The 72,089-nt window shown below is 42.2% G+C and overlaps 1 protein-coding gene and 1 pseudogene across 2 annotated transcripts in view; both read left to right on the forward strand.

Moving 5' to 3' along the window:
• Window positions 1-27,295: 27,295 nt before the first annotated feature.
• Magea10-ps2 (MAGE family member A10, pseudogene 2) lies at window positions 27,296-37,024 on the forward strand (annotated as a pseudogene). The gene is given in 5 exon segments (NR_190654.1): window positions 27,296-27,346; window positions 28,884-28,984; window positions 33,738-33,830; window positions 34,608-34,689; window positions 35,623-37,024. The product of NR_190654.1 is annotated as an MAGE family member A10, pseudogene 2 (transcript).
• Window positions 37,025-65,192: 28,168 nt separating this feature from the next.
• LOC147998217 (melanoma-associated antigen 10-like) overlaps window positions 65,193-72,089 on the forward strand; it is a 9,724-nt gene continuing 2,827 nt past the window's right edge. Inside the window, exons 1-3 of the mRNA XM_087601208.1 lie at window positions 65,193-65,242; window positions 66,780-66,880; window positions 71,634-71,726. The gene's annotated coding sequence lies outside the window, so the exon portion shown is untranslated. The remainder of the gene's footprint in view (window positions 65,243-66,779; window positions 66,881-71,633; window positions 71,727-72,089) is intronic.

The raw sequence follows: 72,089 nt of genomic DNA on the forward strand, positions 1-72,089 counted from the left end.
GGTTATTGAGTGAGAACCCCTTTAGAAGAAGAAGAGGGAGATGGGATAGGGGGCTTATGGCCAGAAAACTGGGGAAGGGAATAACATTTGAAATGTAAATTAAATAATCTAATAATTAAAAAGAAAGATAAATTGGAAAGATGAAGTGGATACTGGGAAGAATTGCATGACTTCCATTTCAATAGTGATCCATCATAAAATTAAAGAGATATATTTATAAAATGAAAAAAATAGCTTAGTGTCCCTGAATGTTAGGTCATCATGTATATGAACCTACAGAGTCACCTATCTGCCATGAGGTTCACTTCTATGGATACTGAGAAATTTAAAGCTCTAACAAATTATTGACGGTCATAGTCATAAACCCTCAGCAGGATATTTAAGGCTTAGCAGGTGTTAAAAGTACAGGGCCAGTTCTGTCTGTACAAATTTCAGTGCTGTTTACTTACTACACTCTCTGACACACTCACTAGATAACTCTAGGCAAAATGATAGCCACCCCAAGATTTATGAACTAGGAAGTTTCTGGGGAGTTGGTAAACCAGTCTCTTATATTAACTGCTTTAATACAATAAATAAACTAACAAAAATGTATCCAAACTAATCAGCAGAATAAGAGAGGCCTCAAATTAATAAAATTAAAAAAGTGGGCTATTAAATGCACACTAATAAAATTCAGAGGATTATTAGAACACACTTTATAAACTTATATTCTAATATTTTGCACATCTGGGGCATATCTAAATGGTAGCCTTGCATTCAGAAAGCCCAGATTTCAATCCCCACCACCACAAAAATTATGTGAAAAACTGGACAATCTAGACAAAATGCTAGATATATATGATGTATAAAAATTTATCAAGCACATTTTCGTCTTCCTTCTTCTTAGGTTTCATATGATCTGTGAACATTAATTGGAGGAAAAGCACTTGGTCCTGTGAAGGCTCATTTCCCCAGTTTAGGGGAATGCCAGGGTTAGAGTGGGTGGTTGGGAATGGAAACATTTTCATAGAAGCAGGGGGAAGGGGTATGGGAAAGGGGGGAAGGGGATAATATTTGAAATGTAAATACGTAAAATATCCAGGAAAAAGAAAATTATTAAAAAATCAAGCAGCATATTGGTACCAAAAAAGACACATACAAAATGGAATAAAAACAAGAAATAAAGGGTCAAGGAAAAACACCCATTCAAAAACCTAATGTTTTACAAATACAAAGATTCCAAAAATATGCAATAGAGAAAAGAGAGCTCTTCAGCAAATGAAGATGGGCAAAACTAGATAGTCAAGTATAAAAGAAGAAAACCAGAACCCTATCTCTTACACTGGACAAAAATAAATTCTGAGTGGATCAAAACCTATCATATGAGACAACGAAACTCTGAAGATGCTAGGGGAAATCATTGAATAAAATACTCCAAGGCATATATAAAGAAAATACCATGTCATCTAGTTATACATAAAGACTTTCTGAAAAGGATTCTAATTGCTCAGAGCATAGTAACAAAAATTGATGAATAAATTTGTATCAGTTTAAAAGGCTTCTACAAAGCAATTAAACAGTTGCAAGAGAGAAGATTCACTATAGATATGAGAATTTCTTTGCCAATTGTACAGCTGACTGAGGATTGATATCTAGAATTTATAAAGAACTCCCAAAATTAAACAATAAAACCAAATCACCCGATCAGTAAATGGACAAATGAACTGAATAGATAGTTTTCAAGAGAAGAACTTTAAAAAGTATTCAATATCCTTAGCCATCAGGAAAATGCACATTAACACTGCTTTGAAACTCTATCTTGCATTGATAGAATATTTATCATTACAAAAACAAACAATAGGTACTGACAAGGCTTTGGGGAAAGGGAAACCATTATGCAGCACTAATGAGAATATACACTCAGTCTCTATGGAAACCAGTATGGTGGTTCCTCAAAAAACTTAAAACAATATTATATTATGACTGAAGTATATCACTCTTAGTTATAATTGGAAGACTAAATAGAACACCCCACAGACACTTGCATGTCCACGCTTGCTGCTACTCTATTCACAATAGCCAAAATATGGAACAAGCCTAAATAAGTGTTCATCCACAATTAAATTGATTTTATAAGTCCTATATATACAGAATGCCGTTATTTGGCAGTAAACAATAATGAAACAGCGACTTTCAGGAAAATGGATACAACTAGAGGTAATTATGTTAATTAAGTTAAGCCAAGCTCAGAAAGACAAACATCACATTTTCTTTCATATGGGAATCTAGATTTATATATGGGTCAAAAAATACAAAAGGGTACTACTGTAGAGATCGAGGATTTCAAAAATGAGGAGGATGTATGACATGCAATAAGAGTAAGAAAGGCAAAATATCACACATTTACTCTCATTTGTGGAATCTAAATTTAACTATATATTCATGTGTGGTATGAGAGCAGAGAGTGAACTTTTGGCACTAGGGAATGGACAAGCAAAATGGACAGAGGAAGAGACTGGGAGGGTGCATGTAAATATGAACAACATACAAATATATATATATATATTTGAACCCATTATTTTATATGCTAACTGAACAAAATTAGAAGATTATCATTGACAGCAACTATACCAAAATAAACAAGGTGAATTTAGACACAAGTTTTATTAAATATAAAGCATTCCATGAAAGACAAAACTGGAAAATCAATCTTTAGCTTTATATCGTTTTCCCAACAAATACAGAAAAATCCACTCCTGTTAAGTGTACTAGTAATACAAGTAACAATATATCCTGAGCCGTGAGCAAACTCGCAGCACAGGTTAAAAATTGAAACCAGACAAAATTTGTTGTCTAAATAAAAGAGAATAAGATATACAAAATTCATGTACTAGAATATCAAATATACTATAGATCAATAATAAAATATACTAGAAAACTGTAAATATTTTAAATTAAAACATTTTCTAAATAATCCTGCATGAAAGAAAAAAATTAAGAAATTAGAAAAGATTTTAAATGATATAAATATTTTAAAAATAAATGGTATCTCTCAAGCAGTACTTAGAAGGAAGCTTTCAGTATTATAAGGCTCATACCTTTTTTTATTGCATATTTTTAATTTACATTTTAAATATTATTCCCTTCCCCGGTTTCCTATCCATAAGGCTCCTATCCCCTCTCCTCCCCCTTCTTTTATAAAAGGTGTACCCCCTCCCTAGTGATTCCTCCTTCCCACATCCCCACCTTGACATTCCCCTACACTGGGGGTGTTCGGAAGGGCTTCTCCTCCCTTTGGTGCCCAATAGGCCTATCCTCTGCTACATATGCAGCTGGTAATGCTTAGTGTAGAATTCTTAATGTAGAATTAAAATTTAAGAGGAAGATAGCATCTAAAAATAAAAATAAAAGGAATGCAATATAATAGAAAATAAAATAATAAATGTCAAGAGGCTAAAAGATGGATTAGTGGTTAAGAGCAATTGATGCTTTTCAGAGGACCCAAGGTTCAGTTTCCAAAACCCACAAGGAGGCTTACAACCCACTGTAGCTCCAGTTTCAAGGGATTCAACTCTGTTTCTGCCCTCCTTGGAGAGTGCATTAGCACAATACACACATATATGCCGGTAAAATATACACATAATTGTTACAAATAAAGGAGATGCCACCACCATAGATATTAAATAATAATGAAATATTTGAATAACTGATAATACATTACACGTATGTAGGCAAAATGAACTATATAAAATAAAAGGCAAGTTTTGAAATACAGTTTACAATTTATGAAACCTAACATACACCATAGAGAAAAGCTGTGTATTGGCTCACAAACCTTGCTCTCTTATATAATAGAAGTGATACCATTTACTGTGGACTCAGACCTCTTCCATCATTATTAATAAAGAAGATACTCCTCAAACAATCCCACAGTCTGATGTGATGGAGACTATTTTTTAACTGAGGTTCCCTCTTCTTCAGTAATTGAAGTTTGCTTTGTAAATACCAACACAAAGATATTTATAACTTTTTAAATAAATTCCAAACTTTACTAAAAGAGAACTGAAGGATAAGGGGTGTGACTCAATGGTAGAGGGCTTGCTTAGCATACACACAGCCCTGGGTTCCATCACCAGTATCAGACAAGACAGAGAACTAAAGGGAAGCTTTTTTGATATGAATCATAACCAAAGACTACAAAAGGAATGATGAAAAATCTTATATAAAATATTTCATAAAAATATGAAGACAAGTACTTCCTTATTCAGTATATAAGCCACATTTTCTTGATGCTAAAACCTGTGCATTTGGTTCAGGCATCTGCTGGTCTAGAATTTGAAAACAATTTGGATAAACTCTATGAAATCAATGCAATTTCTCCAATGACAGATAGTAGTGTTTTACGTAAAATACAACCTACAAGGACAAATGCTCATATTTGGCTTTACAAGAAAACCACCCAAGGAAACAAAAGTAATATCACTTCAGAATGTTCCAATAATTTAGTCATATAATTTTTAAAAAAATTATCTTCACTAAATGGAGAGAAACTTGGAGCAATCCCACTAAAATCAGGAACTAGACAAGGCTGTCCAATCTCTCCCTACCTATTCAATATAGAACTCAAAGTCCTAGCCAGATCAATCAAATAACAAAAGGAGGTAAAAAGGATACAAATTGCAAAGGAAGTGAAAGACCCCCAGAACAGGGAGACCTTCCCTCAAGTCTCGGGATGATGCGACCCCCCAAGAACTCACGTGAGACCGTCCTTGCTGTAATAAACATGAGGTTTATTGATAGGAACCAGTGCACTGGGGTCGAGACTCATATCCCACGCAGGGGCAGTGGAGTTCAACCCTGAGAGGCTGGGAGAAAGGGTATTTAAAGGGAGAAACAACAACCCAAGGGGGCAGTGGTGGTGTCATTGGAAAATCACAAGAATACCAGTGAAAAATCACAAGGAGAAACTCCCTGTTTCTCAAGATTGTTCTCTAAGATTTTAATCTAACTTTATGGTCAGCTAGTATAAGTAGAGGGCAGGGTCTGGAATTTGAGGTATTTAGGGTTTTTTTTAAACTTCTGACTTCTTAGCTGCATTTTTTATTCTTTCATTCCCTACTTCTTCTAGTGTCTAGTTCTAATCATAGAACTAAATTTTAGTATCTTTATAATATTGGCTTTCTTGTCCTCCTAAAGCATGATACTGTTGGCATAACATCAAAATCTTAACAGTACTCACTCTTTCTCTAATGAAGGTAACTAGTTTCTTTAACACACATGGACCTATAATCAGAAGCAGAAGCAAAACTAAGAAGGGTCCCATAAGGGAAGATATCAGAGTAGTCATCCAAGGAGATTTACTAAACCTGCTCTAGAAACATCCCCGATGCGCTTCTCTGTCTCTCTGTCTTTTGTCTAACCTTTCTCTAAGTTAATTCATGGAGTCTTTAATTACTCCTGAATGGTCTACATAGAAGCAACATTCTTCTTTCAGTGTAGCACACAGACTCCTTCTTTAAGGAATATCAGGTCTAATCTTCTCCTATTCTGAAGGACTACCTCTGAGAGGGAGGCTAGGTATTCTTGGAGGTCAGCTAAAAAGTCTTTTTCACTCTTTTTGTATCTGAGTCAATGGCAGTTCTGAATTCTCTATAAGCCTTGCATTGCAGGGCAACAGCAGATGTCCTTGTAGCTGCCCTTGCAGCACCTAGATAGCCTTAAGTAATTCTCAACTCTTAAGATGGCCCTAAGTAATTCTCAACTCCTTTTTTTTTCTTACTAAGTCGTTAGCATCAGGATTCTAATCTGGACACTATCTAAACCTACACACCAAGGTCATGACTATCTTAGAACTTCTAAACGTATGATCCCTGAGGCACAGTCCCAAGAAGTGTTAGAAGTACTAACGCACATATGCCTTCATAGTAAGGGTATGTTACATCATTTGCAATAGAAATCAAGCCTATCCCCACATCTATCCCGATGGAACCCAGGGCAAACAGGAAATTCTTGTTTCTAAAGCACACTCCTCAAGTGAGCATTATAGCTACCTCCCAGTCACGTCTCTGATGTATTCACTTATCTGATGTGCAAGTCTAGGGAGCTTTTTGAAGATCTAAGTGTCCCTTTAGGTTCCAGCTCTCAGCCCAACAGCTAGTACTCAGCTGGTGAGGGCTGAGATTGACGGCTGTCAGGGTGGTCAGCAGCACCAGGTACAGTCCCTTCCAGTGAGGCTCGAGTGTCTGGGTTCGGTGCCATTGTATGTAGCCGAGTCTCTGACCTGGAACTGATGAGATGTCTCAGGGGTCCCTGGGGCATAGGCTGCTGCCAGCTGTGACCAGGCTTCTTTCTGTATCACCTGTAGGTCTTTTAGCCTGGCATACATATCATTATTATTATGACATGTTGGTTCAGTAACATCATCTAATACAGTCAGAGGAGCTGAGGCCCCATATAAGATCTCAAAGGGGATAAGGCTGAATGTGGAAGGGGTATTTCTTGGTCTGAAGAGAGCAAGAGGGAAGGAGTGCCACCCAGTCTGCACCAGTCTCCATGGTCAATTTGGTCAGGGTCTCTTTTAGAGTTTTATTTATTTACTCTACCTGTCCTGAACTTTGAGGTCTCTAAACACAACGTAATTTCCAATCGACCTCTAAATACTTGGCCACACCCTGGCTTACCTTGGCAATGAAAGTAGGGCCATTGTCTGACCAGATTACCTTGGGCACTCCAGACCGGGGGAAGATTTCTTCCAGTATCTTCTTGATGACTGCAGAGGCCGTCTCTTGCTTGGTTAGGAAAGCTTTTATCTATTCCTGGAAAGGTATCTACAAGCACTAGGAGATACTTGTGACCATATTTTCTCAGTGAAGTTCACGTTGACTTCTCACTAAACTCTCTAGGTCTCTTTGCCCTGTTTGCTTATTAAGCATTCCCTTACTGACATACCTTATACTTTTTTACTGCCTCTCTTGGCTAAAAAGTCTATTATATATACCTTAACTACTTGGACAAACTTATCTCCTAAATGAGTCCATTTCTGTATTTGGCAAAGTGAGTCTTTTCTTTGTTCTCTGGGTAGTATAGCTTTCCCCTCAAGTGTGTCATTGTCCGTTTATCTTTTAAGCAATTTGGGCCTTTTCTAAGTGAGGCCATCCCTTAGTCCGATCCCAGTTCCCAGTGGCTGTCTCTTGCAGGCCTGTAACCAGGATAGGCTCCTGCATAGCCACTTTTCGAGCCACTTGATCTGCTTTGTTACTGTCCCATGCCACTGAATCTCTTCCCTCCTGATGTCCTGGGCAATGAATAACACAGTTGCTGACTTTATCAGGGGATCTAAGAGGTGGCAAAGGCATCTGCAGTGCTGAAGTGCTGGGCAGTAGAGGTTCAGCCATCCCAGATGACATTCGTGTTGTCCACCATGGCAGCACCCACTTATCTCTGACCTTTCTGAAGAGAACTGTTCCCGTCTGTGGACAAGGCAGCCTCTGCTTTCAGCAGGGGTCGATCAGTCAGTCGCAGAGGTCTTTCCTCCACCAGTACTTGACACTCGTGCTGTGGTGGCTCCAGGTCAGGATTGGGTAGCAAGGTGACCAGATTGCCCCCAACCGGTGGAGAATCTAGTCCATGGCAGCTGACCAGTGGTCCCATCTTTTGGGATGTTCTATTCAAAGGCAAAACAGCAGCCACTCTATCACAGTTTAAGTCCTGGATTGGGTGATAATTGTTAGTGCCCGGCTGGCAGGAGTGACGTGTTCCAGGCAGAACGGCACTAAGACACACATCTCCCAGCATCAGGTACTGGTGCACTGAGACAGGTCTTAAGCTCCACATACACAGTCTGCAGATATACATACACATGGCCTCACCCAGCCATTTCAGCCCACACAAGCCATTTTGGAGAGTAAATTTCTCATGAGCAAGGGATAGGGGCAGTCAGAGATGACCATGAACTAGTGGGTTACCCGGCCCACGCCAAGGTCCACTGTTCTTTGGGTAGTCCATAAGTATTTTTTGTTGCCAGTAGCCCCCTGTAATCAAGGTCTTTTGCTAGACACTAGTCCATTTGGGCGTAGGAGCACAGAGTCTTAGGTTCCCCGTATTCACAAAACAACTGGGCGGGCTTCCCTTCTATCTTTGTGCATAGCCAGCACTCTAGGACCAAGAGGCTTGCCTTCTGGGCCACTGGAGAGGCCCCTCTTGTTCTTCCTGGGGCAGTCCCTGACCCAGTGTCCTTTTTCTTTGTATTAGGCACACCGATCTTTAGTCAGGAATTCTCTTCTGTTGCCAGGTACTGTCTTCCTAGGTTCCTTAACTACTGTGGCCAGTATATGTTCCTCTCTTGTCTTTTATCTCTCTTTAGCTCTCTAGCTTCCTCTTCTTTTTGTCTGTTTTCTTCTCTAGCTTCCTGCTCTTTTTACCTTCTTTTCTCTTTCTCTCTCTGTTCAACCTTACTTTCCCTCTAACTTACACTAACTCTCTCAGCAACTTAGCTTAACCCCTCAAGTTTCTTCATATCTTTTTCTTGCCTTAGCCAAATTGGTGGGGCGTTTTCCAGCCCTCAGAGACCCACCATTGGAGTTTGGCAGTGGACCCGGCCCTCCCTACCTTCAGTGGAATTGAAGTCAACAGGCAGAAGTGAGGGCCTTTGTCCCACGAGCGACCTCGCCAAGCAAGAAAACACGCGGGGACATACGAATCCTTGCGGCAGCCAAAACTTTATTAAAATCTTAAAGAGAGCACCACGCGCCCGCATGGCGCGGCTTATATACACCATAGTGTGGCGCATCCACACCTGATTGGTCGCTCACCTATGATCTCATAAGGCACACCCCGGAGTGGGCAAAGACCTGGCACGAAGGCACTCTTGCACATGCGCACACAGTTAACTTCCTGAAAGGAAGTCAGCTGGTGCGGCGGAGGCCAGCGCCATCTTGTAATGGCAGAAGCTATCCTGCCCTTCCACGTGGGGCGCAGTGGAAGCCAGCGCCATCTTGTGGTGGCGAACGTTAAAGCAGCCCTCTACATCTCCCCCTATTTATTTATATTTTATCACAAATCATTTATTTTATAACAAATCATGATCACCCTATCGCGTGCAATGAGGAAACCTCAGCGATGTGGAAGGGCTGATCAAAGGAACATTGAGTCTCTCTCATCCCAGTGCAATGGATCCACAGATCCATGGGGTGCAAGAGCAGTGAACTCAGATACCGAGAGTCTCTCTCATCCCAGTGCAATGGATCCACAGATCAATGGGGTGCAATAGCAGAGAACTCAGATACCGACTAATTCCTGAGCATAGATAACCAAATTCCAGGGGAGGCCCCTTGTACAATGGCCACAAGGGCTTGAGTGATAACGGCCTTGTCACGTTTCTGTTGAGATCTGAGTTTGCAAACCAACCATAGCATGAACACTAATCCACAGCATAGGGCTGCACCAAACAGAGCCACTCCCGATAAGTAGCGGGCACCTCATCTGGTTCACCTCAGCTGTTACCACCAAGGGCCGTAGTCAAGCCGCTCCTACAATAGAATTTAGAATTCCCAATTGTTAGTAACTACTCCAGAAAGTTTACCCACTGTGCTTTTCTAACAATAGATTGAGGGAGGATAACTCCAGACACTGCAGACACAATGTCTGCAGCAGTAATGGCTGCTACAATAGCAGCGAAGGTGTCAAGGTCTTTTCCAGGACAGTTCCGGATCTCTGGAACAACCAGCAGGCATGGAACCATTTCTGAGATCTGTACAACCAGGGCAGAGTTCCCCAGTCCACAGCAGCTTTACCCAGGTGGCATTCCTGTGAAGCTACAGTCTGTAAAATGACCAGTTAAGGCAAGAAGAGTCACCAGGGAATGAAGGGGGCAGCAACGGCTGGAGTCCAGTCTTCTCCAGCAAGCAGCAGTGCACAGAGGGTCAGAGAGCGGGCCATGGTGGGACAGGACACATGCAGCGGTAACACTGACTGCAGCAATGGCAAAATCTCTGTGATGACAAAGGATGAAGGGAAATCTTTCATCTTCCTCTCAGGGCAGAGGGATGACTCCAGGGACCCGAACCACGAGAGCTGAATCTTCATGTAACCAGGATCAGCAAGTCTCAGCAACCACTCAGGCAGCTGGCACACTCTTGTAGCATCTTGTAGAAAAAACACAAACATTCCCTCTTCCCCATATAAAATATCTGGACAGGATCATGTCAATATGTGGATCTTTCTATTTCACCTAGGCAGAAGTATGCCTAGTTGTAGGGTGCCATAAACTTTGGCATCCAAATTTTAAAATTGAAATAAAAGGAGCATTATTTAGCATACAGGGATAACTCCCCCTTTTTATTTATAAAGATATAGTAAAGATATTATTTATTAAGGTAAGTCCTCGAGGATTAAATTGAGGACACTGAACACTTGTATTTATAAATTGACTTGTATGCCAAATTATTGTCTCCAGCATTATTGTTTTGGGTATATAAAGGATGAGATTTTTTGACTAACTGTTCCTATGTAAGGCCTATCATCTGTCTGGTATCATTGTCCTCCCTTGCTAAAGAGCCCAGGCAATCCAGTTTGAGTTCTTAAATGTCCTATAAAGGAACAGTACTTAGTGCTCTTAACCACTAAGCCGTTTCTCTAGCACCTCACAAACTTTATTCACCTAAACAGAAGCATTAATTAGAAATGTCAAATCTTGTAAATATTGTCCAATTTCAGTCTTACTAGAAATCCCTGAACTGGCAGGGTGAGGCTGGGAATAGAAAGCAAGCAAATGGAGTCTTCCTCTTTTCGTGAGGGTGTGTTATCAACTCCATTACCATTTTCAAAGAGCTGGGTCTATGGTTTTGTTTAGTTGTCTGAGTCAGGGCACTGAAAGGACAGTGAGTTGTCAGACATTCACACTGAAATCACTCATTGATTTTAAGTAGGAAACCTGTCTCTAATAAAGCATTAAGTAATTGAAATCAATTGTAAACCACAAGCCACACATTGGCTATCAGTATGTGAATTGAAAGTTTGATTTAAAAACAGTGGCTAAACTACGGAATTTAATAATCTGTGTTGAAGCAATAGAAACTCAAGAGAATAAACAAGTGATCCAATCATATATGTAGCCTTTTCATTAGATGAACCACCTATAAATACACTAAGCGCATTTCCTATGAGTTGTATGCACAAATATACAGGAAGTACAAAAGCATGTAAAGAGTAAAATTATCAACTTTGCCTGAAAAATTTGTTTATGTAATAGGCCAAATATCAGTATTTTGTAATAACCAATTAACTGTTGTTTGGAATAAGATATGTTTCACCAGGTTTCTTTTTAAAATTCTTTTATGACTCTAGTCTACAATTCTGTATTAACACAGCTGAAGCTTTATCTCCAATGTGTATAACAAAGACCTAAGTCCTCTAGTAGGGTGAGGTACTTAGCCAATTAACATATCCGTAGAAGCTTAAAATTAGCTTCAAACATTCTTTTCTGGAATAGTGTAACAGCTACTCTCCAAATATTAAAGCTCATTTTGAGAGCAAAGGTTTGTAGTAAAAATTTCCATATACATTGAAAGATTTAAGTTCTAACTTCTTACATTAAAGAAGCAACACAATTACATAATATAAGGCTATTAGCCATTCTTAATGATATCACTCTATGGGCTCTCTAAAATTATAAGCAGGCTCACGAAGTGAAAACTCAAAATAAATCCTCTAAATCTATCTTGAAATGGCAGTTGGAGTAAGTAAACTGGCTGTAATGTTCTCACAAGTTCCAAAACCTCATCAATCCTTTGTAAATCTTGTAACAATCTCTACCTGTTTGATTTTTTCTTAATTAAAAATAAGTTTGAGTTAGTCAATGTAACACTGGCAATCCTTAATCATAATCTTTAAGTTCTCTTTGTAACACCAGAGCACAACCACAAGGTCACCTGAGTTCTGAGTACATGACTAGGCAGCTGTCCTTGGGGCAGTGGAATTAGCATTAAAATACAGATAGCTTCAGGGCAAACCACAACTTTGGAAAGCAAAACTCGACCTCCAACAATCTAGTACAAAGTTTGACTGCCAATTCCTATATATGAACGCACGATGGTGTAGTCTCTAGTACCTCAACAAAGAGACATTGTCCTAAATTTTTTTAGAAGCCCGGTTTCTAGGATAAGAATTCCATAAAAATATTATCTCAATTTAGACCTGTTTCCCTGGGTTGGCTCATGCCACATGTTGTCTAGAAATGACTCCATCCAAATTACCAGTTGTATGTCAACTTTCTGTTACCAATATTATACCTTTTTAACCATATCTAATAACTAAAAAGCCAACAATCTATGACCAAGGCAAGTAGAGCATATTTACACATTTAAAACCAATGAGAAACAAAATTGAAGTGGCTACACATATCTTTAATATTTAGACCAAAGACCATTTTTACCTTTTTAGCTATGATTTTAAGAGAAGCACCTTGTCACCTGTTGAGTCAAATAATAAGTCAGGGATTTCTCTAAGAGAAACAGCTCTCAGCTCTTGTACCAAAGAAGCTGAGAAGCTGCTGGCGCCTTTAAGATCAGCTCGTGCAGACGCTTAGCCTCTGGGCAGCTTCTCCAGCTAACCTAAACTCCTGGCTGCAGGTGTAGGGCTCTAAAGGCCTGATTGAAACTGTTTTTTATTCATTTGTTCCTTTTTGAAACGAGTTAAGACCAAGTCAAGGTGTGAACGACCAGCAGATAAAGTTTTTACCATTTTTTTCTTTTGAACATGAAACATAAAACATTTAAACAACGAGAAGCAAGAACCACAGACATAAACTGACAGACATGGGGACATCCTGGTGCACCAGGGACAGACAATAGACAAAGAGGGAAAAAAAACAGATGGTGTTCACGGTGACTATCCACTCGAGTGGAGTCGATATGGGCGATGGATTGTCTCAATTCCTGGACTAGTCCATCAACGTGTTGAAACCCAATTCCTGTAAGATACTGAGATATATTATCTGAGCAGCACGACTGACATTCGCCAATGGTATGGAAGTGAAACACAGTCCTGAGTATTTCCACTCACAACCCAATTACATTAACTCCATCAAGCTGTGCATGGGCATTGAGATGTCCTTTTGTTTGATTCTCCTGAATAAATTTTCAGGCGATCTGCCTCTATCAAGCCTAATCAGTATGACTCTACAAAGCTTATAGAGCCTGATCACACCTTTTACCAGCACAAAGACAAAATTTTTCTCCCAAAATACTGTGTTCCTTTTATCTCCTTTTCTTTTCGTTTTTTCTTTAGAGACCTTTTCTCCCTCCGACATACTTTCTTGATGCTCTGTAAGGACCCTCTGACCTGTCCTAACGGTTGTAACAGCTTCCCACACAATGAAAAAAATAAACAAAATTACCAGCCTTGTCCATTAAGGATCCATAATTTTCGGTTTCTTCACAGTTTTTGCAGGGGTCCCTTCCTCAGTAGCCGAGGTGGCCACTGTCCCCGGGGCGTCCTTTCCCCGTACTATCACCTCTGACAGTGGTAAGACCGTAGAGGGGCCTGGTGCTTGAGATCGATCAGTATCATTTTTTCGTTGCAACCTTTCACTACGCTCAGTTTCTGACATGCTTTCCTGAATTTCGTCCAGGGCCTCTTGGCCTTCCGCTATTATAGGACGAAAAATGTCTTTACCTAAACAATCCTTAACCATCTGCCAAATTCCTAACGTTCCCGGCCTCAGACTACCATGTAATAGAGGCCTCAACAGCACCCTGAGCAGGAGAAAGATACGATAGGTCAAGACCAAACAATTCGGAAATTATCATGTCTCTTGGAGTTTACCTCAATTCCTGCCGCTTCTGGATTCTCTCTGCGGACGGAGGACTCCCTCCCGGCACCTGGCGATGGTGTGGCGTTTTTTATCCAGGGTTTCGGCACCAAATGTCCCACGTGCGACCTCGCCAGCAAGAAAACACGCGGGGACATACGAATCCTTGCGGCAGCCAAAACTTTATTAAAATCTTAAAGAGAGCCCGCATGGCGCAGGTTATATACACCCTAGCACGGCGCATCCACACCTGATTGGTCACTCACCTATGATCTCATAAGGCACGCCCCAGAGTGGGCAAAGACCTGGCACGAAGGCACTCTTGCACATGTGCACACAGTTAACTTCCTGAAAGGAAGTCGGCTGGCGCGGCGGAGGCCAGCGCCATCTTGTAATGGCGGAAGCTATCCTGGCCTTCCACGTGGGGCGCAGTGGAAGCCAGCGCCATCTTGTGGTGGCGAATGTTAAAGCGGCCCTCTACAGGCCTTCCATCCGTGTCTGGAACATTTTTTCTGGCCTGTAGTAGGATTCTGTATTTCCTGTAATAGCTACTAACAAGCATCTCAAGTGGGATGGCGAGAAAACAAGAAGAGAGTCCAGAAGATAGAGGTCCACCGAAAAGGACAAAAGCATTTAGTCACACAGAAAGACAATCAAAAGATAAACAGACAAAAAAACAGAAGTGAGCACAAAAACAAAAAACAAATGTCTGCTGCGAGATCACCACAAAACTGAACTGATTTAGATGAGAGCTTCCCTGAGCTCACCAACAACAGATTAAGGAGAGCAGATTCCATATCACTCTTCCTTACCAAGGGGACACCAAAGACAGATGAGGGAGAGCGGATTCCACATCACTCTTCCTTCTGTCTACAAAGTACAACAAACACCCAACACAGAAGACTAACAAAATGACAAGAGAGACAAGGATGTCTAAAACTAGTCACCCTCTGTGACTATTCCACAAGAAACCAAAGCCAGATCACCCGGCAAGGTCTCTAATCTCCTCACTTAACAGTGAGGAGATAGGAGGCAACCAGTTCCTTCTGGGCCCCCTCCACCCTCAAGAGGTACCCCAGGGTTGGAGCCTGCAGTGCCGGACAAGTCTGTCCCCTGAAGTCTCGGGGGTCTTCACGGACCTCTGCGACAGCTGCCCAAGTTGTTCCTACCCGGAGACGACTGGAAACAAACCAACCCAAGTCGTTCCTACCCAGAGATGACTGGAAACAAACCGACCCAAGTTGTTCCTACCGGGAGACGACTGGAAACAGATAGACAGTGGACAAGCAGACCCAGACTGACAAATGCGGCACCGCTCACACAGAAACGCTCAGACAAACATCCAACTCACCTCCAAGGGGTCTTCGGGGTCTGGGGTGGTCACGAAGATCCTGGCCGAGCCCCCAAATGAAAGATCCCTGAAGAGAGACCCTTACTCAAGTCCCGGGAAATCCTGGACCCCAGACACAGGGAGACCATTTTGGATGTAATACGCAAAGGCGAGGTTTATTACGGAGATCTATTACGGAGATTTCCCGGCCGACACGTATCCCACACAGAAGACAGAGGTGTCTACCGAGTGCTCTCATTCTTTTTTTTTTTTTTTTTTTGCATTAAAAACATTTATTTTAGAATTCCCCAGGATAGTTGCAATTTACCATAAAACCTACACATCATTTCCATATATTAGCATCTTACATAATCATTTGAAAATAATTAGGAGAAATTAACCTTTGGAAAAGAAAAAAGTTCTTTTTCCCTTCCCAGCTCCCGGTCCCACAATGACAACTCTGAAACTAATTATTTATTAACAATTTCTTAAGCCACAAACTTTGGCTTATTCCAGGACTAACTTATTTAACCCTTTCCAATATTCTGAGTCTTCTACATGGCTGTTTACTGCGCTTTCATCCCCTTTCTTACTATCTTCCTCAACATCTCCTTTAGCATCTGCCGCAGCGTCCCTCCCTTGGTCTCCTTTTATACACTATTTCCCAGAATCCTCTTTTCTTTTTTTTTTTAGAGAATACTTTATTAGTTTTTGTAATCAAACCCACGTATATAAGACCTTACATATTTAATACAGTGTGTTACCCCTGTACAAATGGAAAAAACTTAAGTTCAACATTTCTAGACCAATATGGCTGTTAATTTCTGTACAGTGCCAACTCAACACAGTAAACGGGGATACTTTTTTCGAAAGTTGACAGCACAGGTAAAGTTTCAAAAAATTCAAATTATATATCTGTATATATATTTATATTTATATAAAAAGACCAATAATAGCAGTGTGTTATGCATCAACAGCAGCAACAGCTTTTCCAGGTTCTACAGTCATCTGAACAAAGCTGTAGAGACATCCAGCACACTCCATTAAAAAAAAAAAGTAAAAAAACAAAACCCGAGAAAACAGCACAGTTCTGTTACTCTTGTGGTACCTGGCACCATTTTTTTTTTTAAAATTAGCTTCTCAATCATCATCTGGAAAGAAAACATTCTGAGCAACATCATTAAAAACAGCTCTGATAAAGCACGGTCACTACTACGTATCATAAAGCAGGTACAAGCTATTTTACATCCACAGAGGTATGATACAGTACTGTCCTACATCTATAATACTAGAGGATACAATTTAAAAGGCATTATTTGAGACTTGATTCTACTTTTCCAGCAGAGGGCCCAAAGGATGGTGTGACACAGCTTTGTAAAGAAACATACTATAGACAGGATTTCCTTTCACTAGTGGCACAGTTCTAAGGATTCATTCTCTCCATGAATGTCAGCTAAAACCGTTATTAAAAAAATGAAATATCCCTAGAACAAAACCGTATAACCACCGGATTCACATGAAGATGACCTAGTGGAGACAAGCTGGACCTCACCTTACCAACAAGCTATCAAATCTGTTATGTTTAAACAGTGAGACCTCCAAGGAAGGAGATGCCAAGTAGTGCTTCAAAGCTTCGGACCACAATCAAACACAGCATCCTTTTCAACAGAAGCAGAAGCTCATCTGAATATGCTCATGGATGCTGACATCAACATTTAATCATCTCCTCACTCATCCAGGAAGAGGGGGAGATCAGTTACTACTGTACTTTATTGTGTTCAACCAAATCACCATGTTACAAAAATAGCAAGCTGCCATAATAAAAAATAAGGCTCCTCTATCCAGCACCAGATAGCATCATTTTACTTTCAAGCCTAGAAATTGCACACTTGTATATAAACCAATCGAAGATGAGGATTGAGAGTTCATCTTGGTGGATTTTTCCTTTGATGAATATGAAGTGTCCTTCCTTATCTTTTTTTATGACTTGTAATTGAAAATTGATTTTATTTGATATTAGAATGGCTACTCCAGCTTGCTTCTTCTGACCATTTGCTTGGAAAGTTGTTTTCCAGCCTTTCACTCTGAGGTAGTGTCTGTCTTTGTCTCTGAGGTGTGTTTCCTGTAGGCAGCAGAATGCAGGGTCCTCATTGCGTATCCAGTTTGTTAATCTATGTCTTTTTATTGGGGAGTTGAGGCCATTGATGTTGAGAGATATTAAGGAATAGTGATTATTGCTTCCTGTTATATTCATATTTGGATGTGAGGTTATGTTTGTGTGCTTTCATTCTCTTTGTTTTGTTGCCAAGACGATTAGTTTCTTGCTTCTTCTAGGTTATAGCTTGCCTCCTTATGTTGGGCTTTACCATATATTATCCTTTGTAGTGCTGGATTTATAGAAAGATATTGTGTAAATTTGGTTTTGTCATGGAATATCTTGGTTTCTCCATCTATGTTAATTGAGAGTTTTGCAGGATACAGTAACCTGGGCTGGCACTTGTGTTCTCTTAGGGTCTGTATGACATCTGTCCAGGATCTTCTGGCCTTCATAGTTTCTGGCGAAAAGACTGGTGTGATTCTGATAGGTCTGCCTTTATATGTTACTTGACCTTTTTCCCTTACTGCTTTTAATATTCTTTCTTTATTTTGTGTGTTTGGTGTTTTGACAATTATGTGACAGGAGGTGTTTCTTTTCTGGTCCAATCTATTTGGAGTTCTGTAGGCTTCTTGTATGCCTATGGGTATCTCTTTTTTTAGGTTAGGGAAGTTTTCTTCTATGATTTTGTTGAAGATATTTACTGGTCTTTTGAGCTGGGAGTCTTCATTCTCTTCTATACCTATTATCCTTAGGTTTGATCTTCTCATTGAGTCCTGGATTTCCTGTATGTTTTGGACCAGTAGCTTTTTCCGTTTTACATTATCTTTGACAGTTTAGTCAATGATTTCTATGGAATCTTCTGCTCCCGAGATTCTCTCTTCCATTTCTTGTATTCTGTTGGTGAAGCTTGTATCTACAGCTCCTTGTCTTTTCTTTTGATTTTCTATGTCCAGGGTTGTTTCCATGTGTTCTTTCTTGATTGCTTCTATTTCCATTTTTAATTCCTTCAACTGTTTGATTGTGTTTTCCTGGAATTCTTTCAGGGATTTTTGTGATTCCTCTCTGTAGGCTTCTACTTGTTCTCTAAGGGAGTTCTTCACGGCTTTCTTGAAGTCCTCCAGCATCATGATCAAATATGATTTTGAAACTAGGTCTTGCTTTTCTGGTGTGTTTGGATATTCCGTGTTTGCTTTGGTGGGAGAATTGGGCTCCAATGATGCCATGTAGTCTTGGTTTCTGTTGCTTGGGTTCCTGCGCTTGCCTCTCGCCATCAGATTATCTCTAGTGTTACTTTGTTATGCTATTTCTGACCGTGGCTAGACTGTCCTATAAGCCTGTGTGTCAGGAGTGCTGTAGACCTGTTTTCCTGTTTTCTTTCGAGTGCTCTCATTCTTAAGCCCAAAGTTGAGACATGGCTTTTGCTCCACTCACTGTCCAAAGAGGGACACGCCAGGAGTACACAGGGCACAGGAACTGCAGAGCAGCCTGGGACAGGAACCTTCCAGTCTCCATCTGGGCCCATACCTTTCATACCAAAGCCCATAGCCTTTCATACCAAATTATGCCTGGAGAGAGCTTGTCCCATGAGTTCTCTCACTCCTAAGACCATGGGCTCAAAGGCCCACAGGCCCAGAGGAGGAATAAACTACACTCAGAGACAGCAAGACCAACTAACATCAGAGATAACTAGATGGATAGAGGCGCAGTGAAACTAACAGAAGTTATGAACCAAACAGATATCTGTAGAACATTAGCTTGTCTTTATTTTGATCATAATTCCTTTCTGAAGATTCTTAAAGTATTTATAGTCAAGATGGAACTTGGGAACAGATTACAGATATAATTACATTCGAGAATATTTATAGTAAAAGCCAGATTCCAGAAGAACAGGCCCAGAAAATCAAGCTACTTAGCATCCATTTGATGGTCCTGCCCCAAATAAGAGTAGACTTTTGTGAATAAGCCTGTACCCAACCTTCCACATCTGCATCCAGGGACTTAGGGAACGCAGAGCCAATGTGTGTGGTTCCACAGACTATAAGCTGCCTTAGTGATAAAATTCAAATAGGAGTTCCACCATATTTTTCCTCAACTAGCAACTTAGACCACTGAGAGAAATTCTGCAAAGATTCTAAACAAGAGACTGCCTCACAGTGCCTTTCAACTCCAGTTAAGAGATTAGGGCTGATTAGATAATCCTCTTTCCATGATAACTAGTACCTGAAGAATGCAGATTCATCTCTTGGCTCTGTGGAGGACTATGCTGTTCAGTTATAGGAATGAGCTGATGCCTCTCATTTCTAGAAACTATACTATACTTAGCTTCCATTTTTAAACATTCCATGAGGGTAGGCTCCTGATTAGCTCACAGAGTGAAAAAAACCCTAAGAGTGGAAGTTGGAAGCTCTGTCTCTGTGAAAACACACTACATATTATAGTTTGAGTAATATGACCTGCCCCCAAAAGGGACAGGTATTGTGGCAAGGAGCTACCACTGCTCCCTCTCAGAGGACTTTGTCCTTAGGTTTGTCAGAGGTTCCCAGAAATGCAGGATCCTGTGACAATTTTAGCTTGTATGGAAGGTGAGGAAGTGGGCACTTGGTAGGGAATCCAGAATCCACAGGCTCAGACAATTAAGCTACCTTTGTATCCTTTTGTTGTCCTGAGGCAAATGGAACCACTCAGTAGAATGAGACTGGGCCCCACTTTCCATATAGGATGACAAGGGAGACTGAGGTCTATTTAGTGAATTTCTTTGAGTTTGAAAGATTCTTCAGTGATAACATGAGCATATGAGTCCCTCCCCAGCCATTTATGCCTATGACATGGTGGCATTGGGGATGTTTTATGAGGTTCCTGAGTTTAAAGAAACCTCTGTGCTGACTTGTGAGATAGAAAACCTTGCCAGGCTTTCATATGTCATGAATTTGTGAAGTGATTGCAATTTTGTGAGCATCCTGGAAGGGACAATGTCTAGCTTTGCCAGTTGAGGCAAGAATTTTGTGTTCACTCTGAAACTTTTTAAGATAGGTGTTTCCTCTGAATAATAAAACTTCATCGCATTGGACTGACTAGCTTCCAGTCAGGTAACATTGTGGGAAAAACCTCCTTACTTCTAATTCTGAAGACTGCCTAAGGAAGCCATTGTCAAACATTTCCTGAGGAGTAGTTGTGGAATAGCTGTCTGTGTCAAATGACCAGCTAAGAGTGGCTTGTGGAAACACTGGTTGGATCAGACTGACACATATAATAGGTTATTAATCAGGCACCACTTTAGAGGATTCCATTAATGCAGAATCATGTGACATTTTCAATCTCACATAGAGTAGAAAGGTGGGTATTTAAAGGCAGACCCAGAAGCCACTCACAGGCACAAAAAGATTGATCTACTTTTGTACCGTCTGAGATCCCAAATCAAACGGGAGCCCCATTACTCAAAACAGCTTGGGGACCAATCTCCTTGTTGGTGAACAGGGGAGCCTGAGGAACTTTTTTTTTTATGTTTCCTGAGATTAAGGGATGCCTCAGTGAGGACTTGGCCATTTGAGTCCCTCCACAGTCATATATTTGGTAACATGGGTACTGAGGAAACATTTTTGAGTTTCGCGAGATCTAAGGGAACATCTGGGCTGATTTGTGAGATAGAGCGCCTCCCCAGGCTTTCATAGGTGGTGATCTTGTGCACTCAGCGCCATTTTGTCAGAGGCCTAGAAGGGTGGTCGCCTCGCTGTTACAGTTGAGGTAAGAATTTCAGGCTCGCTCTGAAACCTTCATGGACAGACAGTTCCTAAATAATAGTGCTTCACCCTTTTAGTCTGCTTAGTTCGCAGTCAGGTAACTTTGTGTGAACTAGCTCCTTACTCCTCGATTCTAGGGATGGTCTAAAGTCACTGGAAACTTTCCCTGAGGAAAAGCGATGGAATAGTTGGCCATTTCAAACAGGTAGCTAAGACTAGACTGTGAAAACAGTGGTTGGACCAAAGCCACCCAGATCATATGGTGTTAATAATATAACCTCACCAAACGGGGGCAGCAGCGTGGGAATAAAGCCCTAGTCTACTTTATCCCGGACTCTGTCCTTGGGCACCATTTCTGATGTTCCCAGAAATGCCTGAGGATGTAAAGTGGAAGAGTAGGTTGTTTAAGGTGGATCCAAGAACCACAGGCTCAGACAAACTACTTTTGTATCATTTTGGGATCTGGAATTAAACGTGAGCCCCATTACCGGAAACAGCTTGGGCCCCAGTCTCCTTGTTGGTGAAGAGAAGAGCCTGAGGTCTGTTTTTAGACCTTTCCCGAGATTAAGGGATGCCTCAGTGAGGACTCAGCCATGTGAGTCCCCCTGCAGTCATATATTTCGTAACACGGGGACTGCGGGCACATTTTTGAGTTTCCTAAGTTTAAAGGAACATCTGCGCTGATTTGTGAGACAGAGCACCTCCCCAGGCTTTCATAGGTGGTGATCTTGTGCACTCAGCGCCATTTTGTCAGACGCCTAGAAGGGTCGTAGCCTCGCAGTTACAGTTGGGGTAAGAATTTCAGGCTCACTCTGAAACCTTCATGGACAGAAAGATCCTAAATAATAGTGCTTCACCCCTTTAGTCTGCTTAGCTCCCAGTCAGGTAACTTTGTGTGAACTAGCTCCTTACTCCTGGATTCTAGAGATGGTCTAAAGTCACTGGAAACTTTCCCTGAGGAAAAGCGATGGAATAGTTGGCCATTTCAAACAGGTAGCTAAGACTAGACTGTGAAAACAGTGGTTGGACCAAAGTCACCCAGATCATATGGTGTTAAGAATATAACCTCACCAAATTGGGACAGCTGCGAGGGAATGAGCGCCTAACCCAGTTGTCCAGGACTGTCCTTGGGCACCATTTCCAGTGTTCCCAGAAATGCGTGACGGTGTGACATTTTTATTCGGATGCAAAGTGGATATGTAGGTTATTTAAGCTGGATCCAAGGACCACAGGCCCCGACAAATGAGGTAGATGTTTGTCGTTTTGGGGTCCTGAAGCAAACAGAGCCCCATTCTCGGAAGACTCTTGTTCTGGTTTCCATATCCGAGGAGTCCGCAGGCTGAGGGCCATTTGCCGAGGTCCATTGAGTTTAAATGATGCTCGGTGCTGACCTGGTAGTATATGAGACACTCCACAGTCATCTATATCTAGCGACATAGGGGGCCGCGAGAACATTTTTGAGTTTCCTAAGTTTAAAGGAACCTCTGCGCTGATTTGTGAGATAGAGCGCCTCCCCAGGCTTTCATAGGTGGTGATCTTGTGCACTCAGCGCCATTTTGTCAGACGCCTAGAAGGGTGGTCGCCTCGCTGTTACAGTTGAGGTAAGAATTTCAGGCTCGCTCTGAAACCTTCATGGACAGACAGTTCCTAAATAATAGTGCTTCACCCTTTTAGTCTGCTTAGTTCGCAGTCAGGTAACTTTGTGTGAACTAGCTCCTTACTCCTGGATTCTAGAGATGGACTAAAGTCACTGGAAACTTTCCCTGAGGAAAAGCGATGGAATACTTGGCCATTTCATACAGGTAGCTAAGACTAGACTGTGAAAACAGTGGTTGGACCAAAGCCACTCAGATCATATGCTGTTAATAATATAACCTCACCAAACGGGGGCAGCAGCGTGGGAATGAACCCCTAGTCTACTTTATCCCGGACTCTGTCCTTGGGCACCATTTCTGATGTTCCCAGAAATGCTTGAGAATGTAAAGTGGAAGAGTAGGTTGTTTAAGGTGGATCCAAGAACCACAGGCTCAGACAAACTACTTTTGTATCATTTTGGGATCTGGAATTAAACGTGAGCCCCATTACCGGAAACAGCTTGGGCCCCAGTCTCCTTGTTGGTGAAGAGAAGAGCCTGAGGACTGTTTTTTGACCTTTCCCGAGATTAAGGGATGCCCCAGTGAGGACTCGGCCATGTGAGTCCCTCTGCAGTCATATATTTCGTAACACGGGGACTGCGGGCACATTTTTGAGTTTCCTAAGTTTAAAGGAACCTCTGCACTGATTTCTGAGACAGAGCACCTCCCCAGGCTTTCATAGGTGGTGATCTTGTGCACTCAGCGCCATTTTGTCAGACGCCTAGAAGGGTCGTCGCCTCGCAGTTACAGTTGGGGTAAGAATTTCAGGCTCACTCTGAAACCTTCATGGACAGAAAGATCCTAAATAATAGTGCTTCACCCCTTTAGTCTGCTTAGCTCCCAGTCAGGTAACTTTGTGTGAACTAGCTCCTTACTCCTGGATTCTAGAGATGGTCTAAAGTCACTGGAAACTTTCCCTGAGGAAAAGCGATGGAATAGTTGGCCATTTCAAACAGGTAGCTAAGACTAGACTGTGAAAACTGTGGTTGGACCAAAGTCACCCAGATCATATGGTGTTAAGAATATAACCTCACCAAATTGGGACAGCTGCGAGGGAATGAGCGCCTAACCCAGTTGCCCAGGACTGTCCTTGGGCACCATTTCCAGTGTTCCCAGAAATGCGTGACGGTGTGACATTTTTATTCAGATGCAAAGTGGATGTGTAGGTTATTTAAGCTGGATCCAAGGACCACAGGCCCAGACAAATGAGGTAGATGTTTGTCGTTTTGGGGTCCTGAAGCAAACGGAGCCCAATTCTCGAAAGACTCTTGTTCTGGTTTCCATATCCGAGGAGTCCGCAGGCTGAGGGCCATTTGCCGAGGTCCATTGAGTTTAAATGATGCTCGGTGCTGACCTGGTAGTATATGAGACACTCCACAGTCATCTATATCTAGCGACATAGGGGGCCGCGAGAACATTTTTGAGTTTCCTAAGTTTAAAGGAACCTCTGCGCTGATTTGTGAGATAGAGCGCCTCCCCAGGCTTTCATAGGTGGTGATCTTGTGCACTCAGCGCCATTTTGTCAGACGCCTAGAAGGGTGGTCGCCTCGCTGTTACAGTTGAGGTAAGAATTTCAGGCTCGCTCTGAAACCTTCATGGACAGACAGTTCCTAAATAATAGTGCTTCACCCTTTTAGTCTGCTTAGTTCGCAGTCAGGTAACTTTGTGTGAACTAGCTCCTTACTCCTGGATTCTAGAGATGGACTAAAGTCACTGGAAACTTTCCCTGAGGAAAAGCGATGGAATACTTGGCCATTTCATACAGGTAGCTAAGACTAGACGGTGAAAACAGTGGTTGGACCAAAGCCACGCAGATCATATGCTGTTAATAATATAACCTAACCAAACGGGGGCAGCAGCGTGGGAATGAACCCCTAGTCTACTTTATCCCGGACTCTGTCCTTGGGCACCATTTCTGATGTTCCCAGAAATGCTTGAGAATGTAAAGTGGAAGAGTAGGTTGTTTAAGGTGGATCCAAGAACCACAGGCTCAGACAAACTACTTTTGTATCATTTTGGGATCTGGAATTAAACGTGAGCCCCATTACAGGAAACAGCTTGGGCCCCAGTCTCCTTGTTGGTGAAGAGAAGAGCCTGAGGACTGTTTTTTGACCTTTCCCGAGATTAAGGGATGCCCCAGTGAGGACTCGGCCATGTGAGTCCCTCTGCAGTCATATATTTCGTAACACGGGGACTGCGGGCACATTTTTGAGTTTCCTAAGTTTAAAGGAACCTCTGCGCTGATTTGTGAGACAGAGCACCTCCCCAGGCTTTCATAGGTGGTGATCTTGTGCACTCTGCGCCATTTTGTCAGACGCCTAGAAGGGTCGTCGCCTCGCAGTTACAGTTGGGGTAAGAATTTCAGGCTCACTCTGAAACCTTCATGGACAGAAAGATCCTAAATAATAGTGCTTCACCCCTTTAGTCTGCTTAGCTCCCAGTCAGGTAACTTTGTGTGAACTAGCTCCTTACTCCTGGATTCTAGAGATGGTCTAAAGTCACTGGAAACTTTCCCTGAGGAAAAGCGATGGAATAGTTGGCCATTTCAAACAGGTAGCTAAGACTAGACTGTGAAAACAGTGGTTGGACCAAAGTCACCCAGATCATATGGTGTTAAGAATATAACCTCACCAAATTGGGACAGCTGCGAGGGAATGAGCGCCTAACCCAGTTGCCCAGGACTGTCCTTGGGCACCATTTCCAGTGTTCCCAGAAATGCGTGACGGTGTGACATTTTTATTCAGATGCAAAGTGGATGTGTAGGTTATTTAAGCTGGATCCAAGGACCACAGGCCCAGACAAATGAGGTAGATGTTTGTCGTTTTGGGGTCCTGAAGCAAACGGAGCCCAATTCTCGAAAGACTCTTGTTCTGGTTTCCATATCCGAGGAGTCCGCAGGCTGAGGGCCATTTGCCGAGGTCCATTGAGTTTAAATGATGCTCGGTGCTGACCTGGTAGTATATGAGACACTCCACAGTCATCTATATCTAGCGACATAGGGGGCCGCGAGAACATTTTTGAGTTTCCTAAGTTTAAAGGAACCTCTGCGCTGATTTGTGAGATAGAGCGCCTCCCCAGGCTTTCATAGGTGGTGATCTTGTGCACTCAGCGCCATTTTGTCAGACGCCTAGAAGGGTGGTCGCCTCGCTGTTACAGTTGAGGTAAGAATTTCAGGCTCGCTCTGAAACCTTCATGGACAGACAGTTCCTAAATAATAGTGCTTCACCCTTTTAGTCTGCTTAGTTCGCAGTCAGGTAACTTTGTGTGAACTAGCTCCTTACTCCTGGATTCTAGAGATGGACTAAAGTCACTGGAAACTTTCCCTGAGGAAAAGCGATGGAATACTTGGCCATTTCATACAGGTAGCTAAGACTAGACGGTGAAAACAGTGGTTGGACCAAAGCCACGCAGATCATATGCTGTTAATAATATAACCTAACCAAACGGGGGCAGCAGCGTGGGAATGAACCCCTAGTCTACTTTATCCCAGACTCTGTCCTTGGGCACCATTTCTGATGTTCCCAGAAATGCTTGAGAATGTAAAGTGGAAGAGTAGGTTGTTTAAGGTGGATCCAAGAACCACAGGCTCAGACAAACTACTTTTGTATCATTTTGGGATCTGGAATTAAACGTGAGCCCCATTACAGGAAACAGCTTGGGCCCCAGTCTCCTTGTTGGTGAAGAGAAGAGCCTGAGGACTGTTTTTTGACCTTTCCCGAGATTAAGGGATGCCCCAGTGAGGACTCGGCCATGTGAGTCCCTCTGCAGTCATATATTTCGTAACACGGGGACTGCGGGCACATTTTTGAGTTTCCTAAGTTTAAAGGAACCTCTGCGCTGATTTGTGAGACAGAGCGCCTCCCCAGGCTTTCATAGGTGGTGATCTGGTGCACTCAGCGCCATTTTGTCAGACGCCTAGAAGGGTGGTCGCCTCGCAGTTACAGTTGGGGTAAGAATTTCAGGCTCACTCTGAAACCTTCATGGACAGAAAGATCCTAAATAATAGTGCTTCACCCCTTTAGTCTGCTTAGCTCCCAGTCAGGTAACTTTGTGTGAACTAGCTCCTTACTCCTGGATTCTAGAGATGGTCTAAAGTCACTGGAAACTGTCCCTGAGGAAAAACGATGGAATAGTTGGCCATTTCAAACAGGTAGCTAAGACTAGACTGTGAAAACAGTGGTTGGACCAAAGTCACCCAGATCATATGGTGTTAAGAATATAACCTCACCAAATTAGGACAGCTGCGAGGGAATGAGCGCCTAACCCACTTGTCCAGGACTGTCCTTGGGCACCATTTCCAGTGTTCCCAGAAATGCGTGACGGTGTGACATTTTTATTCTGATGCAAAGTGGATGTGTAGGTTATTTGAGCTGGATCCAAGGACCACAGGCCCAGACAAGTGAGGTAGATGTTTGTCGTTTTGGGGTCCTGAAGAAAACGGAGCCCAATTCTCGAAAGACTCTTGTTCTGGTTTCCATATCCGAGGAGTCCGCAGGCTGAGGGCCATTTGCCGAGGTCCATTGAGTTTAAATGATGCTCGGTGCTGACCTGGTAGTATATGAGACACTCCACAGTCATCTATATCTAGCGATATAGGGGGCCGCGAGAACATTTTTGAGTTTCCTAAGTTTAAAGGAACTTCTGCGCTGATTTGTGAGATAGAGCGCCTCCCCAGGCTTTCATAGGTGGTGATCTTGTGCACTCAGCGCCATTTTGTCAGACGCCTAGAAGGGTGGTCGCCTCGCTGTTACAGTTGAGGTAAGAATTTCAGGCTCGCTCTGAAACCTTCATGGACAGACAGTTCCTAAATAATAGTGCTTCACCCTTTTAGTCTGCTTAGTTCGCAGTCAGGTAACGTTGTGTGAACTAGCTCCTTACTCCTGGATTCTAGAGATGGTCTAAAGTCACTGGAAACTTTCCCTGAGGAAAAGCGATGGAATAGTTGGCCATTTCAAACAGGTAGCTAAGACTAGACTGTGAAAACAGTGGTTGGACCAAAGTCACCCAGATCATATGGTGTTAAGAATACAACCTCACCAAATTGGGACAGCTGCGAGGGAATGAGCGCCTAATCTACTTGTCCAGGACTGTCCTTGGGCACCATTTCCAGTGTTCCCAGAAATGCGTGACGGTGTGACATTTTTATTCTGATGCAAAGTGGATGTGTAGGTTATTTAAGCTGGATCCAAGGACCACAGGCCCCGACAAACGAGGTAGATGTTTGTCGTTTTGGGGTCCTGAAGCAAACGGAGCCCAATTCTCGAAAGACTCTTGTTCTGGTTTCCATATCCGAGGAGTCCGCAGGCTGAGGGCCTTTTGCTGACGTCCATTGAGTTTCAAAGATGCCTCGGTGCTGACCTGGTAGTATATGAGACACTCCACAGTCATCTATATCTATCGACATAGGGGGCTGCGAGAACATTTTTGAGTTTCCTTAGTTTAAAGGAACCTCGGTGCTGACTTGTGGTATAGAGCGCCTCCCCAGGCTTTCATATCCGGAGACTTTGTGGACTCGGCGCCATTTTGTGAGATGCCTGGAAGGGAGGTCGCTTCTCTCTGCCAGTTGGTGTAAGAATTTCAGGTTCACTCCGTACCTTTCAGGAGAGAAGCTTCCCCAAATAATACAGCTGCATCTCTTTGGCCTCCCTAACCCCCAGTTGAGTAAGCTTGTGGGAATGAACTCCTTACTTCGGGTTTCTGGAGACTGTCTTTTCCTTTTTCTAACATTCCCGGAGGAATTCAGGTGGAATCTCGAGATGAGTGAAACGAGTAGCTTTGAACGGATTGTGGAAACATTGTTTTTTTGTTTTTTTTTAAGGGAACCACAAATGCTAATGTTTTAATGATGTAACCTGCACCAAACAGGGGCATGCTCGTGGGAATGAGATTCCTCTGAGACTCTTTGGTGCTATTTCAGAGGTACTCACAGATGCAGGATCAGGTGACATTTTCCTTGTGAAGTTTACATGGGGAGTAAACGTTAGTGGGTGTCTGAAGCTGGATCCAGGATCCATAGGACCAGAGAATTAAGTTAGATTTGTATTCATTTGGGGTCTTGAAGCAAGCAGGCACTACTTATTGGAAAGAGCTGGACCTTCAGTTCTGTTATCAGTGAACTCTGAAACCTGAATTCCATTTTGTGAGATTTTGTTGAGTTTAAAGAGTGCTTCAGTGCTGACTTTAGCTAATGAGACAGATATCTACACCCATCTAATTGTGGTGACACCGGGAATTTGGGGATGTATTCTGAGGTTCTTTAATTTTATGAAAATTTCTGTGCTGACTTTTGAGATAGAGTGATTGTCCAGTCCTAAACATCTGGTGACTTTGTGGATGCAGCACCATATTGTGAGACAGCTGGATTGTTGGTGGCCTCGCTGTGCCTTTCCAGTTGAGGTAAGAAATCCCTCTGACTCCAAATCTACTCATGATACATTGATTACCCCACCCCAACAAACACAGCTTCCACACATGGTCTTGAGTTTGAAAGACAGACACCCCCTACCTTCCATACTGTGCCACTGGGGGATTTTTCTCAGGTTTCTAGAACAATTTTGTACCAGAGATGACAGCTTAGGGTGGAGGAAAGCACACCTTCCACTCTGATGTTTCCAGAAATAATGCAATTCCATCCCTAATGTCAGCCTAGCTTCAAGTAGAGCTCACCTGTAGGAGTGAACCCTTTGTTCCATGATACCTGAGGACAAAGGAAAGACAATATTTTAAGTTGTTCTGTTAGAGAAGGAGGTGGAATAGTATACTGGGTGAAACATGTTCCCAGGATTGTAGTGTGAAAACCCTGCTTGGCGATGAGTGACCCCACAATTTATTGGATAGAAAATGTGAGCTACTTTAAACAAGGGAAAATTAATTGAAATAATCTTATTCCCTTCCTTCTCTTGGGACTATGGCAATAGTTACCAATTCAGAAATCAGACATCACAATCATTTTAAATAAAGATGCTAGATGAGAGTGGCTTTTGGAAGATTGTTTCTAGATGGGTAAGCCCAAACCACCTGGTTAACTTGTATCATTTTCAGGATCTTGAAACAAGTAGGGATGTTATCCAAGCTTCCGCATCTGCATACAAACAGTTCCCAGACTCTGAAACAACTTGTGAGATTCCTTGTAGCAATACAGCTACACCCTGCTTTCTGAATGTGGGTGAGAGCCTAGGGCAGGCAAAAAGTCTCCATCAGGACATAAGGACCAATAATAATGCCAATTTCACCCTTCAGTTAGCATTGCATGGAATGTAACAAGCTTTTAGCAGGAGATGCTTGCTGGGTCCAACTTTGTGGTCCACGAATACAGGCATAGTTAAGAAGTTCTCAGAAATAAGCTTAGCTCACATTCAGGGAGGAAGTTAGACCTGAGAGTGGACCATAAAAGCTCCAGTCCAGAGAAAGTGTCACATGCCATTGTTACTGGGCACTAAACATGGCCCCAGATGCAGAATTCAGCCTCTGCTCACTTTCAACAATGTAGAGGAGCAATGTTTAAGGTTACATGAGCCTCAGGGGTAAGTTCACATTCATGTTGCAGTAACTTCCCTGTCGGTGGATTGTTTAGGTCCCCGGCAGGCTAGAAACATGGTTCTCAACTTGTGGGACACAACCCTTTTGGGATTATATATCAAACACCCTTCATATCAGATATTTACATTAGGATTCACAACAGTTGTAAAAGTGCACTTATGGAGTAACAACCAAAATAATTTTAAAGTTGGGTGTCACTACCACATTAGGGAATGTATTAAGTGTCAGTATTAAGAAGATTAAAGAACACTCATCAAGAGAGTACCCAAATTGCTATTCAGTGGGTCCATCTGGAGGAATGACCCCTTCCATTCCTACTCTGGGATTCAATGTCTAAATTTTTAAAAAGATTTCTGAGAGGAGTGTGTTTTTCTGTTATTTGTAGAACCCTCACATAAGATAGAAAGGACCACTGGAGGCTTTTCAGATTCTTGCAGTAAATCCGGGTTGGTTGGTATGAGTGAGCACTTTCTCTTGCAAGAAATGACTTGGAGTCCTCCAAATAATTTTCTGCCATTTCTGGAAGTTACAGAATGCCATAGTTCTCACTGAAGGGGAAGAGGCCCTCCACATACTGCCACATCCTCATCCAGGTGCTCAGGGAGGTGTTATATCACAATTTTAGGATCCTGGAGGGCTGACACATGCTTTCAGTCAGAGTAAGTGTATAGTAGAGTGCAAAGACTCTTTCATAATTGGGGGGCCCAGAAAATGCAGGTCAAGCTCTGCTGTCTAGTAGACTCAAAATAGTACTTTCTTGCCTCCGACCAGCTGTCAGCAGTTGGTTACAGTGTCGATGCCATTTTTAGAGTTCCCTGGAGGAAGGAGGACTTGGTCCCTTTCTGACTCAAGTGTAAGTTGCTGGTGACCTACACATGCCCTGTACCATATAGACAGCCTCCATTTAATACAGTTGCATGCCTTTGACTAACCTGAAACAAACAAGAACCCTTATTTGTGGTCCCGTATTCCTGCCCCACTATTTCACCTACTTCCAAGGACTTGCAGTACACAGAACATTTTCTTTCTGGAGCTTAAAGGCTGCCGTACTTTTAGCTTTAATGGAATTCATGGTGGCCTATACTGCATCCTTTCTGTATAGGAGGGTCAAAGATAACGCAGGTGCACTGTTGTTTGTGTCCCTTACTAAAGAGTCCTGTAGTTTGAATCAAATAGGTGAGCAGGAAATCATAATTCCTCAAAGGCCAGGTAAAGACATAGTCCTCTTTCTTACAGTCTGGGTGAGAAGTAAGGGTGAATTGTAGATTAATTCAGCTATATACTTATTGTACACACCTGCAACGTATGGGATGACACCATGTAGAAATTAGCCTTTTCTGTTTTTTTTCACCTATTGAAATCTGGGAATCTTTAGTTAGAGAGACACTTCAATGGTTACCAGTACTTGCTGGTTTTGCAGGTTCGATTCATAGCCAGGAATGGTGCTTCACAACTCCATTTCCAAGGCAACAGGAGCCATTTTCAAGTTCATTTGTGTATGCGCCAGGAATATATGTGTTCTGTTTAAGTAAACTTTTTTAGGTCTAGTAGTGATGGGACTTGGAGGATTTGGAAGAGTGTAGGACATAAATCATGCTGGTAAATTTGGTAAGATAGAGCAGATCAGGACCCAGAGACACAGTGTCACACACCTGAGTCTTAGGTGACTCTCAGCTCCCTGACTGACTCATTGACAACACCCTTGTGGATAAAATAAAAAAGATTTCTGGAGTCATCAGATGAGGCCAGTACAATGTGAGGGTGAGAGCTCTGGTTTAACATCTGAAATCCTGCTTCAGATTTAGTCGCCCCAGATTAAACCAGCTCTACCTAATTAGTCTCAAGTCAACTAAGCAAGTACAATCAAGAGGAGTATGTTCCCAGTTAGACAAACATCCCAGCATAGTGGGGTATGTAAGTCCCACCCCTAGCTGAGGAGCTATAGGTAATTGATACCTACTGGGGAGATTTTGTTTTCCTTACGTTTGCAGATTCTTGTCAGTTGATCATACTTCAGTCGATGTCCACATGCCCAAGTGTATAAAGGTATTACAAATTTCACTAAATGTGCTAAAAACTATGAGAGTCCAGTATTTATAGGGACATGGAGGGTTTGGTAGAGTGTGTACAACATAAAAGCATGTCAGGAAGTCTGGTAACGTGCAACAGGTCAGGACATGTAGGCTCAGCGGGCACACACCTGAGGCTTAGTTGACTCTCAGCTTGCTAACAAACCCCTTACTTGGAACACAGGCCATGCTTCTCACACAGAAGAGAAATGATGTATAGTCATGTAGGTTAAAAAAGAATTCTGCATGTTAATGAGCTACCTGGAGGCCTGAAGGTTTTAGCCAATAAGCTTCCCATTTTGGAAATCCCACCTGCAAATAGTATTTAATATCAGGTACACCCTGAGAAGCAGGGTATAGTTTTAAGCATCCATTTTGTGTCATGACAATAAACAGTTTGGAACCACAGATTGTCTCTGTTTACCAAGAACTGCTGTGGGAAGCCATGGAGGCCTTCTACAGAGACCCAGCTTAATCTCCCTTAGAAGGCCTCTCTGTGCTCCCTGCCACAATTGCCACCATGCCAACCGCTGTCCATCTAAAGACTAACATACCCACTGGAACAATCTGGACCTCCACTTTACCCCAGCCCTTGGCTAGATGCTGTTCCCAGTCGCCAGGATCCCAGACTCCATTCTCAGCTCTTCTGTAATTCCCAGCATAGCTTGGAAATCTAAGAGCATGAGAACCCCACGGCCCTGAGCTCGATGAAAGATGAGGAACCCCCTTTACCAACTCTGGCTTTCTTACATCTCTGACTGTGGTTTTCCACCACCAGAACAGAGCCTAGGTGCTTCTGTCTGGCCTAGCACCAGCCCTGGCAGCAGGAGCATGGGATAAGCACAGTCAAACTCCCCTTTTTCCAGCTCCCCAGTGACAGAGCTGACAAGGCCCTACAATACAATAGGAGAGATGTTGAATATGATTAAATTGTAATTTATGAAACTATACAAATTTCAAGAAAATATTTTAAACTTTCATGATGCTCTCTGTGTACTCCTGCAGATCCTTGTATTCAAGATGAAAGTTTTCAGTTAGTCTGAGGAACCCCAAATTAGTGCTTCCCCATATCAATTCTGTATCTAACATGGTGGAATTCATTCCTAGCAGTAAGGCTCTGTCCTCCAATGGGACTCTGAGTAACATCATTTTTGGAGCAATTGTAATAGACAGAGCCCAGTCTCCATGAAGTGATATGTGAAGACCCTGTGTGTAAACTGAAGAGATGTCCTATTAGATAATCCAGCAGGATCAGAACAATAGGGATTATAGTACACGTGACTAGGGTAGTCAAATGAGTGGCCTTCTTTGACCTCAGTAGATAGAAGGTCAGAACCTTATTCTGAGGTCCGTGGTAAAGAGGTCCTAGGAAAGAGAGTTAATCAAGGTAAAATCCAGGGTTCTCTATGGACAGCACACTTCAAATACTCCATATAATATCCAGCATTGCCATTGCTCTCATAGCTGCTCTCATAGGCAGTGTGAGACACAAACCACAGTTATGCATATACACTCCATTATCATTCTCTCTCTTTTCTAAGGAAGGTGAGCCTATCCACTGAAGGATATCAGAGCAGCAGTTGGAGTATCAGAAAATTATCAGAAGAGGTGTCCAGCATTTGTAAGCAGTCCAGGTAAGTTTGAGTTACCATGGTGAGACCTAAAGGAGAGAAAAAGAGCAATACCCTCCATAACACAGACTTTCCTAATACCTGCCAAACTCCCTAAATTTTTCCAGGAAAGCCTTCGGTATGTGAGTACTGTGACTGCCTGTCCTTTATGCTTCATGATTTGTTTGTGATTTATTTGCGAGATGAAGACTTTGAAGTCAGGTTGGCTGAGGAGTGATGTCAGGATGGGGAACAGAGAGAGGAGTCACAGGATTAGCTGTATGTCAGACATGTATGTCTGGGGACTATGAGTCCACGGCACAGAATATACAAACTATAATATCTCAGTATGTTCTGTGGCCAATAATCAGGGGCATTAGGTGTCATGCTTACTTGTCCATTTGGCAGGAATGTGGATGTCTTTGGAAAGATGAGGTCTTGTGTTAATTGCACAAAAGTGAAGGTGCCAGGAAGAAGTCAGTAAATCAACCTCAAGTGGGTTTTGAAACCCCATTATCAGCCCAGATTCACTCAGGTCATATGACCAATCCAAGATAACCCACTCAGATGTAAAAGGATTTGTCATCTTCTCAGATATCAAGAAGGAATACAACTTGACCCGGGTGCATAGCCATTCTTAAAGACAGGTGTCCAAGAATCGTGCAAGTCCATGTAACATCCTCCAATATAGAAGTGAAGGAAACCTGTCACAGGCCCCCCAAACACTTCTCACACACCTGACATACACACTGCTGGAAGGGGATGTCTTGATACGCACTCTATCTTTTTTTCTGGTCACAGGTCTCAAGGAACTGAGATCCTGGGAAGGGGGAGTTTGACTGGAGATATCAGAGTGAATATCTCAAGAGGGCAAGGACTGAAGGTAAGGACTGAAGATTTCCTGCCATTTAAACAACATGGGGTTTGTCCTCTACCTGCCCTCCTGTAAGCTGTGAAGAAGCTCAGGGACCATAGACGATTTCTGTTACCTCTTCTTCTCTTCCCTCTGTATCACAGAAATAGGACCTTGGTTTAAATAACTTAGCCTCAGATCATAAGGTGAAGCAGTCCAGACCTTGTCACTTATCAAGGTGAGCATAGGGCAGGTCTCACACCTTAGGACACATGAACACCATTGAATTGTCCAATCTCTTGTAAGTTAGTCTGAATCTGTGCAGCCAGATGTGAAGTGCCATTCACGCATTATATTATGTTTCAAAATACTGGTCAGTTAAGATTTTTCAGTAGACTATCTGATTGGCAGGGTCTAGCACTTGCAAGGGAAACATGAGTAACCAGAAAGATCATAGAAGACACCACTTACTGGGGTATTGTTACCCCGCACCCCCACAGTAGACATTATCAGTACTGTTAATGAAAATTCAGTCACAAACTAGCAGTTTGAATCTGTGGAATGTGGTCAGCATGTCTTAATGATTTGAAACTCAAAGATATGAAAATCTTCCTCTGGGATAGTGTCCTCAGATCCTGTAACCGGGGCACAAGTATCTATCCTCAGAATTTATGGGGATGTAGATACTGCAAGTATATAACAATGGTTCAAACAGTTGAGAACATGAACACCCGACATTCTCTGGCATCAAATATTCTGGTGGTATCCCTGAGCTTATCTTCCCTCTGACTGCACCCCAAATAGGTTGTTCATTTTCTGTTTCTGTATTTCAAGGTTCTCAGACTGCTATGAGTCCTTGTAGCCTAGAGCACTATTCAGAGGTTTTGAATAACATGACTTTTCGCAGGTTGTTCGACTGTGACTGCAAATAGAATCCATAAACTCTCTCCACTTTCCCACCAGGTCTGTGTCCTCCTTGTTCTGATTAGGACAGTATCCAGCCTGTCTGTACCAAGGAAAACCACAATGGATGATGCCCATAACATCCAATACAGCAACCTCCAAGACAATGCTCAGGCCGAACAGGAGTTGGACAATGCCCAGGCTACCATGGCTGCAGCAGAGGAGGAAGAAGCCACCTCCACCTCAAAGGCCGAGTATGGTAGTGGAATACCAAGTCCTCTCCAGAGTCCTGAGAGAGCCTGCTCTCCCTCTGTGGCACTGGCCTCCATTCCTGTAGGCCCATCTGAGGAGGCTTCCATCAGACAATTAGAGGCGCTGGAAGACCCACTCTATTTGTTGCACAATGCACAGAACGTAAAGGTGTATGATTTGGTGGACTTTCTGCTTTTCAAATATCAAACGAAGGCATTCACTACCAAAGCAGAAATGCTGGAAACCATTGGTAGAGAGTATGATGAATATTATCCTCTGATCTTTAGTGAGGCCTCTGAGTGCATGAAGCTGGTCTTTGGCCTTGACATAGTAGAAGTGGACCCTTCTGTCCATTCCTATGTCCTTGTCACTGCCCTGGGCATCACCTATGATGGGATGCTGACTGATGTCCAGGGTATGCCCAAGACAGGTGTCCTCATAGTTGTACTGGGTGTCATTTTTATGAAGGGAAACTATGTCAGTGAGGACATTATCTGGGAAATGCTGAATAATATAGGGTTGTGTGGTGGGATGGATCCTTACATACATAGAGACCCCAGGAAGCTCATCTCTGAGGAGTTTGTCCAGGAAGGGTACCTGGAATACAGACAGGTGCCTAACAGTGATCCTCCTAGCCATGTGTTCCTGTGGGGCCCAAGGGCCTTTGCAGAAACCACCAAATTGAAAGTCTTGCAGTTTTTTGCTAGCATTACTAAGACTCATCCCAGAGCATACCCTGAAAAATATGCAGAAGCTCTGAGAGATGAGATAGACAGGGTCGAGGCCTGGATCTTCCAGCAGATGCTTCGACATCTCTGATCTGGGCACTGTCTAGTGCACTGGCAATTCATATCTAACATCAGGTCAGACAGAGTAGTCACTGATCCAGCTATTGTACCCTCAACTGGGAGCTGGTGGGAGGAGAGCATAAAGCTTTCTATGTTTATTCTATTTGGGTGACTTTAGGATTCTTGGCATTTCAAAATGTTAATACTCTTATTATAAGTTGCATTATGTTCAAGTTTAATCTTTTTGCAATGCATGCATTCTTGTTTTCCAGATTTGAAACTGCATGAGGATGACTTCTGTCTGTCTTTGTAAAATGTCCCAACCTACTAGTACACTGAAATTGGAATTAAGTTGGTAATGGAAAAAATCTCAGCTTTAACTTGCAAAACAAGAATAAAATAAAAATTTTGATTGTCTTATACTTTTTAGTCTCTCATTGTGGTTAACATATTAAAATTTAAACTAAAAATTATAAATTGAATTTCTATCACAAAACACTTCACTGTTCTTTGTAAAGTTGTGTGTTAGCAGTGGGATATTTCTAGAATTCAGATATTCCCTTATCTAATGAAAAGTGGCATACAGTTTAATCCAGAGCCATCATTTTTCTAGACATGTTTTGGGTAGGATCCACAGCTCTGTCAATACAGGTAGGGGTTCTTCAGATGACTAGCACTAGAATGGAAGGTTTGCAGTGCGATCTGCTGCAGCAAGCCCTCCCCCCCCCACGTCAATGTTGAAAACCAAGGCATTTGGGGAGTCCTAGGCACTTAACAGCTCACAAGTTTTGTAAGTTCTAATCCACTCTATAAGTTCTTACATTTGTCAGTATCCAGTCAATCATGAGGTATGCATTTAGGAAAAGTATTCATCCACATATAAGCATGTAATAGTTGTTAAGTAAATGACAATAAAGCTAAAACCCACAAGTCCAGAACTTTTAGGTAAAGAGGGGTTCATACTTGAGGAGTGGGGTGTGGAATTGTATCAACATACTTGGGAACTGCAGGTATATTGGGAGTACTTGAGGACAGGGGTGGGAGAAATGGGGAAATGGAGGGAGAGAATGCAGAGAGTGACAGCTGGAATTGGGGAACATTTTTTTTTGGAGGGATGAAAGCCCAGTTTATAGGAAACATTCTTAAGTCTATGACCTTTATTGTGGTGGTTGAAAAAGCTTGACTTATGGGAAATGGCACTTTAATAAGTGTGATATTGTTGGACTAGTGGTGGCCAAGGGAAACCTCACATCCTTCTTTGAAGTGGAGAGGTCTAAATAGGTAGAATAATGCAAATCAATCCATTCTTATCATCCTGTACAAAGCTTAAGTCCAAGTGGATCAAGGACCTCCACATCAAACCAGATACACTGGAAATTTTCCTGAATAGAACTCCAATGGCTTACGCTCTAATTTTAAGAATCAATATAAAACTGCAAAAAACTAACATAAGGCAAAGGACACTGTCATTACTACAAAAACAGCAACCAACAGATGTGGAAAAGATATTTACCAATCCTACATCTGATAGAGGGCTAATATCCAACATATACAAAGAACTCAAAGAGAGAACTCAGAGAGCCAGATAACCCTATCAAAAATGGGGTACAAAGCTAGACAAAAAATTCTCAGGTGAGGGATATCAAATGGCTGAGAAGCACCTAAAGATATGTTCAATATCCTTAGTCAGCAGGGAAATGCAAATCAAAACAACCCTGAGATTCCATTCTCATACCAGTCAGAATGGCTAAGATTGAAAACTCAGGTGAAAACTGATGCTGGTGATGATGTGGAAAAAGAGGAACACGCCTCCATTGATGGTGGGATTGCAAGCCAGTGCAACCAGTCTGGAAATCAGTCTGGCAGTTCCTCAGAAAATTGGACATTGTGCTACCTGAGAACATAGCTATAATATGCCTGGGCATATACCCAAAAGATACTCCAACATGCTCCAGCATGCAAGGATACATGCTCCACTATGTTCATAGCAGCCTTATTTATAATAGCCAGAAGCGGGAAAGAACCCAGATACCCCTCAACAGAGGAACGGATACAGAAAATGTGGTGCGTCTACACAATGGATTACTACTCAGCTCAAAAGCGATGACTTCATTAAATTCATAGGCAAATGGATGGAACTAGAAATTATCATCCTGAGTGAAGTAACCTAATAAAAAGTCCACATTTTATGTATTCACCGATAAGTTGATATTATTCCAAAAGCTCGAATTATCCAAGATGCAACCCACAGGCCACATGAAGCTCGAGAAGAATGACGATCAAAGTGAAGATGCTTCAGTTCTTCTTAAAAGGGGGAATAAATATATTAATAGGAAGGGATATGGAGACAAAGGTTGGAGCAGAGACTGAGAGATTGGCCAGTCAGGGCCTGCCCCACCTGGGGATCCAGCCCATATATATATATATATATATATATATATATATATATATATATCCACCAAAACTTGACAATATTGATGAAGCTAAGGAGTACATGCTGACAGGAGCCTGATGTAGCTGTCTCCTGAGAGGCTCAGCCAGAGCATGTCCAATACAGAGGCAAATGCTAGCAGCAAACCATTGAACTGAAAACAGGGTCCCTGTTCGGGGAATTAGAGAAAGGACTGAAGGAGTTGAAGGGGCTTGCAATCCCATAAGAACAACAATACCAACCAACCAGAGCTCCCAGGGACTAAACCACTATCCATAGAGTACACCTGGATAGACCCATGGCTCCAACTGCATATGTAGCAGGTGATGACCTCCCTGGGCATCAGTGGGAGGAGAAACCCTTGCTCCTGCCAAGGCTGGACCCCCCATTGTAGTGGAATGCCAAGGTGGGGAGGCTGTAAATGGGATGGTTATTGAGTGAGAACCCCTTTAGAAGAAGAAGAGGGAGATGGGATAGGGGGCTTATGGCCAGAAAACTGGGGAAGGGAATAACATTTGAAATGTAAATTAAATAATCTAATAATTAAAAAGAAAGATAAATTGGAAAGATGAAGTGGATACTGGGAAGAATTGCATGACTTCCATTTCAATAGTGATCCATCATAAAATTAAAGAGATATATTTATAAAATGAAAAAAATAGCTTAGTGTCCCTGAATGTTAGGTCATCATGTATATGAACCTACAGAGTCACCTATCTGCCATGAGGTTCACTTCTATGGATACTGAGAAATTTAAAGCTCTAACAAATTATTGACGGTCATAGTCATAAACCCTCAGCAGGATATTTAAGGCTTAGCAGGTGTTAAAAGTACAGTTCTGTCTGTACAAATTTCAGTGCTGTTTACTTACTACACTCTGACACACTCACTAGATAACTCTAGGCAAAATGTTAGCCACCCCAAGATTTATGAACTAGGAAGTTTCTGGGGAGTTGGTAAACCAGTCTCTTATATTAACTGCTTTAATACAATAAAAAAACTAACAAAAATGTATCCAAACTAATCAGCAGAATAAGAGAGGCCTCAAATTAATAAAATTAAAAAAGTGGGCTATTAAATGCACACTAATAAAATTCAGAGGATTATTAGAACACACTTTATAAGCTTATATTCTAATATTTTGCACATCTGGGGCATATCTAAATGGTAGCCTTGCATTCAGAAAGCCCAGATTTCAATCCCCACCACCACAAAAATTATGTGAAAAACTGGACAATCTAGACTAAATGCTAGATATGTATGATCTATAAAAATTTATCAAGCACATTTTCGTCTTCCTTCTTCTTAGGTTTCATATGATCTATGAACATTAATTGGAGGAAAAGCACTTGGTCCTGTGAAGGCTCATTTCCCCAGTTTAGGGGAATGCCAGGGTTAGAGTGGGTGGTTGGGAATGGAAACATTTTCATAGAAGCAGGGGGAAGGGGTATGGGAAAGGGGGGAAGGGGATAATATTTGAAATGTAAATACGTAAAATATCCAGGAAAATGAAAATTATTAAAAAATCAAGTAGCATATTGGTACAAAAAAAGACACATACAAAATGGAATAAAAACAAGAAATAAAGGGTCAAGGAAAAACACCCATTCAAAAACCTAATGTTTTACAAATACAAAGATTCCAAAAATATGCAATAGAGAAAAGAGAGCTCTTCAGCAAATGAAGATGGGCAAAACTAGATAGACAACTATAAAAGAAGGAAACCAGACCCCTATCTCTTACACTGGACAAAAATAAATTCTGAGTGGATCAAAACCTATCATATGAGACAACGAAACTCTGAAGATGTTAGGGGAAATCATTGAATAAAATACTCCAAGGCATACATAAAGAAAATACCATGTCATCTAGTTATACATAAAGACTTTCTGAAAAGGATTCTAATTGCTCAGAGCATAGTAACAAAAATTGATGAATAAATTTGTATCAATTTAAAAGGCTTCTACAAAGCAATTAAACAGTTGCAAGAGAGAAGATTCACTATAGATATGAGAATTTCTTTGCCAATTGTACAGCTGACTGAGGATTGATATCTAGAATTTATAAAGAACTCCCAAAATTAAACAATAAAACCAAATCACCCGATCAGTAAATGGACAAATGAACTGAATAGATAGTTTTCAAGAGAAGAACTTTAAAAAGTATTCAATATCCTTAGCCATCAGGAAAATGCACATTAACACTGCTTTGAAACTCTATCTTGCATTGATAGAATATTTATCATTACAAAAACAAACAACAGGTACTGACAAGGCTTTGGGGAAAGGGAAACCATTATGCAGCACTAATGAGAATATACACTCAGTCTCTATGGAAACCAGTATGGTGGTTCCTCCAAAAACTTAAAACAATATTATGTTATGACTGAAGTATATCACTCTTAGTTATAATTGGAAGACTAAATAGAACACCCCATAGACACTTGCATGTCCACGCTTGCTGCCACTCTATTCACAATAGCCAAAATATGGAACAAGCCTAAATAAGTGTTCATCAACAGTTAAATTGATTTTATAAGTCCTATATATACAGAATGCCATTATTTGGCAGTAAACAATAATGAAACAGCGACTTTCAGGAAAATGGATACAACTAGAGGTAATTATGTTAATTAAGTTAAGCCAAGCTCAGAAAGACAAACATCACATTTTCTTTCATATGAGAATCTAGATTTATATATGGGTCAAAAATACAAAAGGGTACTACTGTAGAGATCGAGGATTTCAAAAATGAGGAGGATGTATGACATGGCAATAAGAGTAAGAAAGGCAAAATATCACACATTTACTCTCATTTGTGGAATCTAAATTTAACTATATATTCATGTGTGGTATGAGAGCAGAGAGTGAACTTTTGGCACTAGGGAATGGACAAGTAAAATGGACAGAGGAAGAGACTGGGAGGGTGCATGTAAATATGAACAACATACAAATATATATATATATATATATATATATATATATATATATATATATATATATATATTTGAACCCATTATTTTATATGCTAACTGAACAAAATTAGAAGATTATCATTGACAGCAACTATACCAAAATAAACAAGGTGAATTTAGACACAAGTTTTATTAAATATAAAGCATTCCATGAAAGACAAAACTGGAAAATCAATCTTTAGCTTTATATCGTTTTCCCAACAAATACAGAAAAATCCACTCTTGTTAAGTGTACTAGTAACACAAGTAACAATATATCCTGAGCCGTGAGCAAACTCGTAGCACAGGTTAAAAATTGAAACCAGACAAAATTTGTTGTCTAAATAAAAGAGAATAAGATATACTAAATTCATGTACTAGAATATCAAATATACTATAGATCAATAATAAAATATACTAGAAAACTGTAAATATTTTAAATTAAAACATTTTCTAAATAATCCTGCATGAAAGACAAAAATTAAGAAATTAGAAAAGATTTTAAATGATATAAATATTTTAAAAATAAATGGTATCGCTCAAGCAGTACTTAGAAGGAAGCTTTCAGTATTATAAGGCTCATACCTTTTTTTATTGCATATTTTTAATTTACATTTTAAATGTTATTCCCTTTCCCGGTTTCCTATCCATAAGGCTCCTATCCCCTCCCCTCCCCCTTCTTTTATAAAAGGTGTACCCCCTCCCTAGTGATTCCTCCTTCCCACCTCCCCACCTTGACATTCCCCTACACTGGGGGTGTTCGGAAGGGCTTCTCCTCCCTTTGGTGCCCAATAGGCCTATCCTCTGCTACATATGCAGCTGGTAATGCTTAGTGTAGAATTCTTAATGTAGAATTAAAATTTAAGAGGAAGATAGCATCTAAAAATAAAAATAAAAGGAATGCAATATAATAGAAAATAAAATAATAAATGTCAAGAGGCTAAAAGATGGATTAGTGGTTAAGAGCAATTGATGCTTTTCAGAGGACCCAAGGTTCAGTTTCCAAAACCCACAAGGAGGCTTACAACCCACTGTAGCTCCAGTTTCAAGGGATTCAACTCTGTTTCTGCCCTCCTTGGAGAGTGCATTAGCACAATACACACATATATGCAGGTAAAATATACACATAATTGTTACAAATAAAGGAGATGCTACCACCATAGATATTAAATAATAATGAAATATTTGAATAACTGATAATACATTACACGTATGTAGGCAAAATGAACTATATAAAATAAAAGGCAAGTTTTGAAAATACAGTTTACAATTTATGAAACCTAACATACACCATAGAGAAAAGCTGTGTATTGGCTCACAAACCTTGCTCTCTTATATAATAGAAGTGATACCATTTACTGTGGACTCAGACCTCTTCCATCATTATTAATAAAGAAGATACTCCTCAAACAATCCCACAGTCTGATGTGATGGAGACTATTTTTTAACTGAGGTTCCCTCTTCTTCAGTAATTGAAGTTTGCTTGGTAAATACCAACACAAAGATATTTATAACTTTTTAAATAAATTCCAAACTTTACTAAAAGAGAACTGAAGGATAAGGGGTGTGACTCAATGGTAGAGGGCTTGCTTAGCATACACACAGCCCTGGGTTCCATCACCAGTATCAGACAAGACAGAGAACTAAAGGGAAGCTTTTTTGATATGAATCATCCAAAGACTACAAAAGGAATGAGGAAAAATCTTATATAAAATATTTCATAAAAATATGAAGACAAGTACTTCCTTATTCAGTATATAAGCCACATTTTCTTGATGCTAAAACCTGTGCATTTGGTTCAGGCATCTGCTGGTCTAGAATTTCAAAACAATTTGGATAAACTCTATGAAATCAATGCAATTTCTCCAATGCCAGATAGTAGTGTTTTATGTAAAATACAACCTACAAGGACAAATGCTCATATTTGGCTTTACAAGAAAACCACCCAAGGAAACAAAAGTAATATCACTTCAGAATGTTCCAATAATTTAGTCATATAATTTTTAAAAAATTATCTTCACTAAATGGAGAGAAACTTGGAGCAATCCCACTAAAATCAGGAACTAGACAAGGCTGTCCAATCTTTCCCTACCTATTCAATATAGAACTCGAAGTCCTAGCCAGATCAATCAAATAACAAAAGGAGGTCAAAAGGATACAAATTGCAAAGGAAGTGAAAGACCCCCAGAACAGGGAGACCTTCCCTCAAGTCTCGGGATGATGCGACCCCCCAAGAACTCACGTGAGACCGTCCTTGCTGTAATAAACATGAGGTTTATTGATAGGAACCAGTGCACTGGGGTCGAGACTCATATCCCACGCAGGGGCAGTGGAGTTCAACCCTGAGAGGCTGGGAGAAAGGGTATTTAAAGGGAGAAACAACAACCCAAGGGGGCAGTGGTGGTGTCATTGGAAAATCACAAGAATACCAGTGAAAAATCACAAGGAGAAACTCCCTGTTTCTCAAGATTGTTCTCTAAGATTTTAATCTAACTTTATGGTCAGCTAGTATAAGTAGAGAGCAGGGTCTGGAATTTGAGGTATTTAGGGCTTTTTTTAAACTTCTGACTTCTTAGCTGCATTTTTTATTCTTTCATTCCCTACTTCTTCTAGTGTCTAGTTCTAATCATAGAACTAAATTTTAGTATCTTTATAATATTGGCTTTCTTGTCCTCCTAAAGCATGATACTGTTGGCATAACATCAAAATCTTAACAGTACTCACTCTTTCTCTAATGAAGGTAACTAGTTTCTTTAACACACATGGACCTATAATCAGAAGCAGAAGCAAAACTAAGAAGGGTCCCATAAGGGAAGATATCAGAGTAGTCATCCAAGGAGATTTACTAAACCTGCTCTAGAAACATCCCCGATGCGCTTCTCTGTCTCTCTGTCTTTTGTCTAACCTTTCTCTAAGTTAATTCATGGAGTCTTTAATTACTCCTGAATGGTCTACATAGAAGCAACATTCTTCTTTCAGTGTAGCACACAGACTCCTTCTTTAAGGAATATCAGGTCTAATCTTCTCCTATTCTGAAGGACTACCTCTGAGAGGGAGGCTAGGTATTCTTGGAGGTCAGCTAAAAAGTCTTTTTCACTCTTTTTGTATCTGAGTCAATGGCAGTTCTGAATTCTCTATAAGCCTTGCATTGCAGGGCAACAGCAGATGTCCTTGTAGCTGCCCTTGCAGCACCTAGATAGCCTTAAGTAATTCTCAACTCTTAAGATAGCCCTAAGTAATTCTCAACTCCTTTTTTTTTCTTACTAAGTCGTTAGCATCAGGATTCTAATCTGGACACTATCTAAACCTACACACCAAGATCATGACTATCTTAGAACTTCTAAACGTATGATCCCTGAGGCACAGTCCCAAGAAGTGTTAGAAGTACTAACGCACATATGCCTTCATAGTAAGGGTATGTTACATCATTTGCAATAGAAATCAAGCCTATCCCCACATCTATCCCGATGGAACCCAGGGCAAACAGGAAATTCTTGTTTCTAAAGCACACTCCTCAAGTGAGCATTATAGCTACCTCCCAGTCACGTCTCTGATGTATTCACTTATCTGATGTGCAAGTCTAGGGAGCTTTTTGAAGATCTAAGTGTCCCTTTAGGTTCCAGCTCTCAGCCCAACAGCTAGTACTCAGCTGGTGAGGGCTGAGATTGACGGCTGTCAGGATGGTCAGCAGCACCAGGTACAGTCCCTTCCAGTGAGGCTCGAGTGTCTGGGTTCGGTGCCATTGTATGTAGCCGAGTCTCTGACCTGGAACTGATGAGATGTCTCAGGGGTCCCTGGGGCATAGGCTGCTGCCAGCTGTGACCAGGCTTCTTTCTGTATCACCTGTAGGTCTTTTAGCCTGGCATACATATCATTATTATTATGACATGTTGGTTCAGTAACATCATCTAATACAGTCAGAGGAGCTGAGGCCCCATATAAGATCTCAAAGGGGATAAGGCTGAATGTGGAAGGGGTATTTCTTGGTCTGAAGAGAGCAAGAGGGAAGGAGTGCCACCCAGTCTGCACCAGTCTCCATGGTCAATTTGGTCAGGGTCTCTTTTAGAGTTTTATTTATTTACTCTACCTGTCCTGAACTTTGAGGTCTCTAAACACAACGTAATTTCCAATCGACCTCTAAATACTTGGCCACACCCTGGCTTACCTTGGCAATGAAAGTAGGGCCATTGTCTGACCAGATTACCTTGGGCACTCCAGACCGGGGGAAGATTTCTTCCAGTATCTTCTTGATGACTGCAGAGGCCGTCTCTTGCTTGGTTGGAAAGCTTTTATCTATTCCTGGAAAGGTATCTACAAGCACTAGGAGATACTTGTGACCATATTTTCTCAGTGAAGTTCACGTTGACTTCTCACTAAACTCTCTAGGTCTCTTTGCCCTGTTTGCTTATTAAGCATTCCCTTACTGACATACCTTATACTTTTTTACTGCCTCTCTTGGCTAAAAAGTCTATTATATATACCTTAACTACTTGGACAAACTTATCTCCTAAATGAGTCCATTTCTGTATTTGGCAAAGTGAGTCTTTTCTTTGTTCTCTGGGTAGTATAGCTTTCCCCTCAAGTGTGTCATTGTCCGTTTATCTTTTAAGCAATTTGGGCCTTTTCTAAGTGAGGCCATCCCTTAGTCCGATCCCAGTTCCCAGTGGCTGTCTCTTGCAGGCCTGTAACCAGGATAGGCTCCTGCATAGCCACTTTTCGAGCCACTTGATCTGCTTTGTTACTGTCCCATGCCACTGAATCTCTTCCCTCCTGATGTCCTGGGCAATGAATAACACAGTTGCTGACTTTATCAGGGGATCTAAGAGGTGGCAAAGGCATCTGCAGTGCTGAAGTGCTGGGCAGTAGAGGTTCAGCCATCCCAGATGACATTCGTGTTGTCCACCATGGCAGCACCCACTTATCTCTGACCTTTCTGAAGAGAACTGTTCCCGTCTGTGGACAAGGCAGCCTCTGCTTTCAGCAGGGGTCGATCAGTCAGTCGCAGAGGTCTTTCCTCCACCAGTACTTGACACTCGTGCTGTGGTGGCTCCAGGTCAGGATTGGGTAGCAAGGTGACCAGATTGCCCCCAACCGGTGGAGAATCTAGTCCATGGCAGCTGACCAGTGGTCCCATCTTTTGGGATGTTCTATTCAAAGGCAAAACAGCAGCCACTCTATCACAGTTTAAGTCCTGGATTGGGTGATAATTGTTAGTGCCCGGCTGGCAGGAGTGACGTGTTCCAGGCAGAACGGCACTAAGACACACATCTCCCAGCATCAGGTACTGGTGCACTGAGACAGGTCTTAAGCTCCACATACACAGTCTGCAGATATACATACACATGGCCTCACCCAGCCATTTCAGCCCACACAAGCCATTTTGGAGAGTAAATTTCTCATGAGCAAGGGATAGGGGCAGTCAGAGATGACCATGAACTAGTGGGTTACCCGGCCCACGCCAAGGTCCACTGTTCTTTGGGTAGTCCATAAGTATTTTTTGTTGCCAGTAGCCCCCTGTAATCAAGGTCTTTTGCTAGACACTAGTCCATTTGGGCGTAGGAGCACAGAGTCTTAGGTTCCCCGTATTCACAAAACAACTGGGCGGGCTTCCCTTCTATCTTTGTGCATAGCCAGCACTCTAGGACCAAGAGGCTTGCCTTCTGGGCCACTGGAGAGGCCCCTCTTGTTCTTCCTGGGGCAGTCCCTGACCCAGTGTCCTTTTTCTTTGTATTAGGCACACCGATCTTTAGTCAGGAATTCTCTTCTGTTGCCAGGTACTGTCTTCCTAGGTTCCTTAACTACTGTGGCCAGTATATGTTCCTCTCTTGTCTTTTATCTCTCTTTAGCTCTCTAGCTTCCTCTTCTTTTTGTCTGTTTTCTTCTCTAGCTTCCTGCTCTTTTTACCTTCTTTTCTCTTTCTCTCTCTGTTCAACCTTACTTTCTCTCTAACTTACACTAACTCTCTCAGCAACTTAGCTTAACCCCTCAAGTTTCTTCATATCTTTTTCTTGCCTTAGCCAAATTGGTGGGGCGTTTTCCAGCCCTCAGAGACCCACCATTGGAGTTTGGCAGTGGACCCGGCCCTCCCTACCTTCAGTGGAATTGAAGTCAACAGGCAGAAGTGAGGGCCTTTGTCCCACGAGCGACCTCGCCAAGCAAGAAAACACGCGGGGACATACGAATCCTTGCGGCAGCCAAAACTTTATTAAAATCTTAAAGAGAGCACCACGCGCCCGCATGGCGCGGCTTATATACACCATAGTGTGGCGCATCCACACCTGATTGGTCGCTCACCTATGATCTCATAAGGCACACCCCGGAGTGGGCAAAGACCTGGCACGAAGGCACTCTTGCACATGCGCACACAGTTAACTTCCTGAAAGGAAGTCAGCTGGTGCGGCGGAGGCCAGCGCCATCTTGTAATGGCAGAAGCTATCCTGCCCTTCCACGTGGGGCGCAGTGGAAGCCAGCGCCATCTTGTGGTGGCGAACGTTAAAGCAGCCCTCTACATCTCCCCCTATTTATTTATATTTTATCACAAATCATTTATTTTATAACAAATCATGATCACCCTATCGCGTGCAATGAGGAAACCTCAGCGATGTGGAAGGGCTGATCAAAGGAACATTGAGTCTCTCTCATCCCAGTGCAATGGATCCACAGATCCATGGGGTGCAAGAGCAGTGAACTCAGATACCGAGAGTCTCTCTCATCCCAGTGCAATGGATCCACAGATCAATGGGGTGCAATAGCAGAGAACTCAGATACCGACTAATTCCTGAGCATAGATAACCAAATTCCAGGGGAGGCCCCTTGTACAATGGCCACAAGGGCTTGAGTGATAACGGCCTTGTCACGTTTCTGTTGAGATCTGAGTTTGCAAACCAACCATAGCATGAACACTAATCCACAGCATAGGGCTGCACCAAACAGAGCCACTCCCGATAAGTAGCGGGCACCTCATCTGGTTCACCTCAGCTGTTACCACCAAGGGCCGTAGTCAAGCCGCTCCTACAATAGAATTTAGAATTCCCAATTGTTAGTAACTACTCCAGAAAGTTTACCCACTGTGCTTTTCTAACAATAGATTGAGGGAGGATAACTCCAGACACTGCAGACACAATGTCTGCAGCAGTAATGGCTGCTACAATAGCAGCGAAGGTGTCAAGGTCTTTTCCAGGACAGTTCCGGATCTCTGGAACAACCAGCAGGCATGGAACCATTTCTGAGATCTGTACAACCAGGGCAGAGTTCCCCAGTCCACAGCAGCTTTACCCAGGTGGCATTCCTGTGAAGCTACAGTCTGTAAAATGACCAGTTAAGGCAAGAAGAGTCACCAGGGAATGAAGGGGGCAGCAACGGCTGGAGTCCAGTCTTCTCCAGCAAGCAGCAGTGCACAGAGGGTCAGAGAGCGGGCCATGGTGGGACAGGACACATGCAGCGGTAACACTGACTGCAGCAATGGCAAAATCTCTGTGATGACAAAGGATGAAGGGAAATCTTTCATCTTCCTCTCAGGGCAGAGGGATGACTCCAGGGACCCGAACCACGAGAGCTGAATCTTCATGTAACCAGGATCAGCAAGTCTCAGCAACCACTCAGGCAGCTGGCACACTCTTGTAGCATCTTGTAGAAAAAACACAAACATTCCCTCTTCCCCATATAAAATATCTGGACAGGATCATGTCAATATGTGGATCTTTCTATTTCACCTAGGCAGAAGTATGCCTAGTTGTAGGGTGCCATAAACTTTGGCATCCAAATTTTAAAATTGAAATAAAAGGAGCATTATTTAGCATACAGGGATAACTCCCCCTTTTTATTTATAAAGATATAGTAAAGATATTATTTATTAAGGTAAGTCCTCGAGGATTAAATTGAGGACACTGAACACTTGTATTTATAAATTGACTTGTATGCCAAATTATTGTCTCCAGCATTATTGTTTTGGGTATATAAAGGATGAGATTTTTTGACTAACTGTTCCTATGTAAGGCCTATCATCTGTCTGGTATCATTGTCCTCCCTTGCTAAAGAGCCCAGGCATTCCAGTTTGAGTTCTTAAATGTCCTATAAAGGAACAGTACTTAGTGCTCTTAACCACTAAGCCATTTCTCTAGCACCTCACAAACTTTATTCACCTAAACAGAAGCATTAATTAGAAATGTCAAATCTTGTAAATATTGTCCAATTTCAGTCTTACTAGAAATCCCTGAACTGGCAGGGTGAGGCTGGGAATAGAAAGCAAGCAAATGGAGTCTTCCTCTTTTCGTGAGGGTGTGTTATCAACTCCATTACCATTTTCAAAGAGCTGGGTCTATGGTTTTGTTTAGTTGTCTGAGTCAGGGCACTGAAAGGACAGTGAGTTGTCAGACATTCACACTGAAATCACTCATTGATTTTAAGTAGGAAACCTGTCTCTAATAAAGCATTAAGTAATTGAAATCAATTGTAAACCACAAGCCACACATTGGCTATCAGTATGTGAATTGAAAGTTTGATTTAAAAACAGTGGCTAAACTACGGAATTTAATAATCTGTGTTGAAGCAATAGAAACTCAAGAGAATAAACAAGTGATCCAATCATATATGTAGCCTTTTCATTAGATGAACCACCTATAAATACACTAAGCGCATTTCCTATGAGTTGTATGCACAAATATACAGGAAGTACAAAAGCATGTAAAGAGTAAAATTATCAACTTTGCCTGAAAAATTTGTTTATGTAATAGGCCAAATATCAGTATTTTGTAATAACCAATTAACTGTTGTTTGGAATAAGATATGTTTCACCAGGTTTCTTTTTAAAATACTTTTATGACTCTAGTCTACAATTCTGTATTAACACAGCTGAAGCTTTATCTCCAATGTGTATAACAAAGACCTAAGTCCTCTAGTAGGGTGAGGTACTTAGCCAATTAACATATCCGTAGAAGCTTAAAATTAGCTTCAAACATTCTTTTCTGGAATAGTGTAACAGCTACTCTCCAAATATTAAAGCTCATTTTGAGAGCAAAGGTTTGTAGTAAAAATTTCCATATACATTGAAAGATTTAAGTTCTAACTTCTTACATTAAAGAAGCAACAAAATTACATAATATAAGGCTATTAGCCATTCTTAATGATATCACTCTATGGGCTCTCTAAAATTATAAGCAGGCTCACGAAGTGAAAACTCAAAATAAATCCTCTAAATCTATCTTGAAATGGCAGTTGGAGTAAGTAAACTGGCTGTAATGTTCTCACAAGTTCCAAAACCTCATCAATCCTTTGTAAATCTTGTAACAATCTCTACCTGTTTGATTTTTTCTTAATTAAAAATAAGTTTGAGTTAGTCAATGTAACACTGGCAATCCTTAATCACAATCTTTTAAGTTCTCTTTGTAACACCAGAGCACAACCACAAGGTCACCTGAGTTCTGAGTACATGACTAGGCAGCTGTCCTTGGGGCAGTGGAATTAGCATTAAAATACAGATAGCTTCAGGGCAAACCACAACTTTGGAAAGCAAAACTCGACCTCCAACAATCTAGTACAAAGTTTGACTGCCAATTCCTATATATGAACGCACGATGGTGTAGTCTCTAGTACCTCAACAAAGAGACATTGTCCTAAATTTTTTTAGAAGCCCGGTTTCTAGGATAAGAATTCCATAAAAATATTATCTCAATTTAGACCTGTTTCCCTGGGTTGGCTCATGCCACATGTTGTCTAGAAATGACTCCATCCAAATTACCAGTTGTATGTCAACTTTCTGTTACCAATATTATACCTTTTTAACCATATCTAATAACTAAAAAGCCAACAATCTATGACCAAGGCAAGTAGAGCATATTTACACATTTAAAACCAATGAGAAACAAAATTGAAGTGGCTACACATATCTTTAATATTTAGACCAAAGACCATTTTTACCTTTTTAGCTATGATTTTAAGAGAAGCACCTTGTCACCTGTTGAGTCAAATAATAAGTCAGGGATTTCTCTAAGAGAAACAGCTCTCAGCTCTTGTACCAAAGAAGCTGAGAAGCTGCTGGCGCCTTTAAGATCAGCTCGTGCAGACGCTTAGCCTCTGGGCAGCTTCTCCAGCTAACCTAAACTCCTGGCTGCAGGTGTAGGGCTCTAAAGGCCTGATTGAAACTGTTTTTTATTCATTTGTTCCTTTTTGAAACGAGTTAAGACCAAGTCAAGGTGTGAACGACCAGCAGATAAAGTTTTTACCATTTTTTTCTTTTGAACATGAAACATAAAACATTTAAACAACGAGAAGCAAGAACCACAGACATAAACTGACAGACATGGGGACATCCTGGTGCACCAGGGACAGACAATAGACAAAGAGGGAAAAAAACAGATGGTGTTCACGGTGACTATCCACTCGAGTGGAGTCGATATGGACGATGGATTGTCTCAATTCCTGGACTAGTCCATCAACGTGTTGAAACCCAATTCCTGTAAGATACTGAGATATATTATCTGAGCAGCACGACTGACATTCGCCAATGGTATGGAAGTGAAACACAGTCCTGAGTATTTCCACTCACAACCCAATTACATTAACTCCATCAAGCTGTGCATGGGCATTGAGATGTCCTTTTGTTTGATTCTCCTGAATAAATTTTCAGGCGATCTGCCTCTATCAAGCCTAATCAGTATGACTCTACAAAGCTTATAGAGCCTGATCACACCTTTTACCAGCACAAAGACAAAATTTTTCTCCCAAAATACTGTGTTCCTTTTATCTCCTTTTCTTTTCGTTTTTTCTTTAGAGACCTTTTCTCCCTCCGACATACTTTCTTGATGCTCTGTAAGGACCCTCTGACCTGTCCTAACGGCTGTAACAGCTTCCCACACAATGAAAAAAATAAACAAAATTACCAGCCTTGTCCATTAAGGATCCATAATTTTCGGTTTCTTCACAGTTTTTGCAGGGGTCCCTTCCTCAGTAGCCGAGGTGGCCACTGTCCCCGGGGCGTCCTTTCCCCGTACTATCACCTCTGACAGTGGTAAGACCGTAGAGGGGCCTGGTGCTTGAGATCGATCAGTATCATTTTTTCGTTGCAACCTTTCACTACGCTCAGTTTCTGACATGCTTTCCTGAATTTCGTCCAGGGCCTCTTGGCCTTCCGCTATTATAGGACGAAAAATGTCTTTACCTAAACAATCCTTAACCATCTGCCAAATTCCTAACGTTCCCGGCCTCAGACTACCATGTAATAGAGGCCTCAACAGCACCCTGAGCAGGAGAAAGATACGATAGGTCAAGACCAAACAATTCGGAAATTATCATGTCTCTTGGAGTTTACCTCAATTCCTGCCGCTTCTGGATTCTCTCTGCGGACGGAGGACTCCCTCCCGGCACCTGGCGATGGTGTGGCGTTTTTTATCCAGGGTTTCGGCACCAAATGTCCCACGTGCGACCTCGCCAGCAAGAAAACACGCGGGGACATACGAATCCTTGCGGCAGCCAAAACTTTATTAAAATCTTAAAGAGAGCCCGCATGGCGCAGGTTATATACACCCTAGCACGGCGCATCCACACCTGATTGGTCACTCACCTATGATCTCATAAGGCACGCCCCAGAGTGGGCAAAGACCTGGCACGAAGGCACTCTTGCACATGTGCACACAGTTAACTTCCTGAAAGGAAGTCGGCTGGCACGGCGGAGGCCAGCGCCATCTTGTAATGGCGGAAGCTATCCTGGCCTTCCACGTGGGGCGCAGTGGAAGCCAGCGCCATCTTGTGGTGGCGAATGTTAAAGCGGCCCTCTACAGGCCTTCCATCCGTGTCTGGAACATTTTTTCTGGCCTGTAGTAGGATTCTGTATTTCCTGTAATAGCTACTAACAAGCATCTCAAGTGGGATGGCGAGAAAACAAGAAGAGAGTCCAGAAGATAGAGGTCCACCGAAAAGGACAAAAGCATTTAGTCACACAGAAAGACAATCAAAAGATAAACAGACAAAAAAACAGAAGTGAGCACAAAAACAAAAAACAAATGTCTGCTGCGAGATCACCACAAAACTGAACTGATTTAGATGAGAGCTTCCCTGAGCTCACCAACAACAGATTAAGGAGAGCAGATTCCATATCACTCTTCCTTACCAAGGGGACACCAAAGACAGATGAGGGAGAGCGGATTCCACATCACTCTTCCTTCTGTCTACAAAGTACAACAAACACCCAACACAGAAGACTAACAAAATGACAAGAGAGACAAGGATGTCTAAAACTAGTCACCCTCTGTGACTATTCCACAAGAAACCAAAGCCAGATCACCCGGCAAGGTCTCTAATCTCCTCACTTAACAGTGAGGAGATAGGAGGCAACCAGTTCCTTCTGGGCCCCCTCCACCCTCAAGAGGTACCCCAGGGTTGGAGCCTGCAGTGCCGGACAAGTCTGTCCCCTGAAGTCTCGGGGGTCTTCACGGACCTCTGCGACAGCTGCCCAAGTTGTTCCTACCCGGAGACGACTGGAAACAAACCAACCCAAGTCGTTCCTACCCAGAGATGACTGGAAACAAACCGACCCAAGTTGTTCCTACCGGGAGACGACTGGAAACAGATAGACAGTGGACAAGCAGACCCAGACTGACAAATGCGGCACCGCTCACACAGAAACGCTCAGACAAACATCCAACTCACCTCCAAGGGGTCTTCGGGGTCTGGGGTGGTCACGAAGATCCTGGCCGAGCCCCCAAATGAAAGATCCCTGAAGAGAGACCCTTACTCAAGTCCCGGGAAATCCTGGACCCCAGACACAGGGAGACCATTTTGGATGTAATACGCAAAGGCGAGGTTTATTACGGAGATCTATTACGGAGATTTCCCAGCCGACACGTATCCCACACAGAAGACAGAGGTGTCTACCGAGTGCTCTCATTCTTTTTTTTTTTTTTTTTTTTGCATTAAAAACATTTATTTTAGAATTCCCCAGGATAGTTGCAATTTACCATAAAACCTACACATCATTTCCATATATTAGCATCTTACATAATCATTTGAAAATAATTAGGAGAAATTAACCTTTGGAAAAGAAAAAAGTTCTTTTTCCCTTCCCAGCTCCCGGTCCCACAATGACAACTCTGAAACTAATTATTTATTAACAATTTCTTAAGCCACAAACTTTGGCTCATTCCAGGACTAACTTATTTAACCCTTTCCAATATTCTGAGTCTTCTACATGGCTGTTTACTGCGCTTTCATCCCCTTTCTTACTATCTTCCTCAACATCTCCTTTAGCATCTGCCGCAGCGTCCCTCCCTTGGTCTCCTTTTATACACTATTTCCCAGAATCCTCTTTTCTTTTTTTTTTTAGAGAATACTTTATTAGTTTTTGTAATCAAACCCACGTATATAAGACCTTACATATTTAATACAGTGTGTTACCCCTGTACAAATGGAAAAAACTTAAGTTCAACATTTCTAGACCAATATGGCTGTTAATTTCTGTACAGTGCCAACTCAACACAGTAAACGGGGATACTTTTTTCGAAAGTTGACAGCACAGGTAAAGTTTCAAAAAATTCAAATTATATATCTGTATATATATATTTATATTTATATAAAAAGACCAATAATAGCAGTGTGTTATGCATCAACAGCAGCAACAGCTTTTCCAGGTTCTGCAGTCATCTGAACAAAACTGTAGAGACATCCAGCACACTCCATTAAAAAAAAAAAAGTAAAAAAACAAAACCCGAGAAAACAGCACAGTTCTGTTACTCTTGTGGTACCTGGCACCATTTTTTTTTTTAAAATTAGCTTCTCAATCATCATCTGGAAAGAAAACATTCTGAGCAACATCATTAAAAACAGCTCTGATAAAGCACGGTCACTACTACGTATCATAAAGCAGGTACAAGCTATTTTACATCCACAGAGGTATGATACAGTACTGTCCTACATCTATAATACTAGAGGATACAATTTAAAAGGCATTATTTGAGACTTGATTCTACTTTTCCAGCAGAGGGCCCAAAGGATGGTGTGACACAGCTTTGTAAAGAAACATACTATAGACAGGATTTCCTTTCACTAGTGGCACAGTTCTAAGGATTCATTCTCTCCATGAATGTCAGCTAAAACCGTTATTAAAAAAATGAAATATCCCTAGAACAAAACCGTATAACCACCGGATTCACATGAAGATGACCTAGTGGAGACAAGCTGGACCTCACCTTACCAACAAGCTATCAAATCTGTTATGTTTAAACAGTGAGACCTCCAAGGAAGGAGATGCCAAGTAGTGCTTCAAAGCTTCGGACCACAATCAAACACAGCATCCTTTTCAACAGAAGCAGAAGCTCATCTGAATATGCTCATGGATGCTGACATCAACATTTAATCATCTCCTCACTCATCCAGGAAGAGGGGGAGATCAGTTACTACTGTACTTTATTGTGTTCAACCAAATCACCATGTTACAAAAATAGCAAGCTGCCATAATAAAAAATAAGGCTCCTCTATCCAGCACCAGATAGCATCATTTTACTTTCAAGCCTAGAAATTGCACACTTGTATATAAACCAATCGAAGATGAGGATTGAGAGTTCATCTTGGTGGATTTTTCCTTTGATGAATATGAAGTGTCCTTCCTTATCTTTTTTTATGACTTGTAATTGAAAATTGATTTTATTTGATATTAGAATGGCTACTCCAGCTTGCTTCTTCTGACCATTTGCTTGGAAAGTTGTTTTCCAGCCTTTCACTCTGAGGTAGTGTCTGTCTTTGTCTCTGAGGTGTGTTTCCTGTAGGCAGCAGAATGCAGGGTCCTCATTGCGTATCCAGTTTGTTAATCTATGTCTTTTTATTGGGGAGTTGAGGCCATTGATGTTGAGAGATATTAAGGAATAGTGATTATTGCTTCCTGTTATATTCATATTTGGATGTGAGGTTATGTTTGTGTGCTTTCATTCTCTTTGTTTTGTTGCCAAGACGATTAGTTTCTTGCTTCTTCTAGGTTATAGCTTGCCTCCTTATGTTGGGCTTTACCATATATTATCCTTTGTAGTGCTGGATTTATAGAAAGATATTGTGTAAATTTGGTTTTGTCATGGAATATCTTGGTTTCTCCATCTATGTTAATTGAGAGTTTTGCAGGATACAGTAACCTGGGCTGGCACTTGTGTTCTCTTAGGGTCTGTATGACATCTGTCCAGGATCTTCTGGCCTTCATAGTTTCTGGCGAAAAGACTGGTGTGATTCTGATAGGTCTGCCTTTATATGTTACTTGACCTTTTTCCCTTACTGCTTTTAATATTCTTTCTTTATTTTGTGCGTTTGGTGTTTTGACAATTATGTGACAGGAGGTGTTTCTTTTCTGGTCCAATCTATTTGGAGTTCTGTAGGCTTCTTGTATGCCTATGGGTATCTCTTTTTTTAGGTTAGGGAAGTTTTCTTCTATGATTTTGTTGAAGATATTTACTGGTCTTTTGAGCTGGGAGTCTTCATTCTCTTCTATACCTATTATCCTTAGGTTTGATCTTCTCATTGAGTCCTGGATTTCCTGTATGTTTTGGACCAGTAGCTTTTTCCGTTTTACATTATCTTTGACAGTTGAGTCAATGATTTCTATGGAATCTTCTGCTCCCGAGATTCTCTCTTCCATTTCTTGTATTCTGTTGGTGAAGCTTGTATCTACAGCTCCTTGTCTTTTCTTTTGATTTTCTATGTCCAGGGTTGTTTCCATGTGTTCTTTCTTGATTGCTTCTATTTCCATTTTTAATTCCTTCAACTGTTTGATTGTGTTTTCCTGGAATTCTTTCAGGGATTTTTGTGATTCCTCTCTGTAGGCTTCTACTTGTTCTCTAAGGGAGTTCTTCACGGCTTTCTTGAAGTCCTCCAGCATCATGATCAAATATGATTTTGAAACTAGATCTTGCTTTTCTGGTGTGTTTGGATATTCCGTGTTTGCTTTGGTGGGAGAATTGGGCTCCAATGATGCCATGTAGTCTTGGTTTCTGTTGCTTGGGTTCCTGCGCTTGCCTCTCGCCATCAGATTATCTCTAGTGTTACTTTGTTATGCTATTTCTGACCGTGGCTAGACTGTCCTATAAGCCTGTGTGTCAGGAGTGCTGTAGACCTGTTTTCCTGTTTTCTTTCGAGTGCTCTCATTCTTAAGCCCAAAGTTGAGACATGGCTTTTGCTCCACTCACTGTCCAAAGAGGGACACGCCAGGAGTACACAGGGCACAGGAACTGCAGAGCAGCCTGGGACAGGAACCTTCCAGTCTCCATCTGGGCCCATACCTTTCATACCAAAGCCCATAGCCTTTCATACCAAATTATGCCTGGAGAGAGCTTGTCCCATGAGTTCTCTCACTCCTAAGACCATGGGCTCAAAGGCCCACAGGCCCAGAGGAGGAATAAACTACACTCAGAGACAGCAAGACCAACTAACATCAGAGATAACTAGATGGATAGAGGCGCAGTGAAACTAACAGAAGTTATGAACCAAACAGATATCTGTAGAACATTAGCTTGTCTTTATTTTGATCATAATTCATTTCTGAAGATTCTTAAAGTATTTATAGTCAAGATGGAACTTGGGAACAGATTACAGATATAATTACATTCGAGAATATTTATAGTAAAAGCCAGATTCCAGAAGAACAGGCCCAGAAAATCAAGCTACTTAGCATCCATTTGATGGTCCTGCCCCAAATAAGAGTAGACTTTTGTGAATAAGCCTGTACCCAACCTTCCACATCTGCATCCAGGGACTTAGGGAACGCAGAGCCAATGTGTGTGGTTCCACAGACTATAAGCTGCCTTAGTGATAAAATTCAAATAGGAGTTCCACCATATTTTTCCTCAACTAGCAACTTAGACCACTGAGAGAAATTCTGCAAAGATTCTAAACAAGAGACTGCCTCACAGTGCCTTTCAACTCCAGTTAAGAGATTAGGGCTGATTAGATAATCCTCTTTCCATGATAACTAGTACCTGAAGAATGCAGATTCATCTCTTGGCTCTGTGGAGGACTATGCTGTTCAGTTATAGGAATGAGCTGATGCCTCTCATTTCTAGAAACTATACTATACTTAGCTTCCATTTTTAAACATTCCATGAGGGTAGGCTCCTGATTAGCTCACAGAGTGAAAAAAACCCTAAGAGTGGAAGTTGGAAGCTCTGTCTCTGTGAAAACACACTACATATTATAGTTTGAGTAATATGACCTGCCCCCAAAAGGGACAGGTATTGTGGCAAGGAGCTACCACTGCTCCCTCTCAGAGGACTTTGTCCTTAGGTTTGTCAGAGGTTCCCAGAAATGCAGGATCCTGTGACAATTTTAGCTTGTATGGAAGGTGAGGAAGTGGGCACTTGGTAGGGAATCCAGAATCCACAGGCTCAGACAATTAAGCTACCTTTGTATCCTTTTGTTGTCCTGAGGCAAATGGAACCACTCAGTAGAATGAGACTGGGCCCCATTTTCCATATAGGATGACAAGGGAGACTGAGGTCTATTTAGTGAATTTCTTTGAGTTTGAAAGATTCTTCAGTGATAACATGAGCATATGAGTCCCTCCCCAGCCATTTATGCCTATGACATGGTGGCATTGGGGATGTTTTATGAGGTTCCTGAGTTTAAAGAAACCTCTGTGCTGACTTGTGAGATAGAAAACCTTGCCAGGCTTTCATATGTCATGAATTTGTGAAGTGATTGCAATTTTGTGAGCATCCTGGAAGGGACAATGTCTAGCTTTGCCAGTTGAGGCAAGAATTTTGTGTTCACTCTGAAACTTTTTAAGATAGGTGTTTCCTCTGAATAATAAAACTTCATCGCATTGGACTGACTAGCTTCCAGTCAGGTAACATTGTGGGAAAAACCTCCTTACTTCTAATTCTGAAGACTGCCTAAGGAAGCCATTGTCAAACATTTCCTGAGGAGTAGTTGTGGAATAGCTGTCTGTGTCAAATGACCAGCTAAGAGTGGCTTGTGGAAACACTGGTTGGATCAGACTGACACATATAATAGGTTATTAATCAGGCACCACTTTAGAGGATTCCATTAATGCAGGATCATGTGACATTTTCAATCTCACATAGAGTAGAAAGGTGGGTATTTAAAGGCAGACCCAGAAGCCACTCACAGGCACAAAAAGATTGATCTACTTTTGTACCGTCTGAGATCCCAAATCAAACGGGAGCCCCATTACTCAAAACAGCTTGGGGACCAATCTCCTTGTTGGTGAACAGGGGAGCCTGAGGAACTTTTTTTTTATGTTTCCTGAGATTAAGGGATGCCTCAGTGAGGACTTGGCCATTTGAGTCCCTCCACAGTCATATATTTGGTAACATGGGTACTGAGGAAACATTTTTGAGTTTCGCGAGATCTAAGGGAACATCTGGGCTGATTTGTGAGATAGAGCGCCTCCCCAGGCTTTCATAGGTGGTGATCTTGTGCACTCAGCGCCATTTTGTCAGAGGACTAGAAGGGTGGTCGCCTCGCTGTTACAGTTGAGGTAAGAATTTCAGGCTCGCTCTGAAACCTTCATGGACAGACAGTTCCTAAATAATAGTGCTTCACCCTTTTAGTCTGCTTAGTTCGCAGTCAGGTAACTTTGTGTGAACTAGCTCCTTACTCCTCGATTCTAGGGATGGTCTAAAGTCACTGGAAACTTTCCCTGAGGAAAAGCGATGGAATAGTTGGCCATTTCAAACAGGTAGCTAAGACTAGACTGTGAAAACAGTGGTTGGACCAAAGCCACCCAGATCATATGGTGTTAATAATATAACCTCACCAAACGGGGGCAGCAGCGTGGGAATAAACCCCTAGTCTACTTTATCCCGGACTCTGTCCTTGGGCACCATTTCTGATGTTCCCAGAAATGCCTGAGGATGTAAAGTGGAAGAGTAGGTTGTTTAAGGTGGATCCAAGAACCACAGGCTCAGACAAACTACTTTTGTATCATTTTGGGATCTGGAATTAAACGTGAGCCCCATTACCGGAAACAGCTTGGGCCCCAGTCTCCTTGTTGGTGAAGAGAAGAGCCTGAGGTCTGTTTTTAGACCTTTCCCGAGATTAAGGGATGCCTCAGTGAGGACTCAGACATGTGAGTCCCCCTGCAGTCATATATTTCGTAACACGGGGACTGCGGGCACATTTTTGAGTTTCCTAAGTTTAAAGGAACCTCTGCGCTGATTTGTGAGACAGAGCACCTCCCCAGGCTTTCATAGGTGGTGATCTTGTGCACTCAGCGCCATTTTGTCAGACGCCTAGAAGGGTCGTCGCCTCGCAGTTACAGTTGGGGTAAGAATTTCAGGCTCACTCTGAAACCTTCATGGACAGAAAGATCCTAAATAATAGTGCTTCACCCCTTTAGTCTGCTTAGCTCCCAGTCAGGTAACTTTGTGTGAACTAGCTCCTTACTCCTGGATTCTAGAGATGGTCTAAAGTCACTGGAAACGTTCCCTGAGGAAAAGCGATGGAATAGTTGGCCATTTCAAACAGGTAGCTAAGACTAGACTGTGAAAACAGTGGTTGGACCAAAGTCACCCAGATCATATGGTGTTAAGAATATAACCTCACCAAATTGGGACAGCTGCGAGGGAATGAGCGCCTAACCCAGTTGTCCAGGACTGTCCTTGGGCACCATTTCCAGTGTTCCCAGAAATGCGTGACGGTGTGACATTTTTATTCAGATGCAAAGTGGATATGTAGGTTATTTAAGCTGGATCCAAGGACCACAGGCCCCGACAAATGAGGTAGATGTTTGTCGTTTTGGGGTCCTGAAGCAAACAGAGCCCCATTCTCGGAAGACTCTTGTTCTGGTTTCCATATCCGAGGAGTCCGCAGGCTGAGGGCCATTTGCCGAGGTCCATTGAGTTTAAATGATGCTCGGTGCTGACCTGGTAGTATATGAGACACTCCACAGTCATCTATATCTAGCGACATAGGGGGCCGCGAGAACATTTTTGAGTTTCCTAAGTTTAAAGGAACCTCTGCGCTGATTTGTGAGATAGAGCGCCTCCCCAGGCTTTCATAGGTGGTGATCTTGTGCACTCAGCGCCATTTTGTCAGACGCCTAGAAGGGTGGTCGCCTCGCTGTTACAGTTGAGGTAAGAATTTCAGGCTCGCTCTCAAACCTTCATGGACAGACAGTTCCTAAATAATAGTGCTTCACCCTTTTAGTCTGCTTAGTTCGCAGTCAGGTAACTTTGTGTGAACTAGCTCCTTACTCCTGGATTCTAGAGATGGACTAAAGTCACTGGAAACTTTCCCTGAGGAAAAGCGATGGAATACTTGGCCATTTCATACAGGTAGCTAAGACTAGACGGTGAAAACAGTGGTTGGACCAAAGCCACCCAGATCATATGCTGTTAATAATATAACCTCACCAAACGGGGGCAGCAGCGTGGGAATGAACCCCTAGTCTACTTTATCCCGGACTCTGTCCTTGGGCACCATTTCTGATGTTCCCAGAAATGCTTGAGAATGTAAAGTGGAAGAGTAGGTTGTTTAAGGTGGATCCAAGAACCACAGGCTCAGACAAACTACTTTTGTATCATTTTGGGATCTGGAATTAAACGTGAGCCCCATTACCGGAAACAGCTTGGGCCCCAGTCTCCTTGTTGGTGAAGAGAAGAGCCTGAGGACTGTTTTTTGACCTTTCCCGAGATTAAGGGATGCCCCAGTGAGGACTCGGCCATGTGAGTCCCTCTGCAGTCATATATTTCGTAACACGGGGACTGCGGGCACATTTTTGAGTTTCCTAAGTTTAAAGGAACCTCTGCACTGATTTGTGAGACAGAGCACCTCCCCAGGCTTTCATAGGTGGTGATCTTGTGCACTCAGCGCCATTTTGTCAGACGCCTAGAAGGGTCGTCGCCTCGCAGTTACAGTTGGGGTAAGAATTTCAGGCTCACTCTGAAACCTTCATGGACAGAAAGATCCTAAATAATAGTGCTTCACCCCTTTAGTCTGCTTAGCTCCCAGTCAGGTAACTTTGTGTGAACTAGCTCCTTACTCCTGGATTCTAGAGATGGTCTAAAGTCACTGGAAACTTTCCCTGAGGAAAAGCGATGGAATAGTTGGCCATTTCAAACAGGTAGCTAAGACTAGACTGTGAAAACAGTGGTTGGACCAAAGTCACCCAGATCATATGGTGTTAAGAATATAACCTCACCAAATTGGACAGCTGCGAGGGAATGAGCGCCTAACCCAGTTAGTTGTCCAGGACTGTCCTTGGGCACCATTTCCAGTGTTCCCAGAAATGCGTGACGGTGTGACATTTTTATTCAGATGCAAAGTGGATGTGTAGGTTATTTAAGCTGGATCCAAGGACCACAGGCCCAGACAAATGAGGTAGATGTTTGTCGTTTTGGGGTCCTGAAGCAAACGGAGCCCAATTCTCGAAAGACTCTTGTTCTGGTTTCCATATCTGAGGAGTCCGCAGGCTGAGGGCCATTTGCCGAGGTCCATTGAGTTTAAATGATGCTCGGTGGTGACCTGGTAGTATATGAGACACTCCACAGTCATCCATATCTAGCGACATAGGGGGCCGCGAGAACATTTTTGAGTTTCCTAAGTTTAAAGGAACCTCTGGGCTGATTTGTGAGATAGAGCGCCTCCCCAGGCTTTCATAGGTGGTGATCTGGTGCACACAGCGCCATTTTGTCAGACGCCTAGAAGGGTGGTCGCCTCCCAGTTACAATTGAGGTAAGAATTTCAGGCTCACTCTGAAACCTTCATGGACAGAAAGATCCTAAATAATAGTGCTTCACCCCTTTAGTCTGCTTAGCTCCCAGTCAGGTAACTTTGTGTCAACTAACTCCGTACTCCTGGATTCTAGAGACCGTCTAAAGTCACTGGAAACTTTCCCTGAGGAAAAGCGATGGAATACTTGGCCATTTCAGCAGGTAGCTAAGACTAGACTGTGAAAACAGTGGTTGTACCGAAGTCACCCAGATCATATGGTGTTAAGAATATAATCTCACCAAACGGGGGCAGCAGCGTGGAAATAAACCCCTACTCTACTTTATCCCGGACTCTGTCCTTGGGCACCATTTCTGATGTTCCCAGAAATGCTTGAGGATGTAAAGTGGAAGAGTAGGTTGTTTAAGGTGGATCCAAGAACCACAGGCTCAGACAAACTACTTTTGTATCATTTTGGGATCTGGAATTCAACGTGAGCCCCATAACGGGAAACAGCTTGGGCCCCAGTCTCCTTGTTGGTGAAGAGAAGAGCCTGAGGACTGTTTTTTGACCTTTCCCGTGATTAAGGGATGCCTCAGTGAGGACTCAGCCATGTGAGTCCCTCTGCAGTCATATATTTCGTAACACGGGGACTGCGGGCACATTTTTGAGTTTCCTAAGTTTAAAGGAACCTCTGGGCTGATTTGTGAGACAGAGCGCCTCCCCAGGCTTTCATAGGTGGTGATCTGGTGCACTCAGCGCCATTTTGTCAGACGCCTAGAAGGGTGGTCGCCTCGCAGTTACAGTTGGGGTAAGAATTTCAGGCTCACTCTGAAACCTTCATGGACAGAAAGATCCTAAATAATAGTGCTTCACCCCTTTAGTCTGCTTAGCTCCCAGTCAGGTAACTTTGTGTGAACTAGCTCCTTACTCCTGGATTCTAGAGATGGTCTAAAGTCACTGGAAACTTTCCCTGAGGAAAAGCGATGGAATAGTTGGCCATTTCAAACAGGTAGCTAAGACTAGACTGTGAAAACAGTGGTTGGACCAAAGTCACCCAGATCATATGGTGTTAAGAATATAACCTCACCAAATTAGGACAGCTGCGAGGGAATGAGCGCCTAACCCACTTGTCCAGGACTGTCCTTGGGCACCATTTCCAGTGTTCCCAGAAATGCGTGACGGTGTGACATTTTTATTCTGATGCAAAGTGGATGTGTAGGTTATTTGAGCTGGATCCAAGGACCACAGGCCCAGACAAGTGAGGTAGATGTTTGTCGTTTTGGGGTCCTGAAGCAAACGGAGCCCAATTCTCGAAAGACTCTTGTTCTGGTTTCCATATCCGAAGAGTCCGCAGGCTGAGGGCCATTTGCCGAGGTCCATTGAGTTTAAATGATGCTCGGTGCTGACCTGGTAGTATATGAGACACTCCACAGTCATCTATATCTAGCGATATAGGGGGCCGCGAGAACATTTTTGAGTTTCCTAATTTTAAAGGAACTTCTGCGCTGATTTGTGAGTCAGAGCGCCTCCCCAGGCTTTCATAGGTGGTGATCTTGTGCACTCAGCGCCATTTTGTCAGACGCCTAGAAGGGTGGTCGCCTCGCTGTTACAGTTGAGGTAAGAATTTCAGGCTCGCTCTGAAACCTTCATGGACAGACAGTTCCTAAATAATAGTGCTTCACCCTTTTAGTCTGCTTAGTTCGCAGTCAGGTAACGTTGTGTGAACTAGCTCCTTACTCCTGGATTCTAGAGATGGTCTAAAGTCACTGGAAACTTTCCCTGAGGAAAAGCGATGGAATAGTTGGCCATTTCAAACAGGTAGCTAAGACTAGACTGTGAAAACAGTGGTTGGACCAAAGTCACCCAGATCATATGGTGTTAAGAATACAACCTCACCAAATTGGGACAGCTGCGAGGGAATGAGCGCCTAATCTACTTGTCCAGGACTGTCCTTGGGCACCATTTCCAGTGTTCCCAGAAATGCGTGACGGTGTGACATTTTTATTCTGATGCAAAGTGGATGTGTAGGTTATTTAAGCTGGATCCAAGGACCACAGGCCCCGACAAACGAGGTAGATGTTTGTCGTTTTGGGGTCCTGAAGCAAACGGAGCCCAATTCTCGAAAGACTCTTGTTCTGGTTTCCATATCCGAGGAGTCCGCAGGCTGAGGGCCTTTTGCTGAGGTCCATTGAGTTTCAAAGATGCCTCGGTGCTGACCTGGTAGTATATGAGACACTCCACAGTCATCTATATCTATCGACATAGGGGGCTGCGAGAACATTTTTGAGTTTCCTTAGTTTAAAGGAACCTCGGTGCTGACTTGTGGTATAGAGCGCCTCCCCAGGCTTTCATATCCGGAGACTTTGTGGACTCGGCGCCATTTTGTGAGATGCCTGGAAGGGAGGTCGCTTCTCTCTGCCAGTTGGTGTAAGAATTTCAGGCTCACTCCGTACCTTTCAGGAGAGAAGCTTCCCCAAATAATACAGCTGCATCTCTTTGGCCTCCCTAACCCCCAGTTGAGTAAGCTTGTGGGAATGAACTCCTTACTTCGGGTTTCTGGAGACTGTCTTTTCCTTTTTCTAACATTCCCGGAGGAATTCAGGTGGAATCTCGAGATGAGTGAAACGAGTAGCTTTGAACGGATTGTGGAAACATTGTTTTTTTGTTTTTTTTTAAGGGAACCACAAATGCTAATGTTTTAATGATGTAACCTGCACCAAACAGGGGCATGCTCGTGGGAATGAGATTCCTCTGAGACTCTTTGGTGCTATTTCAGAGGTACTCACAGATGCAGGATCAGGTGACATTTTCCTTGTGAAGTTTACATGGGGAGTAAACGTTAGTGGGTTTCTGAAGCTGGATCCAGGATCCATAGGACCAGAGAATTAAGTTAGATTTGTATTCATTTGGGGTCTTGAAGCAAGCAGGCACTACTTATTGGAAAGAGCTGGACCTTCAGTTCTGTTATCAGTGAACTCTGAAACCTGAATTCCATTTTGTGAGATTTTGTTGAGTTTAAAGAGTGCTTCAGTGCTGACTTTAGCTAATGAGACAGATATCTACACCCATCTAATTGTGGTGACACCGGGAATTTGGGGATGTATTCTGAGGTTCTTTAATTTTATGAAAATTTCTGTGCTGACTTTTGAGATAGAGTGATTGTCCAGTCCTAAACATCTGGTGACTTTGTGGATGCAGCACCATATTGTGAGACAGCTGGATTGTTGGTGGCCTCGCTGTGCCTTTCCAGTTGAGGTAAGAAATCCCTCTGACTCCAAATCTACTCATGATACATTGATTACCCCACCCCAACAAACACAGCTTCCACACATGGTCTTGAGTTTGAAGGACAGACACCCCCTACCTTCCATACTGTGCCACTGGGGGATTTTTCTCAGGTTTCTAGAACAATTTTGTACCAGAGATGACAGCTTAGGGTGGAGGAAAGCACACCTTCCACTCTGATGTTTCCAGAAATAATGCAATTCCATCCCTAATGTCAGCCTAGCTTCAAGTAGAGCTCACCTGTAGGAGTGAACCCTTTGTTCCATGATACCTGAGGACAAAGGAAAGACAATATTTTAAGTTGTTCTGTTAGAGAAGGAGGTGGAATAGTATACTGGGTGAAACATGTTCCCAGGATTGTAGTGTGAAAACCCTGCTTGGCGATGAGTGACCCCACAATTTATTGGATAGAAAATGTGAGCTACTTTAAACAAGGGAAAATTAATTGAAATAATCTTATTCCCTTCCTTCTCTTGGGACTATGGCAATAGTTACCAATTCAGAAATCAGACATCACAATCATTTTAAATAAAGATGCTAGATGAGAGTGGCTTTTGGAAGATTGTTTCTAGATGGGTAAGCCCAAACCACCTGGTTAACTTGTATCATTTTCAGGATCTTGAAACAAGTAGGGATGTTATCCAAGCTTCCGCATCTGCATACAAACAGTTCCCAGACTCTGAAACAACTTGTGAGATTCCTTGTAGCAATACAGCTACACCCTGCTTTCTGAATGTGGGTGAGAGCCTAGGGCAGGCAAAAAGTCTCCATCAGGACATAAGGACCAATAATAATGCCAATTTCACCCTTCAGTTAGCATTGCATGGAATGTAACAAGCTTTTAGCAGGAGATGCTTGCTGGGTCCAACTTTGTGGTCCACGAATACAGGCATAGTTAAGAAGTTCTCAGAAATAAGCTTAGCTCACATTCAGGGAGGAAGTTAGACCTGAGAGTGGACCATAAAAGCTCCAGTCCAGAGAAAGTGTCACATGCCATTGTTACTGGGCACTAAACATGGCCCCAGATGCAGAATTCAGCCTCTGCTCACTTTCAACAATGTAGAGGAGCAATGTTTAAGGTTACATGAGCCTCAGGGGTAAGTTCACATTCATGTTGCAGTAACTTCCCTGTCGGTGGATTGTTTAGGTCCCCGGCAGGCTAGAAACATGGTTCTCAACTTGTGGGACACAACCCTTTTGGGATTATATATCAAACACCCTTCATATCAGATATTTACATTAGGATTCACAACAGTTGTAAAAGTGCACTTATGGAGTAACAACCAAAATAATTTTAAAGTTGGGTGTCACTACCACATTAGGGAATGTATTAAGTGTCAGTATTAAGAAGATTAAAGAACACTCATCAAGAGAGTACCCAAATTGCTATTCAGTGGGTCCATCTGGAGGAATGACCCCTTCCATTCCTACTCTGGGATTCAATGTCTAAATTTTTAAAAAGATTTCTGAGAGGAGTGTGTTTTTCTGTTATTTGTAGAACCCTCACATAAGATAGAAAGGACCACTGGAGGCTTTTCAGATTCTTGCAGTAAATCCGGGTTGGTTGGTATGAGTGAGCACTTTCTCTTGCAAGAAATGACTTGGAGTCCTCCAAATAATTTTCTGCCATTTCTGGAAGTTACAGAATGCCATAGTTCTCACTGAAGGGGAAGAGGCCCTCCACATACTGCCACATCCTCATCCAGGTGCTCAGGGAGGTGTTATATCACAATTTTAGGATCCTGGAGGGCTGACACATGCTTTCAGTCAGAGTAAGTGTATAGTAGAGTGCAAAGACTCTTTCATAATTGGGGGGCCCAGAAAATGCAGGTCAAGCTCTGCTGTCTAGTAGACTCAAAATAGTACTTTCTTGCCTCCGACCAGCTGTCAGCAGTTGGTTACAGTGTCGATGCCATTTTTAGAGTTCCCTGGAGGAAGGAGGACTTGGTCCCTTTCTGACTCAAGTGTAAGTTGCTGGTGACCTACACATGCCCTGTACCATATAGACAGCCTCCATTTAATACAGTTGCATGCCTTTGACTAACCTGAAACAAACAAGAACCCTTATTTGTGGTCCCGTATTCCTGCCCCACTATTTCACCTACTTCCAAGGACTTGCAGTACACAGAACATTTTCTTTCTGGAGCTTAAAGGCTGCCGTACTTTTAGCTTTAATGGAATTCATGGTGGCCTATACTGCATCCTTTCTGTATAGGAGGGTCAAAGATAACGCAGGTGCACTGTTGTTTGTGTCCCTTACTAAAGAGTCCTGTAGTTTGAATCAAATAGGTGAGCAGGAAATCATAATTCCTCAAAGGCCAGGTAAAGACATAGTCCTCTTTCTTACAGTCTGGGTGAGAAGTAAGGGTGAATTGTAGATTAATTCAGCTATATACTTATTGTACACACCTGCAACGTATGGGATGACACCATGTAGAAATTAGCCTTTTCTGTTTTTTTTCACCTATTGAAATCTGGGAATCTTTAGTTAGAGAGACACTTCAATGGTTACCAGTACTTGCTGGTTTTGCAGGTTCGATTCATAGCCAGGAATGGTGCTTCACAACTCCATTTCCAAGGCAACAGGAGCCATTTTCAAGTTCATTTGTGTATGCGCCAGGAATATATGTGTTCTGTTTAAGTAAACTTTTTTAGGTCTAGTAGTGATGGGACTTGGAGGATTTGGAAGAGTGTAGGACATAAATCATGCTGGTAAATTTGGTAAGATAGAGCAGATCAGGACCCAGAGACACAGTGTCACACACCTGAGTCTTAGGTGACTCTCAGCTCCCTGACTGACTCATTGACAACACCCTTGTGGATAAAATAAAAAAGATTTCTGGAGTCATCAGATGAGGCCAGTACAATGTGAGGGTGAGAGCTCTGGTTTAACATCTGAAATCCTGCTTCAGATTTAGTCGCCCCAGATTAAACCAGCTCTACCTAATTAGTCTCAAGTCAACTAAGCAAGTACAATCAAGAGGAGTATGTTCCCAGTTAGACAAACATCCCAGCATAGTGGGGTATGTAAGTCCCACCCCTAGCTGAGGAGCTATAGGTAATTGATACCTACTGGGGAGATTTTGTTTTCCTTACGTTTGCAGATTCTTGTCAGTTGATCATACTTCAGTCGATGTCCACATGCCCAAGTGTATAAAGGTATTACAAATTTCACTAAATGTGCTAAAAACTATGAGAGTCCAGTATTTATAGGGACATGGAGGGTTTGGTAGAGTGTGTACAACATAAAAGCATGTCAGGAAGTCTGGTAACGTGCAACAGGTCAGGACATGTAGGCTCAGCGGGCACACACCTGAGGCTTAGTTGACTCTCAGCTTGCTAACAAACCCCTTACTTGGAACACAGGCCATGCTTCTCACACAGAAGAGAAATGATGTATAGTCATGTAGGTTAAAAAAGAATTCTGCATGTTAATGAGCTACCTGGAGGCCTGAAGGTTTTAGCCAATAAGCTTCCCATTTTGGAAATCCCACCTGCAAATAGTATTTAATATCAGGTACACCCTGAGAAGCAGGGTATAGTTTTAAGCATCCATTTTGTGTCATGACAATAAACAGTTTGGAACCACAGATTGTCTCTGTTTACCAAGAACTGCTGTGGGAAGCCATGGAGGCCTTCTACAGAGACCCAGCTTAATCTCCCTTAGAAGGCCTCTCTGTGCTCCCTGCCACAATTGCCACCATGCCAACCGCTGTCCATCTAAAGACTAACATACCCACTGGAACAATCTGGACCTCCACTTTACCCCAGCCCTTGGCTAGATGCTGTTCCCAGTCGCCAGGATCCCAGACTCCATTCTCAGCTCTTCTGTAATTCCCAGCATAGCTTGGAAATCTAAGAGCATGAGAACCCCACGGCCCTGAGCTCGATGAAAGATGAGGAACCCCCTTTACCAACTCTGGCTTTCTTACATCTCTGACTGTGGTTTTCCACCACCAGAACAGAGCCTAGGTGCTTCTGTCTGGCCTAGCACCAGCCCTGGCAGCAGGAGCATGGGATAAGCACAGTCAAACTCCCCTTTTTCCAGCTCCCCAGTGACAGAGCTGACAAGGCCCTACAATACAATAGGAGAGATGTTGAATATGATTAAATTGTAATTTATGAAACTATACAAATTTCAAGAAAATATTTTAAACTTTCATGATGCTCTCTGTGTACTCCTGCAGATCCTTGTATTCAAGATGAAAGTTTTCAGTTAGTCTGAGGAACCCCAAATTAGTGCTTCCCCATATCAATTCTGTATCTAACATGGTGGAATTCATTCCTAGCAGTAAGGCTCTGTCCTCCAATGGGACTCTGAGTAACATCATTTTTGGAGCAATTGTAATAGACAGAGCCCAGTCTCCATGAAGTGATATGTGAAGACCCTGTGTGTAAACTGAAGAGATGTCCTATTAGATAATCCAGCAGGATCAGAACAATAGGGATTATAGTACACGTGACTAGGGTAGTCAAATGAGTGGCCTTCTTTGACCTCAGTAGATAGAAGGTCAGAACCTTATTCTGAGGTCCGTGGTAAAGAGGTCCTAGGAAAGAGAGTTAATCAAGGTAAAATCCAGGGTTCTCTATGGACAGCACACTTCAAATACTCCATATAATATCCAGCATTGCCATTGCTCTCATAGCTGCTCTCATAGGCAGTGTGAGACACAAACCACAGTTATGCATATACACTCCATTATCATTCTCTCTCTTTTCTAAGGAAGGTGAGCCTATCCACTGAAGGATATCAGAGCAGCAGTTGGAGTATCAGAAAATTATCAGAAGAGGTGTCCAGCATTTGTAAGCAGTCCAGGTAAGTTTGAGTTACCATGGTGAGACCTAAAGGAGAGAAAAAGAGCAATACCCTCCATAACACAGACTTTCCTAATACCTGCCAAACTCCCTAAATTTTTCCAGGAAAGCCTTCGGTATGTGAGTACTGTGACTGCCTGTCCTTTATGCTTCATGATTTGTTTGTGATTTATTTGCGAGATGAAGACTTTGAAGTCAGGTTGGCTGAGGAGTGATGTCAGGATGGGGAACAGAGAGAGGAGTCACAGGATTAGCTGTATGTCAGACATGTATGTCTGGGGACTATGAGTCCACGGCACAGAATATACAAACTATAATATCTCAGTATGTTCTGTGGCCAATAATCAGGGGCATTAGGTGTCAT

The sequence above is a fragment of the Rattus norvegicus genome, chromosome X (assembly GCF_021556685.1).
Source record: "Rattus norvegicus strain SHRSP/BbbUtx chromosome X, alternate assembly SHRSP_T2T, whole genome shotgun sequence".
NCBI lineage: Eukaryota > Metazoa > Chordata > Mammalia > Rodentia > Muridae > Rattus > Rattus norvegicus.